Source organism: Rousettus aegyptiacus, unplaced genomic scaffold (assembly GCF_014176215.1).
Source record: "Rousettus aegyptiacus isolate mRouAeg1 unplaced genomic scaffold, mRouAeg1.p scaffold_m13_p_12, whole genome shotgun sequence".
Taxonomy (NCBI): domain Eukaryota; kingdom Metazoa; phylum Chordata; class Mammalia; order Chiroptera; family Pteropodidae; genus Rousettus; species Rousettus aegyptiacus.
This window is the reverse complement of record NW_023416287.1, coordinates 24,613,529-24,685,617: the sequence shown is the minus strand read 5'-3', so window position 1 is coordinate 24,685,617 and position 72,089 is coordinate 24,613,529. Positions and strand designations below refer to the sequence as shown.

At 35.8% G+C, this 72,089-nt stretch overlaps 1 protein-coding gene across 3 annotated transcripts; it reads left to right on the top strand.

Moving 5' to 3' along the window:
* The first annotated feature begins 19,469 nt into the window (after positions 1-19,469).
* GPCPD1 (glycerophosphocholine phosphodiesterase 1) lies at positions 19,470-64,888 on the top strand. 3 transcript variants are annotated; one of them, XR_001594411.2, is made up of 21 exons: positions 19,470-19,620; positions 24,612-24,688; positions 27,491-27,587; positions 31,131-31,215; positions 36,984-37,059; positions 38,887-38,928; positions 40,582-40,705; positions 43,668-43,899; positions 45,395-45,557; positions 45,854-45,986; positions 47,050-47,104; positions 49,417-49,509; positions 51,646-51,723; positions 52,422-52,461; positions 53,820-53,881; positions 55,787-55,852; positions 57,274-57,410; positions 57,912-58,047; positions 58,439-58,599; positions 60,571-60,628; positions 63,491-63,602. XR_001594411.2 is itself a non-coding variant. In XM_016123260.2 (20 exons), exons 2-20 carry the CDS (start codon positions 24,640-24,642, stop codon positions 63,678-63,680), a joined length of 2,019 nt encoding a protein of 672 aa, XP_015978746.1. In that variant the 5' UTR covers positions 19,471-19,620; positions 24,612-24,639; the 3' UTR covers positions 63,681-64,888. The 3 variants fall into 3 exon arrangements, 2 of the variants coding, with proteins under 2 accessions (XP_015978746.1, XP_015979534.1); XM_016123260.2 differs by lacking the exon at positions 60,571-60,628 and having other exon boundaries at positions 19,471-19,620; positions 63,491-64,888; XM_016124048.2 differs by lacking the exons at positions 19,470-19,620; positions 60,571-60,628 and having other exon boundaries at positions 24,569-24,688; positions 63,491-64,888.
* The last annotated feature ends 7,201 nt before the right edge of the window (positions 64,889-72,089 follow it).

Below are 72,089 nucleotides of genomic sequence, written 5' to 3'. Positions count from 1 at the left end.
TATTCAGCCAAAAATTGAAAATGACCTTTTAAGGACAGGAGAATCTTGTTTCTTAGTGTAGGAATAACTTTGAAAATGAGAAACTGTTCTGTTATTCTTCTCATTTTTGTTTCACCTCTTATCTTCACCAAGAAGTGTGATGGACTATCAGTTCTCAAGACTCTACCCCAGGGGTCCCCAATCCCTGAACTGAGGACCAATACTGGTCCATGGCCTGTTATGAATCAAGCTGCACAGTAGGGAGTGGGCGGCAGGGGAGTGAGCAAAGCTTCATCTGTATTCGTTGGTGCTCCCAGCACTAGCATCACCTCCTCAGCTCCACCTCAAATTATCAGGCATTAGATTCTCATAGGGACACCGGTCCCTGGTGCTTGAAAGGTTAGGGACCACTCCTCTACCCCATTCCCAGCTCCAGGACCCAAATTAGTGCTTGATATTTCCTTAAAATGCTTCTGGCTCCAATATTACATACCTCCTTTGTCTCTTCTCTTCTTAATATTATCTTTTCCTTGGCATAACTAAGCTCAGTTACCAAGATGGCTCCCAATGAGCCCCTCTTCCTAGTATTCATGCCTTTGTGTAGTTTCCTTCCTCACTGAATAAGGCCACCTTCTGTGACAAATAGGGTATTACAAAAATGACAGAGGATGACTTCTGTCTGAGTCTAGGTCACAAAAAACATTGTGGCCTCTACCTTGCTCTCTCTTGGATTGTTTATTCTGTGTCATGAGGAAGGTGAAGTAATTCATGGAGAGGCCTCACATGGAGGACCAGAAGATTCTTGCTCATAACCAGAAGTATGTGAGTATACCATCTTGAAAATGAATCTTCCAGCCCTGGTCAAGCTTTCAGATGACTGTACCCCCAACCAGCATCTTGCTGTAAGCTCCTGTGATACCTAGAGCCCGAACAACTTAGCTAAGTCACTTCCAAATTCCTAATCTGCAGAAATAGTAATATAAAATGCTTATTGTTTTATGCCCTAAGCTTTTCAGTTATATAGCAATAAATAACTAAAACATCACTTAGATTGAATTACTAGGAGTGGCTCCAGAATAGTTTACATATTCTAAAGGGAATTGTTTTAAACTGAAATCTATAACTGATAAATTTTAAAAATCAGAGAAAGTTATGTCAAAGATTCAAGACAGGGGAGAAGAAGAAGAGATAATTTTCCTGTACATATGTGTGTTTTTGGAAATAGAAGAGGGCAGAAAATGCTAATGTATAGTAAGTAGGTCCTGATAGCCTGCCTTCAGATCAAACCGCTCTTAAATCTGTGCTTCTTGTCAGAACTTCTTTCCTCCCTTCCCTTCAAAAAATGTTTCATTGAAGTTGATGGTGGTAGATTTAAAATAGCCTCTCTGGGGAAAGCCAGCCACCATGTAAAATGTCTGACTATCTTTAGACCACCATGCAGGGAGGAAGCCCAAGATAACAATCTGGAGAAGTATTTAAAAAGAGAGAGATGCTCAGCAAGAACTGAGTTGTCCCAGCTACCCCAACTGAGGTGCCAGACGTGCAAATAGAGAAGCTATCTTGGACATCTGACCCAGTCTCCCTTCCAGCCTACTCCCGTCCCACACATCAACTAAATGCAGCTGCGTAAAAAACCCTGAGCAAGAACCTCCCAGCTTAGCTCAGAAAGCCAGCAGAACTGAGAGAGGCAATAAAAAGGTTGTTTTAAATCACTGAGTTTCGGAGTAATTTGTTCTGCAGCAAAAATAATCAGAAGAACGAAAAAGGGAATTAATTAGAGAACACTAGGATTGCATGTCAAAGCTGGTGATTGCTCATTTGCAATAGAGCCACTTGTCTGGCTGTGTGAAGTTTTTCAGCTCAGTTTCCAGCTCAGGTTCAGGATCAATGAGAATGAATAGTAAGGCTTAAGCAAGATTATTATTTGCCACATGACACGAAGAGACATCATACACCCAAAGAGTGATAACGCGGCATTTAATGATACTGGGTTTTATTTTAAAAGGAGAAAAGAAATCCAGAAAATGGATGTGTGACTTCCAAAGACTTGTCATCGAGGCCAGTGTTGCCCAAAGAATTGAACTGTTAAAAAAAAAAAAAAAAAAAAAAACGAATGGTTGATCATTAGCGATGTCTCTTCTGAACTCTTGGCTACCTCGTTTCATCCACACTTTCATGCCTTCTCCTGTAATCACAAAGGCACTTAAGTTTTTCCTGGCTATGAGATGGTGAAGTCCAACAGGACAAGGGCCGTCTTATTCTTTTGAACCTCCCTGTGGACCCCTGCCTTATGCTTCAAACAGACCTTCCAGGAACATTTAGTTCTGCTAGGTGTTTCATTTTTAAGAAGCGTCGGTGTGTACGAAAAGAGGTGTCCAAACCTGTAGAGAATTTTTACAATAATTTATTTGAGCCAAACAGAGTCTACCTGGAAGGAATAGTTAAGACTGCGTGCTCCCGAGGGTGGTCACACTTTAGAAGGAGGGGCCTAGAAGGGGTATTTCAAAGGCGTGTTAACCTAGATGCACAGAAACAGTGAACAGGGTTTGCTTAAGGCAATGATAAACCTTTTATTAAAGCTGTTATGCCTGAGGCATGACTACCCACTTTGACCTGTCCAGTTAGAAATTTATTATCAGATCACCCTGTGAGGTTATTTTTCGTAGAACCTCTTTTTCATCCACAGAAGAAACATCAACATCCTCTTATTAAACCTTTCTTTGATCAGGAAACAGAGAGCTGGAAGCTTTCAAAACCACCTGAAATATGTTTCCCATCATGATCTTTGGTCACTTTGATGACTCCTCTTGGTCAGGTCAACCTCCTCATTTTGGGGTAGCTCTTGACTTTGGCGAAGGCTTCAAATGGCAAATACTTCAGACTCAAATGTTAAGTGTATCATTTAATAATAAAAATGCTTATTCTTCGGTGAGGTAGGGAAAAGCGGAATGATTCCTTTCAATATGAGCCTCTGGCAGGGCCTCTGACTCTCAAGGAGACAGCATTTGAGAAATTAGAGAAGGGACTTTGGAGCTGAGTGTCTCTAGGCTTCTTAAATGAATGGTTTCTACTAGATAGTCGAGAATAAGGGGATTTATTTTCAGAAAGCAGGGACATTCTATTAAGAGAGTCAATAGAACCCAAGTTTATTCTCTTGACTTACACCACCCACTATTTTGAGACTGTTCTACTTGGAGAACAAAGAGTGAGACTTATTGTCTGGTATTTCTATAGAAGCCAGTTCAATGTTTGTTGATAAGTTACAAACTCACAACAACCACTCCCAAACCATTAAAACAGGCCTGAACCCCTTCCATCTGGTAAGATGCTGCAATTTTACAAAGCAAAAGTGAGAAAAGTAAAAGCAGAGTGAGTGCAAGGTTTCATCCTAGGACTGTGTTGACTGGGTGTGGAATGAGGAGTATGCAGATGTCTACAAAGCCAGGTTTTTTAATCTCACCAAATATGTTGAAACTCTCAAAAGATTTAGAGCAGAGACAATCAAATCTAAATACCTGATCATCGCCACCACAGCCAAAGAATTTTGGGGTAGGAAACACTGGCTTTCATTTCCCTAAAAACGTAAAGGACAAAGGTTATTTTCCACCTACCTTGAAAAAAAAATGTAAGGTGACTTAATATCTCGAAAATTAAAGCAGCTGTAATTATCTAATCTCATTGTATCAAATAAATGAGTAGGCTATTTTGTGAGTCTATCATTCAACTTGGAAAAAATTATTTTTGTCATTTACAGAACACTTTAAAAAGGGACCAATATGTCTCTTCTATATGGAATTTGTTAGTAGCTTTCAATCCTTTTGTATTAAAAGGGTGGCACTGTGAAATTAAAAGAGTAGATCTTTATGGCAATAAGTACAATGCAGATAAATATCTTTGAAATGTAAAATCGTTATTAAGTAAAATGAATTTTATAAGTTATAAACTAAACATTTAACCCAACCCACTTTTCCACAACACCTCTGGTGGGTTGTAAATATTGTGTTCTCTGTTTACTAGCTGTAGAAACAGCATAAGAAGTTAGGTGGTTTATCCAAGGTATCCATGGATGCAGTGTGGGAAAATGTGAATGAAATTGGAACCAAAGGCATTGAATGTAGTCTTGATGTCTAAGATGTTGATTACAGTCTTGATGTTTGATATTTACCTTCTACACAAATATTTTTCCACTTTTGGTTTGCTTTCAAAAGCCATTACGTAAAAGTGACTGCATAATTGCAGGGTGTGGATTATCAGCTAGCCTCTGCCTGTAGGGGAGGCAATTTGAATCCAGGATTGCAGCACTACATCACGTGCAGTGACTAGTGATATGATTTTAGGTGCCCTTGTAATTTTTGATGACTCGCGTTGGCATCATTGTGAAGTTTGGTTAGTGAACTACCATGTAGAGCTCCTGAAAATATATAATCTAACCCAAGAACATCAGCCGAGAGATGGATCACAGACGCTGAAGGCCTACAAAATGACATGTTCCTTGAGCATTGCTCCACCGTGTAAGCTGTGCTGAGCCTTGCTACTCAGAGTACTTGCTACTAAGGAGACTGGTAGCATCCCCTGGGAGCTTGTTAGAAATTCAGAATCTCAGGCTCCAGATCTGCTGAATGAGAATCTGCACTTTACCAAGATCCTCTGGGAATTCAAGGGTAACTTAAAGTTTGAGAAGCACTGATATAGGCCCTAGATTCTAGGGCATCCCATAAATGTATTTGATCCCTGCAGATTATCCAAATGACCCATGATACTTCTTTTCCTCTCTCTTCTACCCACTTCTCTTCTGTTCTCTCCACCTCCTCCTCTTTTTTCTTCTTCTCTTCCTCCCTCCCATCCCTCTCCTCCTCTCCCTCCTCTGTCTCTCTCCCTCTCTCTCCCCAGCTTCCTTCTCTCCCTCCCTCCTCTTTTTCCTCTCTCTCTCTTTCTCTCTCCCTCTCTCATACACACACACACATCTGTAGAACATATTCTAAAAAAATAGAGACTGTCAACTCACACATACACACTCATACTCATGAAACCAAATAACTCAGCTTAAATCACGGAACATAAATCAGTAAAGAAGCTGACTCAGGGTTGTGTAAAGGTAGTGGAGAACTGTGGTTATAATTCTCTCCACTGAGTTGGAGCTATTCTCTCTTCAATGCAGTGGAGGGGAGCTAGGTTCAGGTGGAAGCCAGAAGGTGTGGGTTTTGCTTCCCTCCTCTCCCAGCCTGATGTTGGTCATTAAAGTCTCATCACTTAACTGAACCCATTGAAGAGGAGGGAAGGTATCATGATTCCACCTCCTTGCTTTCTTCTGTCACTATTTTATTTTGAAATAATTTCACACTTAAAGAAAATTGCAAAAATAAAGAATTTGTGTATATCCTTTATCTGGATTCACCATTTTCACCATTTTGCCATATTTGAGCTCTTTCTCCCTCTCTCTCTCCACACACACACACACACACACACGCACGCACGCACACACGCGCACACACACATTAATATTCAACTGAATCATTTGTCAATAGTCTATATCCATCATGTCTCTTGCATGCACGCTCCCCCTCCCCTTTTTTTAATATGGGGTAGGAGAGGATAACACAATATTTTTTCAAACCTGTGATTTGAGTTTTATGATTTCGAAGATTATTTATACTGACTGTTTGATAAGAAATTAAATTCACAATATTAAAGAGCTTTTCTCATCCATGAATTCCACTTTTATAGTTAATAGAGATTTTTTTTTTCTTCTACGCCCACTTAAATGCTCCATTATCTTTAGGAATAAACGGCCACATTTCAACTATCACTCTAGTCATTTCTTATGATAATTTTTTTTTGACATGTCTGAAGAGAGAATTGATGAAGGATAACCACCCTTTGGGTTTGAGGATGGTATTTTTCTCCCAGCTTTATTGAGATATAATTGACATATAACATTGTGTACATTTATGGTGCTCAATGTGTTGATTTTATACATTTATATATTGCAAGATGATTACCACCGTAAAGTTAGCTAACACTTCCACCCTATTGAATAATTACCATTTCTTTCTTATGTGAAAACACTAAAGATTTACTCTCTTAGCAACATTCAAGTATCTAATACAGTATTGTTAGCTATAATGACCTTGCCTTACGTTAGATCTTTTAACCGGAAGTTTATACTCTTTGACCAACATCTCCCGATTTTCCCCACCCTCCAAGCCCACTATAATCTCTGTTTCCTCAGTTTGAACACCCGCTACCCCTTGATGGTTTGGTGTATATTTCCTAAGAACAAAGATCTCTTATGTAATCACAATACAGTTATCAAATTCAGAAATTTGACATTGACATAATGCTGTTATCTAATCTACAGTCCGTATTTCAGTTCCAGCACTTGTCTCAAGATTTCTTCATAGGAATTTTTTTCTGGTTCAGGATCCAGTACAGAAGCACATGTTATATTTAATTCTCATGTCTCTTCAATAACCTTTAATTTGGAACATTTCTTCAGTTTTTCTTTGTCTTCCAATAATAAAGAAAACTGAAGTGATATTTTTGAAGAGTATAAGCCAACCATAATTTGTTCTTCGATTGAGATTATATGTTTTTGGCTTGAATAGTCCATGTACTATTGTGCCCTTAAGCCTTTGTTTTTACATTTTTTTCTTCATTTATGTGTGTGTATATGTTTGTTTATTTATTTATTTATTTATTGCCTTTGTTTTTTCTAAACTACAACTGGTGAATTTGCAGAAGCTCATGCAAGACATATTTTTGATAGGCTTGAGACTAAGGACTCAGTATACAAATTTCAGATTCTCAATCCCAATACTCCTTCCCCTGTAGGTAGGACATGTTCCCACCCAGGTTGGAAGAGCCAAGAAGCTCCGTGCAGTCGTGAAAATTGTCTGCTTTTTAGGTATTGGTGTAGACTTGGGAAATGTAGAGAACTTGTGGGACTGGACTTTCAACAGATAAAACTCAGCAAAGCCATGTCTGGGCAGTGGCCTCTTAGGAGGTGCTTTGGGAAGGGGAGTATGAGGATTAGTCAGAATAGGCTTGGTATTAGTTAATGTTTTGGGGGCTACAAATGACAAAAAAAAAAAAACGAAAAACAAAAAACTGACTCCCTCCAAAAATAAAATAAAAATAAATATATAAATAAAGAAAACTTACTCCCTTAATCTTGTAAGAAAAGGGATATATAGAAATATACTAATAGGAATATACCAAAACCTTGCTACTCAAATGCGTGATGCCTGGACCAATAGCATCAGCGACACCTGGGAGCGTGTTAGAACAGCAGAATCTTAAGCCTCACTTGGAACTGCTAAATGGCAATCTGCATTTTAACAAAATATCCAGGTGATTCATCTGCACATTAAAATGAGAAGCATTGACATAGGGTGGGGTAGGAGTCTCTAGGAGCTGGAAATAGCTGCGAACAAAGCCTTCGGAAGCAAGAACCAGGGTGCAGCTCCAGAGCTGCAGGAGCATACCACCCTTCCTGTTTGAGCTCACTCACTATTAACACGACACAGCCTAAGTACTGCCTGTCCAATGCTGGTCTCTGAGTTCAAAATTCCCAGTTTCGAGCGAAATAGATTCTGCTGGTGCCCTACCCATGGCCCTCAGCCTGCCCTGGAGATTACCTACGCACAATTCCTTGATAGCTTTATGGCTTTCTGCACCTTCTTTTTACCCAGTGGGGTTCTCTGGCCACCGCCTCAAGTGGGGCAAGCCAGAGTCTGCAAAGTTCATGTCCCTAGACGCAGCCCTCAAAGAATTAGAGACAGAGTCGGTGGATAAATACCTCAGCTTCCTCACCCCTCAGTGAAACAGCATTGTATTTTACACAGCTTGTTTGTGGGTTCCAGAGGACTGAGTACCAGCTTACCACAGCAGTAACTCTCTCTTGTGTGGCATGCTGGAGCTACTTGGTACTGGCTCTCAAGAGCCAATTGTTAGATTTTCAGAAATTTTGCAAGCCCAGAGTCATTATTAAAATAAATTATATTGAAAACAAAGGTAATTGATACTCAAAATTCAGTCCTTAATTGCTTTTGAGGTTATTTACACCTATTAGATTTGTATGGTGGAGATACTACATAATGGTGCGCAACTGTGCATCTCACCCCAACTCCACATTCAGTAGTATCACATTGGTAGCTAAAAAATGGCTACAGTGGGAGTATTTATACTATGAAAACTGGCAAATGCTATAAATCAGAATTTTTTCTGGAGAGCCAATTGTTAAACCTTTACCACTGAGTTGCACACTTTTTACTGACTTTTCTCCCTTCCCTGTCCCCTCCTCGCTTCCTCACAATCCTGAGATAACCCCACAAATAAACTATTTGCATACAAATCCTTGCCTCAGAGTTTTGCTTTAGAGGAGTGCAAACTAAAATAATATGAGAGAGAAATCTAATTGTTCCAAACTAACATTGCTTCTTACCTCTGGATCAATTAGCTATATTCAGGGAGGCTGGGCCTCTTAGCACAGAGCCAGCCAGCTCTTACCCACGTGAAGATAAGCACAGTTTCCAAGCCATGATAACTGTTGTGAGCCCCAATCACCACTGCAAGGGAAGCCCGAAGGAACTCTCAGCTTATGAACATTTATATAAATGGAGACATTTGAGGAAATAGAAGCACATGTGAAATTCATTAGAGAAAGGAACTAAATCAGCAAAGCTTGTGGGTATGATGTTTGTATGAGATTCATGGGCTTCAGCATGCTTTAGGTCAGCGGTTATCAAAATTTTAGAAATTTTGACCCAGCAAACTAAAATTTTAATAATTTTAATTGCTCTAAATAGAACATTACAAAACAAATTTTAAAAACTATCATTTCAATTTTAATGGATATTTTAGCCTTTAAAAAGGTAGAAATAAATGGCATTTATCAGAAGATATCTTTTTATGGGATAAAGTTGGCTCTGTGGAGAACTTATGACATTCCCTACGCATTTCTCACTTTTCTTGTGGCTGGCAAATATGTCTTCAGTCATCGTCACTCATTCCACGTGGACTTTGGGGGACATCACTCCTCTGGTCAGGGTTCTAATGGTTTCACAGTATAGGAAGAGAAAGTATCTTAGGTAAACAAAATAAAAGAAAGGAATGAGTGAGTTAATGGAAGGAATGCAGCATAAACCATAGTCCTCATCTTTCAGGATTGTTTCCTCTGCTTCCCTCTGTTCATCTGTCCCGCCTGTTTTTCTCTATTCCCATTGCCTTCCCCTGTTAACTCATCTTGGACTTGCCCTGATAATTTACAACCTCTGTCGCTAAATATATAAGCATTTACTGAGAACTTCCTTTTCAGTGTCTGTTATGAGATGAACTGGTTCCCACAAATAGATATGTTCAAATTCTAACCTATCTGCAAACATGATCATATTCGTAAATAAGTTCTTTGCAGATGCAGTCAAGTTAAGATGAGGTCACTCATCCAATATGACCGGTGTCTTTAAGAAGAAGAGAAGAAACACAGACACAGACAGACATGCACAAAGTGAAGACAATGTGAAGATAGACACACAGAGGGAACGCTATGTGAGGATGGAGGCAGGGGTTGGAGTGAGGTTCCTACAAGTGAAGGAGTGCCAGGGATTGTGGGCAACACCAGAAGCTAAGAGAAAGGTATGGAGTAGATTCTCTCCTAGTTCCTTCAGAGAGAGCATGGCTCTGCTGGCACCTTGATTTTGCACTTCTGGTCTCCATAAATTTCTGTTGTTTTAAGCCACTAAGTTTGTGATACTTTGTTACAAGACTCTTAGGAAACTAATATAACATCCTGGCTGAAGCTGCTGAGGGAAGCTGGTTAGCTTCCCTCTGATCAAGCGTCGAACCTTGGTCTAATCAGAGGCCAGCTTAGCTTTGCTTCTCACCTTGAACAACTATGTGGAGGGCAGTTTGTCTAACCTATGTGTCTAACACAGAAAAGCTGGCAGAGTAGGACCCACTGGAAAAAGCCCAGTGAGTGTGGCCAGAGGCTTGAAGACATGGAGGGGAAGGAAGACTCACTTTCAGTCCCTCACAGGACTGAAGCATGAATTTTGGGAGAGCACAGTAAACTCCAACAGAAAGTTTGCCATTTCTTTAGCCATAATGAGGGAGTCTAGATATTTTATTATAGAGGAAAGGGTAGTTTTCCATAATTGAACACCAACCACTAAAATAATGTTAACCTATACTACTTTATTTTGATAAAATATCTTAATTTCTCCATGCCAGGCATTCTTGCAAGATATGTTTCCACAAGAGAAGAAACACTGTCTAGTTAATGAACTAGCTACTCCAATGTACAAATATGCCAAACAAAATGAGCTGTTCATAAAATTATTAATCTGGGTTCTTAATGGCAGGGTAGAGATTTAAAAAGAAAAAAAACACACATCAGCACCCAGAGATATGCTGTGTGGTGTATTGTGTTTCCCTAATCAGATTGAAACAGCTGAAACGGGAAAAATCTTTTTCTGGAGCTTTTTTTGCCATTCTTAGAATTCTTTCTCATTGCAGCTGGGAAAATTGGCCTTGTGACTTGCAGAGCCAAGTTATAAATCATTCCCCCTACATAAATAAATAGAACCTGAATTTGAGCCAGACCAGTAAATCCATTATCTTTCAATCTGGGAGCTGTGGTAGCTGGTAAATACCCAACAACCAACTCTCCAGGAAGAAAAGCCTTGATTTGTAGTGGTTTTGGATTTTTTAACTCCCACAAAGCTAATTTCAAGTCACCAAACTGAGGACAGTGAATTTAAAGTTGGAAGGACATGCGCATAACTGACACTCAAGTTAGTTTCTGCATTGCTATTGCTTAGGCATCTGTTTTAATAGTCGTACTTGACATCTGTAAAAAAACTTAAAACAAATTGTTTTCTTTATACAAAGATCACATAAGATCTCCTTGACAGTTGAAATTCTTCTTAAATCCTCCCACTTGATGAGGTAGAGACTATCTAAATTTTATAGGCTGTAAAATTGGGAGCCTAAGAAAATGAGCGGTTTGTATACATCCAGGTACCTGAGCTGAACCAGGCGAGTTATTTAACCTGAATTGCCTTTGTTTCCTTTTCTGCAAAGTGGATTATAATAGCACCTCAAAGATAGTTGGGAAAGTTTAACAAGATAATGCATGTGAGATTCTTAGCCCATTGCCTAGTTTGCAGTCATTCTCTATTTTAAATGCAATAAATATTCATTGTAGAACACTAGAAAGTACCAATATGCAACAAAAAAATTTTTTTAAACTTCTGACTGCTAATAATCTTGGTGCAGAACTCTGGTTCTTGCTTAATATGATTTATGAAGGGCAGTCCAAGCATACAAAATACTCTTTTCAGTGATGAAGCATTTGAGCAGTTGTTGAATGCAATTCTGTTTGGATCACGATGAAAGCTTAGGTTGCATACCAATGTATGCAAATTACTTTTAAAAATAAATTAGAGCAGGAATAATAATGTCATCGTCACTCGAGTGTACTATGATGTTCTCTCCGCAGTGGGAGTCCTAAGAACAGAGAGATGCAGGCAAGGCCCAGGGCATTCAAAAACCATGATGGGATGCTCACAGGGACACGTGGTAAATTACGCTTCTCACGAATGCTGCAAGAGAGACGAGGGCAGAACCGAATTGGACAAATTCAGTTCCACAGGGAAAGCTAATGTGTTTCTTTTATGCCCAGTCTGTTCAAAAGTGCTCCCTGGAGCCCTGAATTGAGAAGAGCAGTGAGGGGAAAAATAGTTTACTGGACAAGTATATGCTGTCTTTAGTAGATAGCAGATCTCTACTTGATTTGAGTGAAATTTTTAGTGGAAACAAGAAATGATATTTTTGTTTTGAAATTTCCACATACTCTTATTTTTGTTTCCTTCATTACAATAATTCAGTATTTATAAGATAGGCTTGTAGTTTAGTTTGATTGTATATGAAAAGTCTGTTCTATTGTTGTCAGATGCATTTAAAAAATTAACGCATATTCACATAGGATATTTGAAAAATTGAGAAAAATACGAAAAGTAAGAACTTCACATATCCCCAGTACCTTTTTGTGCATTCTTTCAGCCTTTTGAAAAATGCTATACTAACATATAGCTCTATAAACATATACATTTTTTAAAAAGTGGGATCATACTATACACTCTACCATTTGCTTTTTTACTTGACAATAGACTGTAGACATCTTTCCAAGTGAGTACATTAGGAGTAATCACATTCTTTTAGTGGCTGTGTATTTCTTGTGTAAGTAAATACCTATTGTTTATGTAAAAGCATCGCCAAGCATCACATTGAGGTATGTTTACACAGTTTCTAATTTTTAATTTGTTTTTCAGTTTCAAGCTATATGACAGGAATATTTTTGGTATATTTATGTGCCTATATTAGTATTTCTGTAAATACACATTTCTAGAAGTACAATTTCTGAAGACCTGAGGGTCCAAAGACTACACATAGGGCAAGCCTGTGGTGGCAGTAGAGTGGCATAGTAAGGGGACAGACCCCTTCATTTTGACTCAGAATCATAGGAAATAGGATCAGAGGGATTGCATCACCAAAAATAGCTTAATGCTCAGCCCTGTGCCAAATTTAAATAATAGTGAGATTAAAGATTTGTGATTCTGAAATCCGGTCAAGCTCCACTAAAGATTTAAGAATCCTTCAGGTGACTGAGTCTAGTCACAATAGAGGGTGCACTTTGGATGTTAATTCTTTATTTCTTCAGGCAACAGAATTTATCAAATCCATTTCACAAACATTGTTTTAGATGCTGGGGTTTCTAATAGAAAGAAGATAAATTTCATGACTACCAGGAGTTTGCAATCTACTTGGGGAGGGTGGGGGAGATTGAAAACCAGAAACCAGTACCTTCTAAAGAGTTCAATTCAGGTGTGGTGAACATTTGTCTTTGTAAATTTACCCACACGAATTGTTGTCATACACACAAAGGAAGGACTATAGAGAAAGGAGGAGGATGTTTGTAAAAAAAAAAAAAAAAAAAAATGCTTCCAAAAGGAGCTGCAGATCACCTGATTGCTTCTTGGAGCTAATTTTATTATGGTGGGTGGGTGGCCAGGGTAGAAGGGTCTTCTAGAGCAGATCTTCTTAAACTTTGTGTTCATGTGAATGCCCTAGAAATCCTGTTAAAATGCTGTTTTTGATTCAGCAGGTCTGGGATGAGGCTGGAGACTCAGCATGTCAAGCTCTCAGGAGATGCCAGTGCTGTTGGTTCAAGGACCACACTTTGAATGACAAAGTTCTAGATGGAGAAGCCCTAAATCCTTTAGTATGGCTGGGAAGAAAGGGGGGCAGCTTGGGTGAGAAAGAAAGCTTGAGAGGTAGGTGAGAGCCAGCTAAAGAATATAATTACGGAGAGCCAATGGGATACTAAAAAGCTGAGTGATGACTGAGGGGAGGCGATGAAATCTAATCAGGGAGGCAGACTATGGAGAGTAAATCTCCTAACCACTCCTGTTCCCCCTTTCCTCCTCCTCTTCCTTGCCACTGTGGTGGCCGAAAAATTGACTCTTACTGGAAATTACTGTTTGACTATCGCTATGGACACGTAGGCCTTTGATTATAGGAACATAACACTCTAAACAAGCTTTCTGCTTCTGTACCCCTGCTTACGCACCTGACCTGTGAGTTGACAGGTAGTGAATAGAAGAAAGATAGACGTTTATGTTTAGACAGAATGAAGAATGGGATTTTGGGCTTAAAAACCCTGTACCTCTACATTTTGGGGCTGCTTAATTTGGGGTCTGCGTACCCCTGGCAGACCCAGCTGGCTGAATAGAGAGTGTTTTCTATAACTCACTGAGTTCCAGTGGTCCGTGTGTCTTTCGGGGGCTGGCAGCTACAACACCACCACCATCATCTTGCATTTAGGCTGTAAAAGTGGAGAATTACTTAAAGCAAGCACAGGGGAAGACTTCTGAAACTGTAGATACATAATATAGTTTATGACATGAACTTGGCATGTAGAATGCAGACAACATACATCCACGGTATTTCAAGAGAGAGTTATCCTTGAGGGGTTCCTGGTTTGGCTGAGTTTGGCATACTGTGGAATCAGCACTATTTTAAAGACAGAAAGGATTCTGACTATTACAGGATTCTCAAGACTCTGAATTCTTAACATTTCCAAAACGAGTTCTGACCTCCTACAAAAGGAATTTTGGCTGTTTGTCTTACACAATGAGTTCTCATGCTTTTGCCATAATTCTATGACTGAATTATAAGTTTACGTCTCGACAGTGTCTTCTCGGGACTGTGATCTTGGACCTACGAAAATAATCACCGATTTTAATGACAAGTTTTACCAGACTGTGATGTCATTTTCCTATAGAACTTTTCTATAATAAACTGTCTACTTTCAACCTCTCTCCCCAAACCCAGTAAAATAAACACTTCTAAAACAAACTAAACTGTTAAATTTATCAATGCTCATATCTATGGATGGAAAAAAAAGGGATTCTATGGAAATTTATGATCAGGTGATCTGGTCATAAATTCCTAACTGGGCAGGTCATGGTGGGTAATCATGCCCAGATATGTAACTTTTTAGTAAAAGGTTTATCTTTGCCTTAAGCAAGCCCTGCCCACTGTTTCTGTGCATCTAGGTTAACACTCCTTTGAAGTAACCACCCTCAAGAGAGCAAATAATTTTGTTAACTATCTGGTAATCTGATCCCTGCCTCACTTTCTCCCAACTCCATGTAACCTTCCTTATGTTCCCCTCTTTAACTTCAAATGCATTAAGAAAGTAGAAAAACTGATATTTTCTGGAATATTTGAGATCTTGCTCCCTGGCATATGTCATCGGTTTGGCTCAAATAAACTCATAAAAATTCTCTACAGGTTATTTGTTACATCATTAGGGCTATAGTTCACTGGGTAATAAATAACTTGAGAGGTAAATTCCATTTCAGATGGGATTTTATTAACTACACTATAACTTAGTTTTCTAACTACAAATCATAAATATAATATTTGTATTAAATAAAGGCAGACCACTTATTCAGATTTCAAAAAAATAACTAATAGTTAGTTAAATCTGGAGAATAAAAGATGGCCTCAGTATTCTAAATACTATCACTTTCATAGATCTTTGGGTTTTCTTCCTTTTTTGTAGGAAAATATTTTGATTATTTTTATTTTTGATGTCTTAGCATTTTTACACATGGGCACATTAATTGATTTCATGGTAATGCTGATGAATCCCAAATGGTTTGGGTATTCCCATCCTCCCTCCAAGCCCCTTACACTTGCTCTTATAGCAGGAAAATGCAGTAAGGAACATAGCCACGATGTCTATCTATTTCCATAAAAGGAAGACAAGTTTCCCTTTAACTCATTAGGACTAAAATAATCAGGAATTTGTTCTGTTGTCTTGGAATCCAAACTCAGTAGCCTACCTGAACTAGGCTAAACATATGAAATGTATGATTGGGACAATGGACGGTTAATAGGGAGTGGTGGTGGATTCTGTGTTGGGGTAGAGTATGCACTGAAATTAAATTTTTTTAAAAATCACTGTGTTGGCCATATGTCCACAGCTGTGAATCAGAAAAGTCATCTGACTAAATGTTGTTGCTGATACCCAAGCCAGTACACCTGTAGGGTAAGGTGATGTGGGTACAACCAGAAGCCATGCAGTGGAACCCACAGCGACTTAATCCACTTCTCCAATGGGTACATGCAGCATTGTTTATTATTATCTAGAATTGACAGTTACTTAATAATTTTCTCTGAAACTTTTAATGGTATCTATAAACATGTTTGTACCTTCTATGTACCAGGCACTATACTGGGATGTGATGATTAATAATATATAGTCCTTGCCCTTAAGGCCGGATTGTAAGATGGAAAAATAGAGATATAACAGATAAAAGCAACCAAGTGTTAGTTCTCACTCTCATTTTCATTTTACAAGTAAAATAACAAAGGTATGGGGTGAGCCAGCAAGTCAACAGTAGAGCAGAGAGCAGGATCACTGCTTCTAACCTCCCCATCTAAATCATTCCCATAATAAATGCACCGCCTTTGCCAAGAACCTCTGCCTTCCTGACTCCAGTTCTAGCTCTCTTTGGCCCACTGACAGCCTATGTGAGCAGCCAGGTTTTTGAGCTTGACATGTGGTAAGACTGCTGTTACAGTTCTTTTATGCAGGGTAATGTTATGTCCTGAAAACAGGAGTTCATTCTGCAGTCATCAATATTTTCACTAAAATGATAAAATGGTAGCCAGTCAATGGTTGAACAATTTGAGCAGTAAAGAGACTTCTCTTGGGGAATTCACATTAATGCACAATGCCCAGGACTGTGAGGCATTTGAAAAGACAAAAAATAATAAGTGAAACAGATTAAAAACACAATGACTCGGTTTGGTGTTTTCTGATATAGCTTTTGATTCATAGTTTTACAAGGTCTTGACTACTAAAGAGTCCACAGGACAGACACTTTCCGAAGTTGCAATTATGTTACACATGGTAGTTTTTCTTTGGAGATTACTTCAGGGTATCCAATTTCAATAATATACTAGTAATTTATAAACAGTTTCTCACTCTCAAGGTGTTTTTATACAATGTACACTAAACATGAAAATTTGAACTAACACTTGCATGGGGCGGGTGATCAACAAATGACTTTTTTGGAGATGAAAAGCTTCTGTAGTCAAAATTAAATAAAATGTTTTCCTAATCAGTTATGAAAAATGGTTATTCCACTGTCCCTTTTGTAAAGTTACTCTGTACAGTAACTGACAAATCTTTCTAGATTACTCTTCCGTTAAATAAAACAAATTTTAAAGATCTTTCTTCTTAATTCTATAGATTTCAAACATGGGTAAGGAAATCTAATGGGTCAATAACGGTAGATTATCTATTTATACAATTAGTTTAATTGACACAGTTCTGTGAGTTAAGGTGGGTATTATCTTATTTCACCCATTTAAAGTCCCCTTTTTATAATTTTAACCTCTGAAATCACTGATGGCCAGGCAGCAGGCCTAACATACTTGTCATTCCCTGTGCTCTCTTGAATGTGGTTGTTTTGCCTGGCAGCATGGCTACAACCCCTGGGTGTTTTAGTGTACAAACCATTTGAGGACCATTTAAAGATGGATCAGATGTCCTAGCTGTTGTCTGTAGACCTTCACTTAGGATCAAAAACAATAATGGCATCCAAACTTGCCCAATGGGTATCAATGACTTAGAGAAAATCCCAGGGATAATATTTGAGCTATATCACTAATGTTACTGAAAAATATTGTTTAGAAAAACAAGAAAATTGCAATATTATTCAGGGTTGAACTACAAATGTGAAGTTTGAGGAATACATAAATAATTTCTTTCACTTTATGTCCCTTTGTATGCATGCACAAGAATGACATATAATAAAACTGGTAGTTCCTTCATGGAACTGAGGTTCAGAGAAAGCCTGGGAGGGACATAAACATTAGGGAGCAGCGAGTACTGTGTTAGGTGCTCAGTGCCTTCTCAAACTTCTCCTGAAATAACTGTGGTATTTAAATTCTCATTGAGCTGATGCAGGAACAGGTGTTTTGACCTTACTGTTCGAACCTTTTCTGTTCCAGACATTTTGATCCTGAGGTACTTGAGAGCTTAAAAAGCAATACACCAGAAAAGCTGCAGCCAATTTGAAATTAGTTTAAAGGCTCACATTTGAGGCACCTAGTAGCTTTGGAAACCAGTGATTTCCTTGGGTTCTCTCATATAGAACTGATCTTTCTATGAAAGAAAAATCAATAGCAAAAACTAAACTATAACAATTTTGTTACCTACGTGAACAATAAGTAGTTCATAGTGTAATTTCTTCATGAACTAATGCAGAGGGAACGAAAGATATGAATAGTACCTTTGAGGAGCAGGGCCACAAGTGAGGTAAATGAAACACAAAATTGATCGTGTTTTGAGTCTCATAAAAGATTCAGACAGTGGAGTAATTGTGGAATATCTCAGGAGAAAACTAACAGTATTTCCATGGATTGATCAAGAAATATGTACAAATGATGATGATTATTTCTGGGAGAAGAATCAGCCCAAAACAAAGATGGTGCATCTTTCAAATATGTATAACTCTTCTGTCATTTTCAATAAGGTTTAAGGAGGGAGCATGGATTAGGTCCATCAACTTGACCTGTGAACATTAGGCAAGGAGTTGCTTGACTAAACAGTGATTACAGGAAAATAAAGATCTATAATAAACATTTAAAGGAAGTAAACTCGTATGAAAGAAATTCATCACTTTAATACGACTAACTGCAGAGGAATGAAATCAACTCCAAGCTATTAGGAAATGTACGACAGCAGATTTTAGCAGATTATGGTGCATAATTAAGAGGAAATTTTAATTCTTTAAGAAATTTGGGATTAAAATGAGTGCCGTCAAAATTCATTGCACCCTGTGTCCAGCACAAAGTAGACACTTAATGATTATTTATTAACCGAATGGATGACATCGTCAGAAATGCCCCGGAACCTAATCCAAGCTTAGATATCAAATGTGGCCATGAACAATCCGATTTATAAAACTGGAAGCTATGTCTAAAGCTAAAGTTCATCTCATCCAAACACCTCAGTAGGCTCAATCCAACCAATTTACAACTCAAGCTATCTCTTATTGAGCTCCTCAACATTCCCTACAAGAGTGGTTCTTTTTTTCAGTATCTCACTTGATAACATAACTTAATGTTAGAGGTTAACCAAAACCAAAAGTTAACCTTGATGCCGGAAAAATAAGTTTAAGTTTGGTATCTAGCAAATGTTGATTAAATTTTCTGGAACCATCAAAGGAAAGAAAGGCTCTTTTTGGTAGGGACAGTTTTTTTAGGAAATAAACGACTACGACTTTTGCAGAGAGGGTCTTTCTAGCTTTCTCAGAATTTAATTTGCATACTAATAACCTGAGGATCTTGTAAACGCAAATTTGATTATGCAGGTTTGTGACAGTCCTGAGACTCCAATTCCGACAGCTCCCAAGCGATGCCCCTGACCTGTACACCATCCTTTGTGTAGCAAAGTTATAAACTCTCAACCATCTTAACTCCCTTAATTCTCGCTATTAACTTTACATTTGTGAGCCAGTGTGCTTGTTTTGTAACGAAAGAAAGTTTCCAGAAGACATCTAGTCTGCTTAACTTCCCTCACTTTCGAATGGGAAAATATGCGATTCAGAATGGCATCTGCAGCCTGTACTCTCGGTTGTTCCAAGAGGGCTTAGGGGACCACGGCGCGTTATCTCTGGCTACCCGCCGCGGGTGCAGCTCCGCGGGCAGGCGGAGCGCGAGGCCCCCGGGGATGCCCTCGGCCGCGGCCGCGGGCCCTTTCCAGCAAGGCGGGGCCGCCCCCTCCGTGCGGCCGCCGATTGGCCGGGAGGGCGCCGGGCGTGACGTCAGCCCCGCTCCGCCCTCCCCCGGCCCCGCCCCGCGGGGTGGCCTGGCGGTTTGGTCCGGAGCAGCTGAAACCGGTTTGAGCGCCGCGGCTTCCTGCCTCTGAGCGCCGCCGCGGGTCGCTTTGGGGAGCGCTGGCGAGCTGTGGACAGCGAGAGCCCGGCACCTCGGCCGGCGGCACTCGCCCTCCGTCGCGGCGGCGGCAGCGGCGGCGGCGCGGACCCGTGGACCTGGCAGGTGAGACGCGCAGCCGGGCGGCCGGGGCGCTGGGTGCGGGCGCCTCGGCGGGCGCTCACGCGGCCGCTGGGCTGGGGCGGCGGGGCGCCGGGGCGCCGGGACCCGCGGCGGGGCCGAGGGTGGGCGAGGTCGCGCCGCCTGGGCCGGGCACTTGCCCGCCGGGGACACAGCGGCCTGGACGTTCGTTCCGGGGAGTCGGTGGGTAAGACCTATTTATTCGACCTTTTTGTTTGCTGCCACGTTTCCGCTGGGCTGCCTGGTGCTTAGTTCCCCTCTGAAAATCTTGTGAAGTATTTTCGATATACCCGAATGCAAAGAGCAGAGGACCACCACGGATATAGGAAGTACCAGGTTAAGGGATGAAGAAACAAAAATGCAGAAGTCGTTCGCGTACCCTAACCCACAGCACGCCCCTTCCCCACCACCACTTTCTCCATCCATCCCTCTGTGTTTTGACAACTCGTTTTCTGAAATCGCCTGGCCACGTAGTCCAGGGCTTGGATAACTCAGTTATTCCAAGAAACGAAAGCGCCCACTCTCCTAAGAAAGGGTTCTAGGAATAGACATCAGTGCCCTCGGTACTATTTTAAGACAGCTGCCCAAAGCTGTACTTTTTCCAAAGCTCTTGCATTTGCCTTGTTGACTTCTGTGAGAAAGCTTCAGTCAGTTAGGTGCTTCATCAGCCCCTCCTCTTATCCCACTGCCCGGTTGTAAAGGAAATCTACCCTAAATTCAGTCATGAATCGTGGAGAATTTTTTCACCTTGAGACAGCTGTTGAGTCTGATTGATGTAGCACCAACGTAGGGGAATTGATGGAACCTAGCTGGATGTTTGGACCGGCAAAGGTTTTCCTGTGTACTCTTCCGCTGCCTGTTTCTCCCCAGCTCCTACTCCACCCCTTTATGTTTCTCCATCTTGCTACATTTCTGACAGTTAGTTGTTGCTCAGCTAAAAAGTAACACAATATGAACAGGTAAAACTTCACATGGCCTCTGTCCGTTCTTGATTTAAGAACTAAGGAGAACCAATATTGTAGACCAAATAAGACTCAGGAAAGTTATCCTCAGAGAAATAGTGACCGCAAAAAAAAAAATCTCACAGCTGAGTAGAATTGATGAATTAAGTAGATTGATGAATTAAATCTATGTGTATAACTTAACTAGGAAAAATATATGAAATATGTGAAAATACTATCAAGATAACATGAAATGGAAACCATTTAGAAAAGCTTTACTGCATTGTTTAGAAAGTTGGTTAAGGAATTAATTTGGCTTAATGAAATTTCCAGAAATGCTTTCTTAATAATAATCCATTTATGTTTGCATACATTTGATTAAAATATTGGCTCAAAGTATACTGGGGTCAGAGTAGTAGGGTCATAATGATCCTCTACCAGAATGAAGAGAAATTATCTCAGGAAAACAGGCATTTCATATATTTCTTACAGCTAGTTATGAGACGCAAGGCTGTTGGAAATCTAATAAAGAGCAAGGAGATTTAGAAACAGCTTTTTTCTTTGAAAATATTTGGAGGAAAACAGATGTTCTTTTTGGCCAGAGAAATACATTTTAGCTAAAAAAAAAAAAATCTTTGACTTCAATTTAGCTCTAAACTAAATGTTACCTTCGTTTGCTTAAATCTCTCTTTTGTCCTTTAAACTGGTAAACTAGTAAGGTCATGTGTTGGAATAGTTTTATTTGCCAGAAAAATTAAGTAACACTTATTTTGTCAGATTGTGTAAACTCAAATATTTTTAAATGTAAACTACAGTGTAATATTTTGATAATTGCTTGAGTCTTTCAAAAAGTATTAAAATGATGTTAAATGCTAGAGTCTCGCACGAGAATGTTCTTTAATATTTATCTTCAAAAAGCACAAAATGGAGGTTATATTTAAAAAACAAAACCAAAAACCTTTCTCAGGAACCATAGTCTATACACGAGGTAATATGTGAGTTGGGTAAATTACATATATAGTCAGCTCATTATGTAAAAATGACTAGCTTTTTTCATATTCTCTTGTTTTATGTATATTTGGAAGTGCGTGTGTAAATTTTGCATTCCACCACAGAACAGTATTTTACTTAGTCACTACTGTTTTAGAGGTAGGGTGCCAGAATTATACGCTTAAATACTGCAGCAGAATTTTGGCCTCTGTCCACGATAAAGTAAACTGCTATAGCAGCAGCTCCCCAGGCTTTTATTTAATATGGTAGTAAATCGGGGGTGTGGGGTGGAAATGAAACCAGATTATGTGACTTTTGTCAAACTAAGTGGATGACACTGCTCTTTGTTGACACCTGGAAGGGTTTTGGGTATTTTTGTGCTGTGTGGATAGCTTCGTATATATAGTACATTTACTGCAGCTGTGTACAGCCCAGTTTATTATAACCACTCTTAGAAACAACCTTAAGAAAGGCTCAGTTTTAATAACCCGTTGATTTCCTTTATATTAAATTCAGATGAGTCCTATTTAATGCAATAGAAATTTAGATAAAATTTTGTATCAGCTGTTGAACTTAATCTGAATAATCTGATTTCCCTAAAATTGGTTAAAATAGTTATTTAAAATTGATAGACAAATAGTTGAGTACTATGTTTATTACGTAGGTAACATTGTCTTTAGTTGAACTGAGCTAGTAAACAGTGGATGAAAGTACAAGTTACAGGTTGAGATTGAGGTCAGTTATTATTCAGCAGTTTTACTGGATGACAGGGCTTTTTGTTGTGTCTCAGAATTCAGTAATTTAAGGCAAGCTTTTTTGCTAGCCTTCCGGTTTCTTCTTGATACAATGTAGATACAGTTCAATGTAATTAACATATTTATCAGAAAAGGAAATATTCGTACTCCTAGGGTTATAACTCATTCGTAGCAGATGTCATGTTAAAAGAGGACTATTAAGATATTTGGATAATGACAGATTATTGGGGGAATAACAATCTAGAGGTTCTTTTAGATTCAGGACATTCTTTGGCAGTGCTAGAACTGGATGTATGTGCTATAACTAGATCATGTTTAGTTTTAGAGAGTAGATTAAGGTATCTTAGAAATGATTTTGATCAAGGACAGATTTTTCCCCAGTGCAATCTTAGGTTGCAAAAAGGGAAGTCTTAGATGTTAACTGATGGTTGTGTGTGTGTGTGTATTAAACATTTACATTTTATAATTGCTGTAAATGGAATGATACATAGTATATAACTAACATTGAGCCTGGACTCTCGATCCCCATAGCAGTCCTCTGTGGGTAGATATTAAAGATCAGGTTTCATAACCTCAGCCCTATTGATATTTGGAGCTGGACAATTGTGTACAGAGCTGTTCTGTGCATTGTATGGTGTTTAGCAGAACTTCTGGCCTCTACCCACTAGATGCAAAGAGCATTACCCCCAAATGCAATAACCAAAATTGTCTTCTGATATTGCCTAATCTCCCTTGGAAGATTGCCTGGTGAAAAAGGTGAAGGGATTAAAGAGTATAAATTGGTAGTTACAAAATAGTTATGGGGATGTAAAGTACAGCATAGGGAATATAGTCAATAACATTGTAATAACTGTATGGTGTCTGGTGGGTATTAGACTTATTGAGAGGATCATTTCATACGTTATATAAATGTCTAATTACTATACAGTACACCTGAAACTAATATAATATTGAATGTTAACTGTAGCAGTGTTCATTAAGTTACCATTGCAGAGTTGTACATGTGTTCACAGGGAGCCAGGGGAGAACAAGGGAGAAATAGAAGAATGAATAGCAACAAAAGATTCTTTAGGACTTTTTAAATGTGAAATAATGTATAAAATAAATGCAATTTAAAATGATAAATTAATAGAAATGATTCAGAGTAAAGATGTGATTAGAAGTTTTTTAGGAACATTTATGGATTGGGGTGCAAAAGTTTTGGGGGTATTGGATAAGTTATGTGGACTATGTTATGTCCTTGTGTGGAGTATATGTTCTTTCTATACTTAAATTATATAACCTTGAGAATTGGCATTGTATAATTAAAAAGAAATCTATTTCCTGTCTTCCCTCAGGTACTTATTAGGGGATGGTAAACAGACTGGTTTGGCTGGGAAAACAGCAAAGAAATGAAAAAGTTTGAAGTTGTGATAAGTGGTAAAGGATAAGAAAGGTTTAAGGGTTTAGAGTTCTGTAAGCAATTGAAGTGATTCCAATAATATTGAGGAGGACTGTTCTAAATGACATAAAATGTATTACTTGGAAGAGATTTAAAAGCCAAAATTTAGATAGGAGACTTACAGTTTTGAATGAAGTTCAGACTTTGGAAAGAAAGGCATGTATGTGAGATCAATTAGAATCAACAGGGTTTGGTAATAGATAGCGGGGTTGAGACTCTAAATTCAAGTCTGCAGAACTGGAGTGATGATGGTCTTATGGTTATTAAAGAGAAAAATCTGAAAAGAGTGATCTGTGGCAAAGGTTTTCTTTAAGTCCCTAGTTACTAAGAAGCACATCCTCAAATTTGTTGAATATAACTGATTTGTTTCAGTGGGTAATACTTGAGTTCTTTGGTTATTTCCTTGTTATTAAAGTTGAAAACTCTTTATTAAAGCAAAAATCCTCTCCTGAGCCAAGGCTTTTTCTGTCTATAGTTGTTTTTTTGTTTTCCTTCCACCGTAACATGAGCCTGGTCAGAAAATACAGGTTGAGTTCAAAACGCTGCTTATCAGAAGAGAAAATATGTGACAAGAGAATCATGAATCCTTAAAAAAAATTTTTTTTGGTCCATAAATTCTTATGGAATAGGTTGGTAACATTATAGGTTAGTAATCTAAAACTCGCTAGGTATTTCTTAAGTAATTCAGTCTCTCTGTATAAGGTCTCTGAAATCTTTTGCTTCTGGTTAAGATTCATTTTTGTTTTTTTTTGTTTCATTTTGTTTGCTTTTTAATTCGTTTCTTGGGGGTAGCAATCTAGAGCTAATATTTTCATATACTATAAATGACATCTTTTTTTTTTTTTCTAGCACGACATTCTAAAATAAGTCCATCAGAATGACACCTTCTCAGGTTACTTTTGAAATAAGAGGAAATCTGTTACCAGGTATTGTAAAATTTTAATTTAAAACAATTTTTAAATTAGCATTTTTCTCATCTGGCTTATTTTAAATGTAGAGTTGTTATTAGAGTGGGCCCAGTTTTCAGATATCTTTATAGTTTACCCAATACCAGAAATGTGCTTGAAACATGATAAACTCAAGGGGGTGGAGGAAGCTCCCCAAATAGTGTCTGATCCTCATGTTTTCTAAGAAAGCTGTAACTTTATTTAATTTGCCACATGACAGAGAGTTGGGCTGTAATTTCTAAGTAGCATGAAAATGGGTGAAATTTTGTTAGTGCAAGAAGTTGGTCAAATATTAGCTGAGATAACTTTGAACCCTACTTGTAAATTTTTATTTTTATCTTTATTGTATTTTTGGCTGTGTAATATAACAATGTGAACTAATTTTAGTGTATGATAGCATGTCAAAACAGTATCACACCTGGGTTTGATACCTCCTTGTATAGTATACTCTGGCTGTACTGGCCAGCTCCCCAAATATGTTGCATTCCTTCTCACCTTTGGGACGCCCTCAGATTATTTCCTCTGCCTAAATCTGTGCCCCACTCCTCCCACTCAAGCTCTCCTTACTACAGTCTCCCACAGTCAGCCAGATTAAAGTTCCTATGAAGTTCAAGTTTCAGGACTTTTTGTAGCACCTCTTACAGATTTTTTGGAATTATTTAAGTAATTTTGTTCATTATAAACTCTGTGAAAATGCGACTTTTGTCTTGTTTCTGATGAATTCTTGCACCTGGCAGAGTGCCTGGCTCAGAGCAGGGGTAAATACGTGTTAAAGAATGAATGAATGATTCACTCTATCTATCCAGAGTCTTTATTCTAGCAGCCATCACAGCAATTGACAGAATGTGTGTCTGTTCAAGTGCAAAGTCTTAGTGGAGACACTAAGTGGAGACACTGGTATAGCTCATCTGGGCAAGATTCCACAGACTGAAGATAGGTTGGCTCCTGTGGGTCAGGCACTCATCTCCAGTCCATTGTGCAGCTTTCTCTGTTGAGAGAAGACTATAGAGCTATATTGTATCTTTTAGGGAGCTGGCCATGTCAGGCAAGTGGACTGATGGGTCAGCTTGAAAAAAGGGGATTCTCACTCTCAAGGACTAGAGGGAAGATAATGGTAGATGTGAATGCAGATGAATCTATAGGTAGGAAGGAGAGTAGTTGAAGGAAACCTTCAACTCTGCCATCACCTTGATTTCCTCACTGAATCAGGAGGAAGTGGGAAGTATGCTGAATGTAGAGAGAGTAGAGAGTACAGAGCGGGGTGAGGTTAGAGGGAACAAGTAAAAAAAATGTGTCAGAGAGCTGTTTGCAGATTCCTTTAGTTAGCATCCAAGTCTTTATAATCTTTTATAAATAAAAGCCAATTAAACAAAGAGGTCCGTCTATTAAAAAATTTTCCTCCCCCCCCCCCCATAGAAATCATTTTCACAGGCAATCAGCAGAAAGACGAAGTAACATTGCCAAAAGGGAATTGGTAAAATGCAGGAACACTTACAGAAGGAAAGAGTGAACCACTGACTGACAGCCCAACTTTACCTTTTCTGTTTAGGGGCACATGGTCTTTTCAGAGCAAACAGTAGCTGCTGCTGTGGGCCCAAGACATGACCAACTCCTTTATAAAGGAAGTGTATTGGGCCTGAATCTGATTTTATACTGATCTGTACTTTGAGCTAGGAGCCAGAGAATATGCTATTATATGCATAGCAACATGTACAGTCTTGGGAATGAATCACTGTACCTTGTATTTAACAACAGTGTTTATCCTTTTAAAAGAAAATCAGAGAAGGTAGTGATAAACTAAGTTAATTACAGAAGTCTGATTACTCTAAAGAATTTACTCTAAAGAATTGACATGAAATCTTTCTGCAAAACCACCCTGTTGTTCACACACATATATTTAGAACTCTGAAAACTCCTGAATGACTGTCATTTGGAATTTTAGTTAAGTGTTAGTATAAGCCTACAAAATCCTCATGTAGGTGGCTAAAGCCAACTCTAATTCTAGAGTAGTACCTAGAGCTTAGAAACCAAGCTGCTTTTAGACTGTAGAGGAGTTTGTCTTGAACTTTGTCATGTGGGCTCAATTCATTATCTTTTCCTCATGAATTTTAATTATATTAACTCGGGATGAATTGGTTTATAAGTCAAAGATTTCCGTATACTTATATCCAAGAAGGTATAGACTTTTGCTAAATATATGAAATTTAGCAAATACAGGTGATAGCAATATGGTGATTTGTCTATTGATAAGAAGTTTTCTGATGAAACAATAGTCATTTTCATAAGTACTGGATTTTTCACTATATAAATCTTTTTTTTTTTTTTTTTGAGGATTTTTTTGTTAAATCATTCCTCTCCCCTTGATACTTTTCTTGATTATTAGTGTTTGAGTTCCTGGAAAATATCAGTTACTAAGAATATTTCTATGCGTTGAGTGTTTGCTGCTTTAACTTGGAAGCTGCCTTGAAGGCAGGGACTATGGTTTGATAACTTTGTCTTTTCAGTGTTTCTTATTGGCTTAAGTTATTGAATGAATGAAGTTCATCCCTACACATCCCTTTTGTCTCTCGCTCTGGTTCTGTAAAGGTGTGATTCAATTAATACACAGGTGCTAGTGTGCTGATTGGGTCCAGACCCATGCTTCCAGTGAGGGTCTTCCAATTCTGCTGAAGGGGACTCTGCATGTAGTCAAACTAGTGCCACTGACTACTGTTTTGCTTCCTAAAACTAAAATTTAAAACTTTCCTTCTCATGCCGCTGTAACTGGTTCTGTTTCTTTAGGAGAAGTTTTTGCAATATGTGGAAGCTGTGATGCTTTGGGAAACTGGAGTCCTCAAAATGCTGTGGCTCTTCTTCCAGAGAATGAGACAGGTGAAAGGTAAGCATGGGAATGTCAGGTGACAGAATAATTGTGACATTTGGATTATAAACTTGGGGTCGACTAAGATACCTTGGTTTCTTTTTCTTTTTTTCATCAAAGTTACCATATGTGCATAAAGAGTTAAAATAGTTTTATAAAGTTTGTTAGGGAAAAAAAAAAGTTTCCCATTTCCTCAATTTCTGCCTCTCATAATCATTTTCAACTCTTGACTGGTTCTTTTGAAATTTACCACCATATTTCTAAATAATAGGTTGATATTGCTATTTCTTATTTTAAAAAAGCCTTTTAGATACTATCTTTTGGCTTCTCAGTACATAATTCTTGATAAAAGATCTAAAATAAGGTTTTAGGACAGAATCAGTGAATGTCAACAAAGGTGGATCTTCTCCACTTAGGGAAATTTGGAAGTGGATTGTCAAGATATATGTGTGGGGGTGAGGAGAGAGGAGGAAATGTACCTAGGGAGAAGCATCAGATTCAGTGATTATGAAGCTCAAATTCTAATTGTGTGTGTGTGTGTGTGTGTGTGTGTGTGTGTGTGTGTGTGTGTGTGGCAGTGCTGCTGAAAATGTGGCCCGTGGACCAGAGCTAGACAAAAACCTTTTTTATCAGGGAGAAATACAAACATTAGGAGCAAACATTTAGAAATGTTTATAGCAGTTTGACATTGCTGGGGCATTCATGCACGTCATCGTGGACTCATCTTATTGAACCTCATGGGTATGGATACCAAATGTATTGGTTGCAGGACAGGTTAGGTAAAACAAACAAGCAAACAGAACTGGGCCTTCACAGCAGATAGTTTGAGAAACACTGATGGCAAAGCAAAGGCAAATAAGGAAAGTAAAACAATACCATAATGTAAACCAAGAAAAATAAACAAAAACCATATATAGGACACCCTTTCCCCTCTTTGTCATTGGTGCGCACATTTTCTCAGCCACAAGTAAAGTTCCTTTGATAAACGAACTGAGATCACGGAAGAATGAGACGTTTATTCCCTTCAAGTGGCTATTTTTTCCTTGATTTTCAGATGAGCCACTTCTGTCTGAAGTGAAACCTAATCTTTCTGAACTTATTTCTAAAACATACTTCTGCTCTGAACTCTTGAGCTGCCTTGTCATCTATTTTACGTTCATTTCATGCAGCCTCATCAAAGTGATATAAACAGAATGAAGTGACACTTAATGGGACCAGCCATTTTTACATTGCTGGTGTACACTGAAATATAATTGATTCATATGTGGTAGGAGTCCCCAACCCCTGGGCCGCAGGCTGGTACTGGTTTGTGGCCTGTTAGGAGCCAAGCCGCAGGCGAGCAGGTGAAGCTTCCCAGTGCTAGCACCACCGCCTCAGCTCCACCTCAGATCATCAGGCATTAGATTCTCATAGGAGCACTGGTCCCTGGTGCCAAAAAGGTTGGAGACCACTGAATGGCAGACAAACAGTGCTTCCCAAGGAGAAAGGAAGCAGATGACACAAGATGATGCAAAAGGCAAACTTCTTTGGGATTTCAGTGTACTCTGCATCTAAGTCTTCCATGCCTCCTTTTCAGTCTTTTAAACCTCTCCATACATACAGGCTTCTGGTGACAAGAGCTCTTTTGCACTTTGTTTTCCTACTTACAGATAATTCAAAGGTCTTGGTAGTATTACCTAATAATGCAGAAAATGTGGATCGCTTGTGGTTTTATTTGTTCCTATAGATTTTATTGTATTTTGGGGAAGGATATGAAGGTGATTCAAAATCAGGCAGGTACTCTAAACCTTCTCACCACCTCTTTTCTGGTTTATCTTGAATTTCATCAGCTTATGTTCATACTTGACGTCACTGAGCAGTTCTGGTTCATTTTTCACTTGGCTACATTTGCTTAGAAAACTGGGATAAAAAGACTCATTGCTTTGCTCTTTCCATCTCTTCATTTAGTGATTCTTTTTTTTTTTTTTTTTTTTAATCAGGGTTCTCACATTAGAATCACTTGTGAGGACTTTTGAAAAATATACATGCCTAGTCCCTGTTCCTGGATATTGAGGAATAGTGCATGAGAGGGGTCCCAGCACATTTTTCAGAGCTTCCCCCTAATTTTAGTGTGCACAATTAGAGCTAGTTTCATATACTTTAGCTGGCTGTTTTATGTACCTAATAGTACTACAAATTTGTCTTTTGTTTTTTTTTAAGCAGATATAGGAAATAAATTTCACCTTAGAGTTGGTAGAATCTGCCCAGAGTCCTGTGCTAGAAATGATTCTGAGGCTTATCAGGGAAAAGTAGGAGCACATATTTGCTATCCTTGCTTTACAGCAATGATTCTCAACCAATCATTCACATCCAGTGCCCTGTGAAGTTTATCAAACTCCACTTGACCAGGCTCTACCCAGACCTATGAAATCAGTCTCCCAAGGGTGGAGCCAGGGCATATGTATTTTGTTACTACCAAATTAATTTGATTGCCAAATGTAGGACGATGGGAGACAGCTGGCTGTGGATATTTCTTAGGAACCAGGATTAAGTCGGAGTGAGGATCATTCCCTGACACCTATCTTGGCAGAGCCAGGTGGAATTCGGTGCTAGCCATCTGGTGTCACAGAAGAACATTTGGAGCTACTATTTATATACCGAACGAACTATTCATGCTGTAATAGTCTTTAGGTAATGGTCTGTGACGGCTTTTGAACTTAAGTGTTTATTATCAGAGTCATCTGTTAAATTACAGTTAGCTGGGCCCCCTCCCAGCGTTTCTAATTAAATGGGTCTGGGTGCAGCCTGAGAATTTGCATTTCTAACAAGCACATAGGTGATACCAGTGGTCCTGGGACTACATTTTAGATACTATTGGTCTGTGATTTGAAGCTAAAAATCAGTTATATTCATGAATTGTGAATTTTTTCACTGCTGAGTCAAAGTTTTAGAATAGCAGTAGAATATGTCAGAAGAAGACATCAGTTGAAACAAGTAATGTACAGGTACTGATTGCTTGGCTAGGGGAATAGCCAGAGGCTGGGCGGGACAGAACAAGGGACAGTTGGGAACATGAGTGTAGTTTGCCAGTCTTGTTCCCAAAGCCTCTTAGCAGCCATGTAACATCTCTAGCCAAATGGGAAGTCAGAGAAGATTCCGACTCTGGCTTTCACCTCTGTGCTACTTGCTTTTTCTGTTTGTGACTGGTTCCTTCCCATTATTTAGCTCTCAGCTTAGATACTTTCTCATTGAGGCACCACCCTTCCAAAAGCCTTCTCCCAAACTTCTTGTCACTTCACCAAGTTGGTTATTTGTCTACCCACGCAAGAAAGAAATCTCCTTAAAGATAGGGCTCTTTCTGCCTTATCACTGCATTCCCAGTGCCTGTCTGGTACCGATTAGGCCTGTAGTAACATTCTGTATAGGAATAAATAAATGGTGTTGGTCACAGATCCTACTTGAGGAGTTTCATGAATTATGAGATCTTTATGCATTTTATTTTTCTTATTTTTTATTTTTTATTTATGCATTTTAGTTTGATATTGATGCTGCTGCTTTAAATTTTTTTTTTTTTCCTCACAGCATGTTGTGGAAAGCAACCATTGTACTCAGTAGAGGAGCGTCAGTTCAGTATCGCTACTTCAAAGGGTGCTTTTTAGAACCAAAGGTATGTTTTCTTCATCTAGTTTCCAGTTTTCTTAGCCAACTTCTTTCAGAAGCAACTAATTTATGTTTGGAAACATTAAAAGCAAAATTGAGTTTGTTTTGATCTAATAAGGAAATTAGAACTTTGGATTAATAACATTTTAGTACCAAAAAGCGTAGACGTATCTACTTCAAAGGCAGACGGTGTCTGCGGTGAAATTTTTAAAAGACTAATAGTAAGTATATTCTGCAATGTTATGAAATTGGTTTTAATGATAAACAAATGTTCTCAATGGATATGTATTTTCTGTAACATTTGTAAACTGGTTAGTATCCAGTTGCAAGAGTTTCTCTTTTTGTTTCATTTTGTTAATCCATATGTGGTATGAATACATTTAGAGGAATATATAGCCAGCTTTAAGTGAGTAATTGTCTTTAAGAATTATTTTACAGCAGCCACTCTTATTGGCTGCATCATTTACCTTCTATCAAAACGGAGGTCATCTCTCTTAGATTTTTTTCAAAGATGGTGTTAATAGACCAGGATCTTTCCTGAAGACCTTTGGAGTATCAAATCTAAATCTGCTTGCTCACAATGATTTATTATTTGAGGATTATTTTCATATTTAGAAAAAAAAGTTGATTCTTTCCCTCTTTAATTTGCTGAAAGGATTCTTTTCCTTCAGATTGTTACCTTTGAGCACACTTGGGCTGCATGTGAACAAGGGCTTAGGCAGGAATCTAGGAAGCAAAACATGGATTAGACTTTTGAAAAAAATATATTTCCCTCTGGGGGTCATTGAATACTTGTTACATGTAAAAAATGTAAGCAGCCACTGTTACCTTATTGTCTTAGCCACCAATATAAAAAAGAAAAAACTGACAAACCCACTTCAGCTGTCTTTTGCACCTATTACGTTTCTTATTCCAAAAATATATTGTGAATATTCAGTAATTAAACTTAAATTACATTATGGTTGATCGTTGTGTTGGCTTATCTTGACAATAGTCTCACTTTAATGACTTAAGATCATTTATTTGGTATAGGAGTTAAGCATTGTAGCATTGTTCTTCAGTATGAATTGAACAATTGTGCATAGATATATAGGTCACAGCCCACATGACATTGATAGCTTATTTGAGGATCTTGGTATGTGAAATTTGTAACATGTGAAAGCAACTAAATTTTACTTACAGGGACATTTAGACAAGAAAATCATGAGTCCTTTGGGGATAGTTTTCTAAAGTAAGACTATTGTCAACGCAAGTCAAATTAAGCCAACCTACAATATTTTCCCTCTTAATTGAAAATGTAACAAAAAGCAGCAAATCAGTCCAAAATGCCTTTTTGAAAAAATTGGCAAGAAGTCTACTTACAGTAAAAAACAAGTTTTTCCCCTTGTAATACTTGCAAAAGTTTACGGTATGTGTTGGTGAGTGTGTTTCTTTAAGTAGGTGCTCTGTATCGTGTACACATGTACCGTGTGATGCAGGGGCAGCCATGGTAAGTATGTTTTTCATGGAATAGAGTAAATAGCTACATAAAATCCCATGCATATGGCTAGAGGTTCTTTTTTTTCTCACATGCCAGTTTAAAGTGACACTTTTTAAATAAATTGGTGGCGCTTTTTAAATGAAACAGTTTTTAATAAAAATAATTATGCAGTTGTGCATTGTCAGATGTTAGAAATGATTTTCAAGGAATCCCAAATTGTGAAATGTTATAAATTATTGGAATATATATTTTACGAATATAAAGAATAATAGGGAAATAAAGTAATGAAAGCATTGAAAAGCCGAAATGGGTAATAATATTAATTTTACTGGATCAGAAGTTTTAGGAGGTAATCTACCTAAGCTATTGTAGAGCCTAAGCTAAAATTTTGTGATCTCGTCATTTGACCTTCAGACTTCAGCTTCCTCATCTTTAACATGAATGGTTTGAACTTTAAATTTCCCAGGTCCCTTCCGTAGTTCAAATTTTATTGTAAATAATGTAAAGTTTTTACATTCATATCTTCTCTTTCATATTTTACTCCTTCTGGCATATTTCTTTTAGTTTAAACATTGAGTCTTGAAGTCCTTTATCGCTTAATTTCCATAGCTACACATTCTCTTACATGTTGTAGAATTAAGTTAAGATGTTGATATATTGAATTTTAAGATAAGTTCACAGGTGAAAAATCAAAATATTAACTTATTTAAACATAGAAAAGAAAGTAGTAGATACTCTTGCAATGAAAACAGTGGTGTGAACCTGCAGATAGTCCATTAATTGTACATCTTCACCAAAGGTAATTTTTGAATTAATGTGTAATTTAAATATTTTAAAAATCCATGTCTACTCCTCTTGTGACTAAAATTAGGGATGTTATGCAGAAATGTTAGCCAATTTTTAATTATATTGTCTTTGAAATTTTTCCTTCATTTTAGTGGAAATAGCTCTTTATTTTTCAGTAACATGTCTGTTTCTAATTTTTATAGGTTTTAACATTCACTCATAATTAGATTCATTACACTCTTTTACTTTATTCTTATTCTACCTTGATTTCACTTTAAATCTTTAACAAAATCAGTCATCTGTGATAGGCAGATAATGATTTATTTTCAGAATAGCCCATGCTGTCATTTTGTCTGTAGTTTCTTAATATAATAAAATTCTTCTAAATGTTAAATACCCTCAGCTGTTAACTTCAAATTTGAATTATCTCATAGATGTCTGTCAACTATCTTTCTTAGCTCTACTTGCTCATAGGCAACCATTTTTTTTATTGGTCTTATTAAAAATAATGATTTTTTAAAATTACTATGTGTCCAGCCTCTGACAGCATAGATAAAAATTCCTAAGAGATCCTTTTACATGCATTTTATTTTTAAAAACTGGAAAGAAAACAATAAAAATTTTAATGTTCACAGTTAAATTTTTTATGATATTTAAAAGCAGTGATGTTACTTGACTACTTTATAATTTTGCTTGGTGGTTTGTTAAAACAAAAAAACTCCAGCCTACATTTTGGATAATAATCTTGTTTATTTCTCTCAGTGCTTGATGTAGCTGAATGATGTTAACTGTTTAAGAAAGCAGTCATTAAGACTTTTGTGTGTGGAAACATAGATTTTTTTGTGTTTTTGTTGTGTACATGTTTAAAAACATTCCAGCCATCGTCTGATTTAATATATGCTAACTTGTGAAATAAATCTACCAGTACTGTTAATGGAGTACTGTTTGGACTAATGATGTTCCTTTTTTCCTCCAAAGATCCACCTTCCGCTTGACTCCAAAATGCTTAAAATTATGGCAGCCTTTTACAGAATGGAACTATTCTTTTTTCTGAGGTTTTGAAGAATGTTATTCATGAAATAGAGCCTTAAAAAAGATTACATATTTTGGAGTCATTACTGAGACTTTTACTATATCAATGCTCAGATCTTAAATTTTTTTTAAAAAAAGAACTTTAGTAAGCTAAAATTTAAGAATACCTTCTAAAGTTTAATAAAGTAGTCATAACAATTTAAAAAATTCACTATATTTTAAAACTTCGTTCAATTTTTTTCCACTGTCGTAACGTGCTGTATACCAACCAACATGGATTTGCAGTGTGAATGCTGGTAGACACATTATAAGTCATCTGTTGGAAGCAGCCTTGTGGACTGCTCTTCAAATACTCCATCCTGTTATTCCATGCTGCGAGTGGTGGGTTTGTAACTAAAACAGATGAGCTTGGAGTTATTAAAATCACTACTAAAATATGTCCCCTATTAAATATTAATCCACAGGGCTATTCTTAAATAATTATCTATAGATGCTATAATTAACACTTAGTAAAGTTCTCTGACACCTAAATTGAAAACAGACTCTCTTTCTACCCACTTTTTATGCTTGCTGATATTTAATATTCAGGGTACCTTTCAAGTCACTTTTGATTAGTAACTTCTATGGGAATATAGATCCCCACACCATCTTTGTAGTGAAGAAGATTTTTTAAGTGGGGAATGTGGAGGACATGGGAAGAGTGGAGGAAGGGAATAGGTTAGTTCTTTCTGGCTGCTTATTATTGCTAAGAAACATCATTCTTATTTTTAATGTATACATTTGCATCTCTTGAGGATTGGAAAGTTTGATGTTTAAAAGAATAGATTCAGAAAAATGTGACATGAAAAAGTTGTTAAAAATAAGAGATGTAGGATTAAATGTATACCATTTTTTAATTGTAATGGAAATGAAATTCACCATAATATAAGATTAGCAGTTTCACATTTACATTTTTAAAAATATCTACCCAGTATACCCTTATAACGAACAAGGTATTTGGCTAGAGAAGGTGAGCATTTCCTGAATTATCCCAGGATAAATGATTTGAATGAATATCTAATATTTTTGTTTACAAATTTCAAAAGTTTGCAAGTTTTAAAAAATATTTTAACCTTTGGTTATTTTAAGTGGCAGATTATCTTTTGTGCTTAATTATTAATTTGTTACATATTTGTTATCATTTGGCACATTTATTAAATATAATCAATATTGAAATCCTATAACATGTTATAGAAGATTATTTAATGCCATCTAAAGATGTGTAATATATTTAGAGAGGCTTGTATGCTCTAGGCTTTTAAAGAGTATATTTAGGATATGCCTAGAAAGGGGCTTGAAGGTTATATGTGAAAATGTTGACAGCGATTATCCTTAGGTGGTGTGATAATGGGTGATTTTTGTTTTTTCTTTTTGCTTTCCTGTATTTTACTACATTTCTTCAGAAAACATGTAAAGAACAAAAAATTAAAGTAACTTTTAAGGTTATAGTTTGAAATTTTGCTTTTACAGTGTATATTTAAGGGTTTTATTTTGGCACATATTTTAGTCTTTTTTTTTTAAATTAAAGGAAAATTAGGAAACATTTAATATTTCAGTTTTTTAGCTAAATGCAGGCAATCTTTGTAGGTTCATTGTTTTTAAATTGCTGTAGATGTTATCAACAACACATAAAGCTTTATTTCCTTAGTAAGAGAACTTGATAACAGGACAATATTAGTAATTGTCACACTATAAATTTATAAACTCTAAGGCAATAAAGAGTGAAACTGAATGTTAGTTCCCCTTTTATAAAACTAGTTTTTCACATTTACCCATGCATGTGTCCTTTCTTTTTAGGGTTTCCTGTGCCCTTTAGAAAGACCGGTTACTGTGATATGAGAAATCTGATGTTCTTTCTGTTATCTATTTACTATTCTTAAATATATATAATAAAGAACATGATTATGCCCTCACGTTTCTTGAGGGACTTGTGATAATTAATCTTGAAGTACTTACTCCTACTCTTCCTGCTGTTACAGAGTTTAGGCTTTTTTCAAACACTTGGAGAGTAACTTTAGATGAGATGCTTTTATCCACTAATACCTCATTGACTGCTGACATATCAAACAAAGTATATTTGCAGTTAACTTTAGCTCAGGACAATATCAGTTAAAGATTAAAATTTCTCTGGAAAGAAAAGAAACCTGAGTATAATAGGTAGATTTAAGAATGGGTTTAAGATGGTTTTGTGTGCCAGTTCATATATATATATATATTTTTTTCAGTTTGTTTATTGCCTCATCCTCATTTTATTCCAGCACTCATTGTTTTGTGACTTGGTATATTCCTGACTTGGGGCATATGACATTGATAATTAACAAGATGAATCTCTTGGTTTCATATTTAGTATTAGACTTAGGCCACAAACATCTAATGGAGTCATGGGTAGAAAATAAGATATAAGAAATTATTGCAGACGTTTAACTTTTAAATTGCAGACTATCGGTGGTCCATGTCAAGTCATAGTTCACAAGTGGGAGACTCATCTACAACCACGATCAATAACCCCTTTAGGTATGGGCATTAACTGCATCTGTTTGAGGCATATGCATAAAGTTACTAATATACTGCACAATGGCTTAGTGAGATTTAATTATTATTCTAAAATTTAAGGTCAATGCATTGTCAGTACAAATTTCACTTAGCATTTCATGGATCTTTCAAAACTAAATATTTCTTAATTACCTTTCTTTATAAACTTCAGAAATGCTTTATAAACTTTTAAACTTTATAAATTTTTAGAAATGCTTGCCTAGTTATTTTTATTCGGGGGGGTAAATTAATTTATTGTGGAATATTTATTCTTCTTGGCTGAGCATCCATGGCTTTATTTCATTTCTTGCTCAGAAAACTTAGAGAATGTTTGAGGAGAGAATTAATCCAAAACAAAGATTCTTAGATTTTTAACTTCGAATAGTAAGAATAATACAACAAATTATTCTATTTATTGTGTGTGTGTTTTTTTAAACTAGTAAATACTTAAATAAATTTGTATGAATGAATTCAAGTTTCTTGGTTGTAGCAGACATATTTTCCTCCTAATTTAAATACTTCGCTGGCTATGTTAAAATTGATATTCAGTTATTTTTTTTTTAATTTCAGTTTTCTTATGCCTAAAAATGGCATTTCTCTTCATACAAGTATTTTTGAATTTCCTTTTCTGTATTGAGATTAAAATTTGAAGTTCATTTCACATTCATTAAATTATCCACTTGGATTCATCTGTAAATGGACTCGGTATAGAGAAATGTATGTTTTAGTTTCTAGGTAAAATTTGAATGTAAAGATAATAAATGGCTTGTTAGTTACTAGCTTAGAAAGTAGCAAGCAATTCTGCTTTACCCTGTAGCAAAGACACACTGCGTTTAAACAGATATTCCATCCTCTTTTATAGATTTTATATGTTTTAATACATTTTTGATAGTGTATTTAGAATGTTTATGATAGAGTACTTAAGAATTATAATAGTGCTATATGAGGTTGGAAATTATTAGGTATTGAGTATTTTTAAAATAATTTGTGTTTTGAAGCATCTTACAGTTAAATATATCTTCTTATTGTGAGAAGTGAGATTATTTTATTTCTGGTCTTAAAATTTCCTTTATACTTTTGGAAAATATAACTTCTAAACTTAAGAGTTGCGTGAAATCCATCAGATTCTTGGGAACTATCACACTTATTTTGACAAATATTTAAGACTTATGTTTAAGGTAAACTGGGAAAGGAAAGAGCAGGAAAGACTTACTCAGAGGGCGGGGCTTAACAGCCTGTCTCATTTAGTTGAAATTTCTGTTAGAAGGGCATGTGCTAGCACTTACTCTTTTGGTAGTTCCTCACAGCTCTGTGTATACAGGTAAGTTTACATTGTTTATAAAGCTTTTAGCTGGCTATAAGGAATAGTTGGGATTTGAGGAGAATTACATTTTAGATAAGTTCAGAATATGCACTACATAAGAATAAGCATTTTAATTGTGCCAAGACCTTTAGTTTAAAAAATCAACCAGGAGATATTATTGTCCAGCAACTTGTCAGCCTCACACATTGGTGGGTGTAGAAGAAGTTTGTCTCCCAGTGCCTCTACAGCACCTGTCTGAGGAGTTTTCTTTCTCTTGTAACATCATGAATAATCACCAAGAATGTAAGAACTGTGACTGTTTGATAGGCTCCTTAAAAGCAAATTCTTTATTGAGGTCCACAATAAATATGCTTATTCACTTTGGGCTGTTTTTGAATTTTAGATTGCATATTTTTAAAAAATATGTAAGGTATGTAATTTCTCAGTTGTTCATTCTGCATACATCATGAATTTTAACTATATTTTCTATTTTCCTTCAATTCTAGAAAGTGAAATTATTATTGACGATGGACAATTTGGAACCCACAGTAAGTAAGACTGAGTTTTGAAAATCTTTACTGATATGATTTGAGATGTTACCTTACATTCATTAGAAACAGTGCAGGGAAATAAGACAGTATGATATTGAAAAATAGAGGCTAAAATCAAGAAACAAATACATTCTGTTAAATAAAAGTTGGCATTATAATACCTGTGCTTTAAAATTTTTATCCTTTTGGTTTTTATTTGGTGATTATTAATTTACAGTAGAGTAGAAAATCCTTTTACCTCTGAATATGTTGAAAATGTTATGAATTTATAAATACTTTATCTTGAGGATTCAAGTTTTCTTCAGTTACTGAAATTCTCACAATGTATTATCATTGTCATGCTAACCTGCATTTTCATATTAGATACTATACTATAGGAGTCAAAAGACGTAAAGAGGGTGGGCAGAATGTGTATTTGTGCTGACTGAACCAGAGATAAATTGCTGCTAACCAGTTTGCTTTCTTGTCCAGTACAGGGAGGAACAGGTTCTGAATTTTTTTTTTTTTTTTTTGGTTGTGGTTTTACAAGGGACATGTTGTTTATACACTTTAGAAATGTACATGCTTTGGCAGTGTTTGGATAGGAATTTAATCTCTCTTCCTTTATTTTATCTCACTTATTTATATTAAATCATAAAGTAATCTAAAACACATGAACAGCTTTAATGTTTAAAATTTGAGAATCTTGTCTTCTTTATTTACAAAAGATGACATTTATGCTACATGTTTTAGAGAGCTTTGTTATGGAATAGTTTTCTCATTTCTTCAACTGTAATACATCATCACATCAGATCCCCCAATTATATGTTAATTACTATGTATGATTATATACATGACATTTCTTTCCTTTTTGTTGTTGCTTTTCAAAATTCAGCTTTAGTTTAGATGGAAAGCCATTTTTTCAACTTCGTCCATTTCTGAAAACAGTTTAAAGTTAAATAATAGTGGTTTGTCTTTATTTTTAAAATTTGCTAATTATTAAACATTTTAAACATATCTAAGCAGAAAAGCTTCTTGATTTTTTTGTTTTTTGAGTTCTGTGGAAAAATTTAGATTGCAAACAGTTGATAGCTTTCTAGTATTTATGAATATGTTATTTTCTATGTTTGGAAACTACAAGTTAAACAGTGTTATTGCAGTCATACAGTTTATGGCAGAATATATAAATATGAGAGTAGAAAATTGACTTCACAGTTTTATACTTACCTTCTCATATCTCAGTACCCAGCACTAAACTAGCCTAAACTAGTTTCAGCTAAGTAAATATCTCATGTAAAGCTTTGGAAGTTTAATGGCGATCCCCAATGGACCAACTGTAGGTTAGAAGCCATTTTGGAATATGTATTTCTTTCTGAAATAGATTTGTATTACTGCAACAATGGATTCAATAAGAATATTTTTATTTACTTAAATTGTTAAACTATGGCTATTCTTAACATTATTTCACTTTTTCTACTTCACATAAAAGTTCTTTTTCAATGACAATTTTAAGACTGCCTATATATTTGCTTTGAAGAGAAGTACCAGTGACATATAACTGGAGTGTATTAAAATCTGAATGTGAACTACAATTGTCAGCATGTATTATACTTATTGGATTATTTTTTAAAATATGTATAATAATTACTGTTCTTCCTGTTTGTTTGCTAGATGGTATTGAGACTCTGGATTCGGGATGGTTGACGTGTCAGACTGAAATAAGATTGCGTTTGCATTATTCTGAAAAACCTCCTGTCTCAATAACTAAGAAGAAATTTAAAAAATCTAGATTTAGGTATGACCATGTGTATTTGTTACTTAGGTCATTTATTTTCATTAGTGCTATAGATTACTGATCCATCTGATTTTAGCCTTTAAGCGTATAAACAAGAAAATAACACACTTATAATGTCACATTTTTTAATAACTGCAGGGTCTTGTAAGAGTGAGCGGCTTCCCAGCCAGAGTGCTACGGTTACATGTACTTACTGTTAGTCTTAATTTCAAATTTGAAACTAGAAAATTTTGTTTTTATATAGATAAATGATTTCTAAGGTTATGCATCTGTGTAGTTTATACCTTTTAAAGTTTCTTAGTGTAGCAATAGTTTGTTTTAAAATCGATAGATTGATATTTTGTGTAAATAAATGAGGGGAGAATGACATAAATAGAAATGTGATTGTCAGAAATACCTTTCAGTGTCTTAAATTTTCCCATGGCTTAAAAATGAAAACTTTTCCATGAAGAAAGGTAGCAGTTATTATAGCAGTTTCATGTTAGTTTCTTTTTAGTCATGTATTAATTTAAGAAATAGATGTCAAGCTTTGTGTGAGTACCTACATAGAGAGTAACTTTATTTTTCAGTAATGTCATCATATATACCTTTGAGTGAGCTGGCTTTTCAATGACCCAGGCAGTAATTTGGATATGTATAACTTTGGGACAGAGATTTTTAAGTCTTGTTATGTAATGCAGCCTTTTCTCACAGAATGTCAGGGCTGGGTTGAAAGGGCCATTTTCAGTAACCGAAGTAATTATAATAATACAATACTTAATTATCTTCACAACAAAATTCATAATGAAATTGCAGTTTGAAAATCCATAGAAGTTTTATAACAACTGCTTCAATATTATGGTACTTATTCCAATCACAAGATACATAAAGGAAAGGGTGTATAAGTAACACTTCATAGTCCTTTGCCGTGGCTGTTCTGAAAGTTTTAGTCAAGGGTTTGGGGTGTACCTTGTCTCTGCAGTTCCAGGCCTCTGCCTTGCTCCTGAAAAATACAGGTTATTGGACCACAAGGTTGATCTGCAAGAGCCATATTTGACTGCAAAGATTCTGTAACTAGTTATCATATGTAATTGACTATTTTATTTACATGTTAAAAGAAGCAAATAAATTGTACAACAACTATAAATTATCTGCTAGCATAGGACCTTGAAATAAAAATAGCAGTAGAAGATAAAGCCTTGGGCTTATTAGGGATTTTTTCCTTGATCGTAGTAAAGAAATTAATATATATTTAGACATTAATGGTTGGGATTCTGATTGGTTTGCAAATATATAGAGTCCTATACCATTCTTGTTTATATAGAAATTATTTTGAGTATATATTATTGTTGTTTATACTTAAATTGGAATATTTTCATATGACCATACTTGGTTGGGCTCTACAAATCAGTAACTGATTACTGTCGAAATAATCATGCACAGCTAGTAACTAGTGTTTGTTCTGACTGTCTTTTTTCCCCAGATTCATATTAGTGATAGACTGAACCTTCATGGGGTAGGAAATACATTTATCTGCAAAGATATAAGGACTTTAAAAACTTAGCAACAGCTCATGCATTTTAAATAAAACACTAGACATTCTGTTCTATCTCATTATTTCCAAATTTTCAACACAAGTTTCTCTTCCAGTTGACTCCAGCAGTAAGTGGAAAGCAATGTCTCTTTATATTAGACTGTAACATTTATATAACTATTTGATGAAAACCTTTAACAAATTCTTTCATAAATTTTTTTTAAACTCGAAATTTCTTTTTCTGTTTCTTTTTTCTTTTTGTTTTTTGTTTGTTTGTTTGTTTTTTGGTAGATGTGCATTGCTGTTGGCAGAATAGCTTTTTTTTTAAGCTTTCGATGACTTTCTTGCCTGTTCATTGGTGTCTGTTTGTGATCTCTTCTTATATATCCTAGTAGAGAATATTTGTTCTATTAGGCTCACCAACAGAATCAGTTGTGTAGAACTATTCCTAAGAGTGGTTTCTCGGAAGAGATGATGGCTTTTGTTTGGATTTTTGAAGTGTGCTACCTTTGACTTTATAGTATGATGGCAGGACAGTATTGTTATTCGAGTAATCTATATAATTGTCCCCTCTGGGAGACCTCAGAATTATGTGGCTGTGAAACAAGGCTCAGCAGTGGTTGGAGGCAGGAGGTGATGCAGAGAGAGTAGGCCCCATTAATACAATTCTGTTATTGGTAACTCAGTTATTACTATATGCAATAACATTGCTTTCTACATGAATGGTATTAAAATTGCTTCAGTATCTTTCAATTGATACAAGAAATATTCTAGAATAGAATACTTTTTGGCATTATAAATGCTCTGTGCAAGTAATTACCTTTTATTGGGAGTAGACTAGTTTTTGTGGTCCTATGGCTTGGGTAGTTAGTCTTTGCTGTAAGGCCTGTAAGAATTTTAAACTCTTAATTTATGTTTTTGTTCATTTGTTTCATTTAAAAAGTACAAGTATAAAAATATATACACACATAAAAACATGCATACATACAAAGACATATACTTAATACAGTATTTAATTTACAACTTCCAACTCTAACAGTCTTTTAATGCACACCAGCAGAATATGGCTCAATTTCGTGCTTGTTTTATATATGTGCATTTGTGAAACTTCTCAAAAGAAATTGAGATAGCCAGTTATAAATGGGATAGTAGTAAATATCTTTTAAAATTCACTTTAAAAAAAAACAAAGAATGAAAACAACCTTAGGCATAATGAGCATCGATCTGTTTAATAGTTTACAGAAATATATGTAGATAAAAATTTCAGTCTTTTATAAAACATAGGTAATGCTTTAACCTGTAGTATGCGTAGTCTTTGTATAATATTTTTGTTATTTGAAAATTTTGCCTGGTCAGGAAGCTTGTTTTAATTTTAGCATTTAGGTAACATTTGTATGAGTTTCCTTCTATTCTACTTTTTGCATTTCATTATTTTTTCCTTTCATGTAGGGTTAAACTGACATTAGAGGGTCTGGAGGAAGATGATGATGATAGGGTGTCTCCCACTGTTCTTCACAAAATGTCCAATAGCCTGGAGATAGCCTTAATAAGTGACAATGAGTTCAAGTGCAGGCATTCACAGCCGGAGTGTGGGTATGGCTTACAGCCGGATCGTTGGACAGAGTATAGCATACAGACAATGGAACCAGATAACCTGGAACTAATATTTGATTTTTTTGAGGTGAGTAGTTCTTTAACTTGAGGGGGTTAAGAAAGAATGCAGGTATGAACTTATTTTTACATATGTTTAGATTTTTATTGTAGTCTAATTTGTATAAATCCATGATCTGTAAAACGCTTTAGATGTTTAATCCTGTATACATTTTGTCAGACTTAAACTTGGAGTTGAGAGACTCATGTACTATTAAGATTATAATTAAGAGAACTTCAGCAGAATTGGTTTCAAATCAAGACCAGATATCTTGATTTTGGTGACTGTTTTAAACATATATGAATTATATCAAAAAGGGCCTCCAGGCTAAATAGGGGGACAGATAGGCTGTTGTATAACTCTTGTGGACAGCCCAGTGTAACTAGCGCGATTGAGTCCTCTCCATGACTGAAGTCTGTGGTTTATTGAGGCATTTTATTATAAGAATTCATTGCAACAATGGACTCATTTTGCAACTTAACTTGATATTATAAATATGTAATAAAAAAAAGTTGCTATGAAAATTGTACCAGATTATTCACAATCTGAGCTGCTAGCTTTCCAGAGCTACTTATGACACTTAGCTAGAGCTCTCTGGCTTACTGGCTTTTCAGATGCTTGCCACAAATAATACTGGGTCCTGCCCTGAGGTCCTTGCTCGGTTGTGCCTGGCTCGGTAGTTATGTGTACTGCTTTCCTTAGGCTCTTGCTCTTTGGCACTTCCACTCTCATTTTCATTCAATTAAAGTTTAAATCTGAGGGTAAGGAATAAGCCTTGCCCAGCAGTAGCACCTAGCCACAGTTTCTTGAAAATGGCAGAATTTGGGATGGATTTAAACCCATTGAGTAATACTTGTTACACATAATTAAGATCGTAATCTTTGAATTCTTTTAATTTAATGACTTTTTTAGATATGGCCTTTGTGAGTGGCTTTATAACTATCTTTTGTTATGAGGAACTTAAAGTATTTCCCTTCAAAAAACTAAAAAAACTATATTAAAAATACAATTAATCTTACCTAAAGAATAAGATCTATGGGATTTTATTATAAAAATATAAAGTTTTGGTTGAATGTTTTCTTGTTCTTTAAGTATCTACCTTTTAATAATCTCATGAACAGCCTAATTTCCCTTTCATTTGGTTAGCATTTTGGATACACTTTTATTTATAGAGTAGACTGGTATAATACCCAGTGTAATTTCAAAGTATTCAATTTTGTAGAGTTACTGTTCCTCTATGTCATATGTGTGGATACATTTTTAGAGAATATAATATGTATTAAAAGCTCACTACAGTTACAGCTTAGTCCGTGAATCTAAAAGTACTTAGTAACTTTCAGTCAGTGCTTTAAATTCACTTAATACGTGTTAGAGGACCATAAGTACAAATCAGCATAGTTATAATTAATAAAGTAACAAAACCTTAAAATATATGCTAAAAATGTATTATCGCTCTTCCTTTTGATCTTTAAATGGAAAATATTGAGTATAAGAATTCAGATTATTCTAAATCTCATTTTTTCAGGAAGATCTCAGTGAACACGTAGTTCAGGGCGATGCCCTTCCTGGACACGTGGGTACAGCGTGCCTCTTATCATCTACCATTGCTGAGAGTGGGAAGAGTGCTGGAATCCTTACTCTTCCTATCATGAGCAGAAATTCCAGAAAAACAATAGGCAAAGTGAGAGGTAAGCCTGGAGAAGCAGGGTGGGTGGCCCTTTACAAATAAGCAAAGGTTAAGTGAAAATTGTATTAGTTTCAAGTTGAGCTTTCAAGAATGGTAAAGATTAATGATTTGTTTTAGAATATTAACTAATAAAATAACAGTAAGGACATATCTATTGAATTTTCTGGAAGCTTTACTTTAAATCAGTTTTGACTTGTTGATTTTTTTCCTATTTGGCATTTAAATGTAATTGAGCTTATAATGAATGGTCTTTTTAATTTGTTTTTCTCCCCCCCCCCTTTTTTTTCCCTACAAAAGTTGACTATATAATTATTAAGCCATTACCAGGATACAATTGTGACATGAAATCTTCATTTTCCAAGTATTGGAAGCCAAGAATACCATTGGATGTTGGACACCGAGGTGCAGGGAATTCTACAACAACTGCTCAGTAGGTTGAATATTTGAGTAATAGCGTTTGGTAGCTCAAACTTGAAAGTATTAAATTTGTTTGACCTACTAAAGGTCAAATGATTCTTGTATTACTACCCTGGAATTTAAATGTAATTTGATCATTGGAGTCCTTAATTTAAATTAATTAGATGCTAATTCTCTCCTAAGAGTCTGGTCAGTCTTTTTAAAATTCTACTGAATTGACGATGAGAGAGACATTAAAACTGGAAAGCCAGCCACCGGAGGGGAGGGGAATGGGGGAATGGATAAAAAAATTTAAGGGGAATAAGATATAAACTTCCAGTTATAAAATAAGCCATTGAGGATATAATGTATAGCACATGGAATATAGTCAGTCATGTAATAACTTAGTATGTGACAGACAGTTATTAGACTTATTGTAGTGATCACATCATAAGGTATATAAAAATCGAATCACTATGTCGTACACCCAAAACTAATACTGTATGCCAACTATACTTTAAAGTTTTTCAAAAAGCAAACACATTCTAAAGTTAAACTAGCCAGGAGGGAAAACTTGTTGCAGAGTTAGCATCATGATTGACATCAGTCTGTCTGTATTGGGGTCCTGACTTTTGGCATGTTGCCCTCTTTCGGTCTCGGCTTTCTTACTTGTTCTCAACATAGTTTCCGTATTTCTATCCTATTAGTGGGCTAGCCTTCTCTCATTCTCCTAGGCTACTTATATTAAGTCATCTGAGGCTTCATTGGAAGGAGTGAGTTTCTTTGTCTCTTCTACTTCATGTCATTGCAGGGATTATTTTCCTTAATTGGTCAACCCACTTGGGGAGGTTGTGTTGGCATAGGATATGTCTATATTCAGCTTGTAAATACCTAAAATCGGAGCTTACATTTATGGAATAAATGTACGCACCAACCAAATGATGGTCAGAGTCTTATTTTGAAGATGGCAAAATTAGCCTCAAAATAGAGGATAAATACTGTTTCCAATGTTAAATATAGAGCCGGCTTGGTTACATTTGTTTTCTTCATTTTATTTATGATATATGATAAATATATTTTCGTATATTCTCTTTCAGGCTTGCTAAAGTTCAAGAAAATACTATTGCTTCTTTAAGAAATGCTGCTAGTCATGTAAGTGAACCTCTCCTCCTTTAAACAACTTTAGGCTGTTGGTCCAAAGGTAGAAAAGTAGAGAAATGTGTGTCTGGGCCGTCTCCTCCAGTCTGCATTAATAGGTTAAAACATGGAATATTTATACTTCTTCTGAATATGTTTCTAAGTGAATGTGAAGAATCTCTAGGCATTTGTATTTAGATTCATGATGAAGACTGAGGTGAAAACAAAAATAAAATAAGCATCCCTTTTTATGAAAAACAAATTTTGAGTAATTAGGGCAAGAAAAACATTCCTCATTAAGCATTGATTTTCATCAGTGTGCTTATTCAAAAACTACTCATTTTGGAAATAATGCTTATGGGAAGGATTTGATAGTGATTTTAAGTAACACTTTAAAAAAGTGTCCCAGTTTACATCCTGCATACCAATTTTATTATGTTAAAATTCTTAACTCTTTTTATCAAATTATAAAGGGTTAGTCTGTTTTTTAGCTTTTAGTTTTTTTCAGCAAGTGCAACTTGACATTTTTAATCAAGAATCTGAGATTCCCCCACCTCCTCCCATTCCTTTGTACCTGATTAAAAAACCTCATGTTCCAAAGTTGAACTAGTGAGAAAATGGAAGAATATTGCAGCATTTTATTTCCACTTTTTCTGTGTCCTCCACATGCCTGAAACTGCTTTTTAAAAAATAGTTCAAGTAAAATTGATTTGTCAGATGTTTACTTTTTATCGCTTATAAATAAGCAAACGTCTATTCTCTAAGACATACTTTTTTCTTAGTTCAACACCTCTAAAATTAGAGTGATTATTACAACTTTCTTAGCTTTTCACCATGGTTTAATTAGCAGTGATTTTTTCCCCTCTTAATGGTGTATAAAATAATAATGCATTTTATAATTCATGACATCTTAGATTGATTATTGTAATTATTTTAATGTTTGTAAATATTAAATATATGCATATGTTGGGCTGTAGTTCATTATTTGGAACCAGTTTTAGTTTTGTAGCTAGCCAATCTAAATGTTATTTTATTTAGCTGTAAATACGTGAAGAACCCTGTTAAAGAACTTGCAGGGTCTCTGCTTTTTGAGAGAGGATTTCATTAAGCCCTTCCATAGTCTGATGAAATCCTTTGTAACTCATGGATCGCATGTTAGAATGTCTTATGTTAGCTGTTAATGGCCGGTTTGTTTTAATGTTAAAAATATACCTTTGAATAGGCGTTGGTCTGTTACTGCCTTATTTCCTAAAGCTCACACATGAATTTTGGGGTCAAGTTTTATCTCTTAGTAAAATTATACTCCTAAAGGATTATGATTATGTCAAATTAAACATTTAAATTAAAAAGCTATAACTTAATATGTTTAATCATTACAACTATTTAGAGGTGATAGTGTTTGTATCATTGTCTTATTTACAATGATAGAAGAAGCTAAACTTATTCCTGCTTCAGATATTGTCAAGTAACGCTGGCTTATTTGGTTCTAGTCCGTGATCCCTGTTTATTCACAATATGAGCAAGGGGTGGAAATGTATCCATCCATTCTTATCCAGTACTTCTCTGGGCCATAGTAACATTACAGAATTCTCAACATTGTTTTCTTTAATCCCAGTTGGCTTTCTTTGAGTGAACAAATTTGTATGTCAGGTTATGTTCTCAGCTTTTGTATGGATTTATTCCTATGTCAGAATGGATCCGACTTTTAAAAAATATATCCTTAACTCCAATTCTTATCCTTTCTTTTTAGGCTTCTGTTAGGGAATTTTCATGTGCATCATTCTCGTTGCCCATTTCTGCAGCAATTATACTTTCCTCTTAATCCGATTACTGAGGTTTTACTAAGAAAAGCTATAGTGTACTTCTCAAGTGCACCAAGAATAAGAGACTTCAGGTTATTCTTTTCCCACCTCATCTTTGAGGTTCAGCTGTCCAGCTAAGGTAGCAACAAGGTGTGAGGTAGCCCTGTGCTCCAGGCTTCTGTTAAGCTCCATTTCTGCTAATAGCAGTGGCAGAAATGCCATACCTGTGAAAGCTGTCTACTGCCACAGAGTGTGTTCAAGTGAATCGGTGTCCTTTAGTTTTTTTTTTTGTTTTGACCAGGAAAAAATTCCTTTTAAAAAAGAAAGTACTTGTTTTAAAAGAAGAAATTACTTTTTAGAAAAAGCTTAAAGTGTAACATTAAATAATTCATGAGCAAGTTCTATGTTTTTTGTACAGGTCTATTATTTTCTAATGAACAACAAATTTCTTATAGCCTTGTAGTTTTAGATGTATTGTGGGCCAGGTAATGTTTTTCAAATACTTGCTTTCTTTATTCCTGTCAGGGTGCAGCCTTTGTTGAATTTGATGTACATCTTTCAAAAGATTTTGTGCCTGTGGTGTATCATGATCTCACCTGTTGTTTGACTATGAAAAAGGTATGTTTAAATGCTTTCATTAAAAAAATATATAATTAGTTATTAAATAGAGTCGGCTGATTCATTTTCTTTGTGAGTTGCTGCCAATCCCTTCCTCTCTTAAGCTCCTACAACATCAAGAGAGTGAGGAGACAGGAATATTAATGTCCTCGAGTAGGTTATCTGTACTGCTCAATTAGCTTTTATATTATCTAACAAAAGGGTTTTCTAGATGGTTTTTGTATCAGTCTGCCACTGTCTATATTGAGGCAGGAGAGGAAGCTATCAGTTTGTTTTTTAGACTCTCTTCTATTTCTGCTTCAAGTTTTTTCTCAAATTAATAGGCTAGTAGTATGATTTGGTTAAAGTGGGAAGAGCCACAGTGAAAAATAAAATTGGAAACATGCTTTGGAGCTAGACAGTGGAGGGCCTCAGTGAATGGGGTATAATTTTAGGAACTAGGGAGATAGGAAAGACTTTTTCGCCAAGAAGGGAAGTGTCCAGAACTAAATTTCCAGATTACTATTTTGATACTTGATAGAAGAGGAATTTAAGAAGACCGAAAGTAGAGGCAAGGGGACCCAGTAGTAATGTGGGCCAAAGGTAAGGTAAGCCTGAGCTGGAGTGGAGACAGTGAGATTGGAGAAGAGGGCGTGATAGAGGAGAAAGTCCAGAAGGATATTTGCATATAATTGCTTTAAAATTATAATTGTTATACAAACATAATTGTAATAATTATATATGGCACCTAAATTTCAGTATACAAATTAACCATGTGATTTCTCAGTGACTTAAAGTAGGAGAGTTCATTTGGCATTTCCTTTAAAACTGTATTAGGTATCATTTTCCACTGAGTTGATTCAGAGTTAAGGCTAGTTTGCTAACATGTGTAACAGTGCACCAGACACTGCCTATTGTAGTATAAATAGATGACAAGGCACCTGGCTGTGCCTGCTAGTGGATTCTAATCAGTCATATGGGTTTGGATTACTATGATTTATAGAAAAGGACCCTTACATTTTGCGAATGGTGTTAGAAGGAAGGAATAAGATGCACCTATTTAGATGACAGAAGTAGAATAACAGTAGAAAAGGAGCAGGTTGTTTTTTGCTATGGGGAAACAGTAATGCAGAGTGAAATGAGAAGGAATGCAGTCGTAAAGGACCTTACTAACCAAGACAGAAATTAATTAACCTAGTTGTAATTTCTGAAAATCTATGAGAGTTAATCAAAAGGTATTACTGATCCCCCTTTTTCACGAGACTTTGCATTGCTCTTAAATTGAATCCGGATGGGTTGATTGGGCAATGAAAGTAATAAATTGTAGATATTTTTAGCATTAATTTTTAAGCTGGTATTTTACAATAAAACCAATGGTTCAGAAGGTTATTAAATGAATATAAACCTTCCTATTTCTTGTTTGCACTTCTTTACTTTTAATAGCTTTTTATGTATTCTCTCAGAAAAACTTTATGCATATGCTCATACCATATATACATGAATGAATTTAAAAGTAATGGATTTTAGTATATTTGTTAGATCTATGATTTATTGATGGTACATTAACTCATTATCTTAAGATAGAAGTGCCTAAACAATGTAACATTTGATATGGTATTAAAGTCTAATAAAACAAATTTGCTTATGGGGAAAATGTTTAAAATAGGTTAGAATTCCTGTTAAGTATTACTGCTTATAGCCAATCATACTTTTTTTTCATAATAGTTGACTTCTGTGGCTGTTTTTAACCAAACTTAAGTTTTAAAAGTTTAGAAAAGTTTGGAAACTTATCTACAGAAATTAATGCTTTCTTAGTACTTGCACATGGATTTTCTGGTCATGTAGCATGGATATATGGCATATAAAATATGTACAGCATGACAGGAGAGAGGAGGAATGACTGACTCTGGCTTTGTTTTCAGTGCCTTAGTTTCCTCCCAGCAGTGTTTTTTCTTCCAAGCACTGCCACCTACATTAAAAACAAAAGCCAGAGTTGAAGAGCTGGGAGGTGGTGTTAGATTAAGGAGGGCTCCTCTCCGTGGGCTCAAGGTGGTCAGCAAACAGTTATTCTCATCCAGTAAGTTGAGATGTTAGGCCTGTCAAGGGTAAACATTCAGTAACAATTTGGGGCCCATTTTCTCTTTATTTTCTTTTTAGAAATTTGATGCTGATCCAGTTGAATTATTTGAAATTCCAGTAAAGGAATTAACATTTGACCAACTCCAGTTGTTAAAGGTAGTAATAATAGCATAAAATGTAAATTATCTTTTAGTTTTAAGACTGTTAGTACTTGTCTATATATGGTAATGATCTCTTTGCACATGGACGTGACTATATTCAGCATGCAGAGAGCGTATGCTTTGGTTTTCTTTTCTATTAGGAAGAATGGGTTTGTGCTGATCTGCATCTGTCTTCTCTAACAGTTTGCATAGACCCCATTGGTTTTTGCATATGTGACAGGGCTAGGCTATAAGGCTTTGGAGGGTAGCCCTTCTCATTCATAATCTTAGGTTGCCTCTGGTCTGCTTTAGCCCTTCTTTATATTTTACAATTGGCCTTTTATGCTACTACTGGTCTTATACTTATGCTACTATTTAAGATCTTCGTATATATTTTATACCATATAATTTTACATGATTCCTCTTCCTATTCTCATTAGATACCTAAATAAATGGTTGATTAAGTATAAATAGTTTCCCAAACTAAAAATTTTTATATTCTTTTTCCCTACTTGGGCATTTGATTATGATCTTACATATATGTACAAACATGTAAAATATATAGTCATTAGTGCTTATTCTTATTAAACTTATAATTCTACATTTTATAATTTTCTCTAACTTGCTAGCTTTTCAGGTTACACTCCTATTCACTATATCTTTATAAAAAGGCTTTTTTTAGTGATTGCATTTTTTGTGTGTATGTTTTTCTAGCTCACTCATGTGACTGCACTAAAATCTAAAGATCTGAAAGGTATGTACCAATATGGAAATGCTGTTTTTATTTTATAGTTAACATCTATGTAGTATTTCCAAAGGCATTTTAACATACTCTGGTCATTTTGATGAATGTAATACTCAGCTGTCCATATGTAATTTATAGATGTGAAGGCTTTACATATATTAATCTTCAAATGCATATATGTCATGTATATAGTAACCATGATTTGTTACCTTTATGAGTTTTCTTAGCTTGATGAACAAAGTTATAACTTTGTACCTACCAATCTTTTCAGCATTCTTACCATTACAAAGTCGAGAATATATCAAGCTTAGAATCTGGCTCCACAACCAAGAGTTTGAATCCAGCTCTGACATTTACCAGTTGTGACCTTGGGCATTTATTTTACTTGACTACTCTGTGCCTTAGTTTCCTCAAAGCTTGTCTGCCTACAAACTCCCTTTGTACTTCTACTTTATTTTCTACTCCCATGGAACTTAGTAGTCTGTGCCATTCATTTGAAGCTTAGTGTGTCCTTTTTTTAACCCTTTATTTTTGTATATGCCCTGTCTCTTCAACTAAAATGTAAACTTCTCAAGGGTGAGAAAAATGTTTATTCCCCAAGACATTACAGTACTCTGCATATAGTAGGTATTACATCCGCAGTGTGATAATGGGATAGCTGGGATGCCTTTATGAAGGAATGGTAAAGTGTTTAAAGATTCCATTCCCAGAACATAAATGTGACTTAATAGACTTATAAATATTTCATGACTGTTCATAGTAAAATGAATTTTACCTTTAACTTATTTAACTAGAAATTTTTACATAATTTTCTTTGAATTTATATTACATGGGCTTTTTTTTTTTTTTTTTTTTTTAAGAAAAGGAAAGCCTGGTATTTTTCTTTCTCTTTTGGAAAAAAATTCTGTATCTTGAGATGTAATCTATTTTGATTTAAATGGTAATGGTAATCAAATGGTGGCATTAGTAGCTATAGATGCTCTTAATTCCTAACTTTTTAGCTAATTTTAATATTTTGAGTAGAAGTCTTAGCAAGATAACATAGCTCTTAATTTTGTTGAGAAATAACAAATCACTGCTTGTGACTACTTTTGGAAAAGTAGTAGTACAACTTCTATAAAAAAAATCACTGCGGACTGCAGACTATGGTGTTTCTTTTAAATGTTGCAAACAAGTTCATGAAGGATGCTTATTTTGAAAATGAGGGTTTAATGGTTAAAAGCAATAAATATAAAAGCCTTCAAAAAATACTACATATGAAAGGATCTTATAATTATTATCTCTTTTTTTGCCCAAAGAATTTAGGAAATGTTTTTAGTGATAAAATAGTATTTTATCTACTGAGTTTTTATAATTTAAAATTTCAGAATCTGTTGCTGACGAAGAAAATTCTTTTTCTGAAAATCAGCCATTTCCTTCTCTTAAGATGGTAAGTTCCTTAAGAAAACTAGGTCAAGGCTATCTTATTAATTCTGTTATATATGAATAATTAATTTTGGTTTCTTAAATAGCTTTACAAAGGTGTCAAAGACAACATTAATATAAACTTGTCATCATCAATGGTTTTCAGAAAATATAATTTTTATGTGGGTATCCCTATGCTATTTTTTTAAAAGAGTAACTCATATGCTCAAATGAATAAAATTTCCTATTTCCAGGGGCTAGTTTGATAAGAATTAGGAAATTCCACATTTCTGCATGTACATAAACAGGAAGGAAAGAGCACAGAACAGGATGTGGGAAGGAGATGTGATGGAGGGAGGCATTTTTACAGTATTTTAAACAGTTTCTTAGCTTTTGAAGAAAAATGAGATTCTGTGAAGAAATTAAAATATAACAAAAACTAGCATGAAGATAAAAAAAAGTAGACAGAATTCATCTAGGAATCTCTTTGACAGCATCAGGCAAGCCTGCCTGGACACCAGTCACTCTCCTTGGCTTTTATTCTTACTGTTTCCGTTTCCTAACTTGTATTCTTCTCTATTGTCTTTTTCTGGTGACGTCAGGTAGAGTAGATTTCTTAGGGAAAAATAGGTCGTTTCAGTTTATCATGATTATTCACCCTACAAAAAGGATGCTACAAGAGAGTTCCTGAAATAAACATTGTGTTAGTACTTTTAAAACATGATTTGAATAATTTCACTCACTTTGCCACCACTATAATTGAATCAGAGAGAAATTTTAAAACCAAAAAGAGGTCAAATACAATCTCTATAAAGGAGAATCCAAAGATTTGATATTTAGCAGCCTCAACACTAATGTACACCATTGTTCTCATTTTTCTAATTTTTCATTAGTTCGGCAAAAATGTGACAGGTATGTTAAATAAATGTGGCTAAAGATAGAGAAAAGTCAGAAAGCCCCACATGAAACTGAATACAAATTCTTTAAGGTGCTGTACTTTTTATACAACTGGTTTAGTGTAGACCCAGGGCTAGCTCCCAGGCTATATTCTTACTATTAGTATTCTGTTAGTATGGTTTATTTGCTATTAACAAGTTAGATTTATATATATTATACATGTTAAAGGATTTCTAAACTTTTGAAATAAATAGAAGTTAAAATACATCTGTTTCAAATTTATTTTTCCCTGAGCTTGTTTGTATATTTGGCCTTCATGTTTGAAGACTAAAGTCAGCTCTTTATAGGTTAATAACCAGGCCTTATATTTTCAGTTTGATTTTCTAGTTATGTTGCCAAAATGGTCTTACTGCAAAGTGTCTAGATAATTTAGATAAGTCGACACCATATTACTTGTTCAATTACCTAATCAGTCTTATTTATTTATGATCCTCGGCATAATCTTTCACTTGGAGAGTAACATCTTTTCAGGGAGTAACAATGTAGTATTTCTTAAGCATCACCACCTTCAGAACAAGCTAGATAGACATCATGGTTTTTTCATATAACCATAAATTCACATAGTGGAATGATACCTGAATGCAATTCAGAAAATATGACAATTATCTTCTTAAATCCATTAGGTTGCCTAACTTATTACAATTCACTGTGGATGTCCAGTAGTAATGGCGAAATGGATTTTGGGTCAAAGATTCATCTTTGTAGTAGTAGTGATCAGTTATCATGGCTATTGCCTTAAGACTATTATGCTATTTAATTTCTCATCTTTCTTATTTAACTTAATCAATCAGGTAGTCGGAGTATGAGAAAAGATAGTGGTTTATGCTGAAGTCACAAAACATTTTATTCTTACTAGTGATATGTTTTCTTACAGATTGCTTTTTGTAATATTTTTTTCTTTATTTCTCTTATTTTACCATTCATCTCACTGAAAACAAACCAAAATTCACCACCAACCAACAAACTACTCTAGGTTTTAGAGTCTTTGCCAGAAGATGTAGGATTTAACATAGAAATAAAGTGGATCTGCCAACAAAGGGTAAGTAATTCTCTATGTAAGACATTCTTCTTCCTTTCTCCACATTTCTTTAAATGCGTTCAATTCTATCTTTATTTTAATGGAATAAGTGAAACTTAAAACTTATTGTGGCTTTTTCTAGCAAGCAGTGCTTGTTGGACCTTTTAAATAAAGCATATTTTATACTTATATGTGAGTACTTAAACTTAGTGATGAATGTATTATAGTAGAAATTCCATTTATAAGTATCTTTTCACATTTATATCACAGTTCCTGGGCATACTTATAAAGTGAACAGTGAGAACTCTGGATAGTCAGAATTCTGTAACTGATTCATTTTTGTTTTCTTATCCCCCATGTAAGCACATATTTTTTAAATAGTTTCCTAAATAGTTTCCTGTTAAATGGTAGTAGCTAGTAATAATTAACCAGAAAAAGAAATTGCTACAGATGTGTTTTAAATCAGTCCCAGATTTTATCATTCTTTTGTTCAATAATTATATATTAAAAAGCTGCTATGGACCAGACATTTTTTCTGGTTACTGGGGTCAAGTAGTGAACAAAACAGAATAAAGCCTTGCTTTTCTGGAACTTATATTCTAGTCAAGGAAAACAGTTAACTGTTGAGTGTATCAGATGGGGACATGTGTAAATGGATGAGGATGCATGTTAAGAGGGTTGGTTGATGTGGGGTGGGCGCTGGAAGTAGTTAATTGAGATAGAATTATTGGACAGTCAGAACAATATCCTGAAATTTGTTTTGGTCAGAATAATCTATAGCTGTCCTCAAACCATGCTTTCTAAGTAACTATTCATGATAAGCTGGTTCTAGTTAACAAAAGTGCTCAACCAAGGTTTTCCTAATAAGTAAGTTTTAGTTTTCTGAGCTTTTAGATTTATATTAATTATTAATATTTAAAATATTTAATGTTTGAATATCAGCAGGGCTCTTGGTATCTTAACTATATTTATAGAATTCTTTATATTATTCATTAAGGGTACTCGATATGCCCAAGATGTAAAGAATGAGATTTTTAACTGGTAATTCATAATTACCAGGGTTTGCGGGGGCAGGGTTGTTGATTTAGTAATGAGTTAACAAATGAAGTGTAGAGTCCTTTCGTCCTATAGTTTATCAAGAATAGATAAATAAAAATATTTTTAAAGTCATAGTAGATTGCAAATTTCCAGAGTTTTAGCTTTCATTTCGTTAACTGATTAAAGCAAGTCTATTGTTTAAGTGTCTCTATATCTGAATGATAATAGTTGCACTGTTACCAAGGAGCTGTGTGGCCTTGGCAAGGCACTTCATCTTTTCAGGATTTTCCTTTCCTTATTGTAAAATAAAAGTTGGACTAGATACTCTCAAGTTTTTTTTCTAGCACTGTGATTCCTGGGTATTTAACGGCTTTCATTTTCCTATTTATTTCTATTCCATGTAGGATGGCATGTGGTATGGTAACTTATCAACATATTTTGACATGAATCTGTTTTTGGATATTATTTTAAAAACCGTCTTAGAAAATTCTGGGAAGAGGAGAATAGTGTTTTCTTCATTTGATGCAGATATTTGTACAATGTGAGTATTCTTTTTTTCTCTCTCTCTCTTATACTCTTAGATTGTAGCTAGAACTTAGAATACAAAGATTATGGTTGGAGGTGAGGAACGTCCAGACTTTAACCTTGCATGGTCCTCACAGTCAGATTATGTGTATTCTCACATCCCTTTGGGAGAACCTACTGGGATGCCCTCCACTCCTGTGAACCCAACACCTACTAGTTTCGAGCACCTCATGCCTGTGTTGCATATACTGTCTTCCTTACCCAATTGTAAGCCCTCATGGGCTTTCTTGTCTCCCATTTCTGAGAATGTATTTTAGCTCTTGTATAATCAATTTTTTTTTCCTTTTTGACTGAAAGACAGACAATATGTACGTGTCAACAGTAGTTATATCAGTAATGGGATTATGCTTTGGGGGAGGGGGGTTTTCTTTATATATTTAGTGTTTTCTAAAGTTTCCAAACAATGCATAAAAATTATTTCCACAATGAAAAGTGTTTTTTAAATTGTCTTTTTTAGGGTTCGGCACAAGCAGAACAAATATCCCATATTATTTTTGACTCAAGGAAAGTCTGATATTTACCCTGAACTCATGGACCTCAGATCTCGGACAACTGCTATCTCAATGAACTTTGCACAGTTTGAAAATCTACTGGTAAATTATGTTTGAATTTTTTCATTTCCATTTTTTAAAAAATGTTTCAGAGCAATAATAAAGTTTCATGTTACATTACACATCTAATTGGTTAGTTTTGACCTAAAAATGAGGGTATTAGATCTCAGAGTGAAAAGCAGTTACATGAACAAAAAAGTATATATTTTCTTGCAGGCCGAGGATAAATACGTTTTGTAGTTTTGTTTTCTGAGTGGATTTTGTGAGTCATCTAAAATAGTTAGACTGTAAACTTGTTCGATAAATTTAGTTATGTAAGAAAAAGTTGTAGCATTTCCCTGCACACTCAGTTTTAGAGAGCACTGATCTAGAGTATGGCCGTTTACAGTTAATAAGTTACTTTTTCATGAAGAACTTATTTTTCTTCCTTTAGGGGATAAATGCACATACTGAAGACCTGCTCAGAAACCCATCCTACATTCAAGAGGCAAAAGCTAAGGGATTAGTCATATTCTGCTGGGGCGATGATACCAATGATCCTGAAAACAGGAAGAAATTGAAGGAATTTGGAGTAAATGGCCTAATTTATGATAGGTATTTGTTCTTCATTAAGAATTTTCATGGACTGTTAGGAAAAAACTAGCTTTCATCTTATAAAATTATAAATAATATTAAACTTAGTTAAGTTAAAATTCTGTAGTTCATCCTGAGATCTGTCAGTGGAATCCCTTGGGAAGCTTGTTAAAAATTCCAGCCACTGGGTTCTAACTGTATGTATATGCCATCTTGGGGTTTGGGATCTGCCCCAGACCTCTCCTCTGTCTAAACCAGCTTTCTTGGTGATTTCATCTAAATCTGTGGCTTTTTATAACTTTGTATATTTCTAAATTTTTATATCTCCAACTCAGACCTTTCCCCTTACCTCTAAACTTTACATCCAGCTATCAGTACCTATCAGAACCTATTCTTCCTATAGACTTCCCGATTTCAGTATAATTGACAACTGTCTTTCCAGTTTCTTGGGCTAAATCCTTGGAGTCTTTCATGGCTCTGTTCTTTATCTCATATTCCAAATCTAGTCAAACAAAATCTTGTTGATTCTATCTTCAAATATATTCTGACTCTGTCTCCTCACCACATTTATAACTGTCACTCTCCCTTAATCTACCTCATTTTTCATGTGGATTATTGAAGTAGCCTGCTCACTGGTGACTGCCTACACTTGTGCCTCCCTGCTGTCTGTCCTCAGCACAGCAGCCAGAGTGAGTCTGTTAAAACGGAAGTCAGAACATGTTACTGCTTAAAACTCTCCCACCATTTTCTGTGTCACTTAGAGAAAATTCCAGATCCTTAACCACCCCCTTTCATACCCCAATGCCAGCTTCCCAGTAAAGCCATCCCTGAATATCCTAAATCAGATAACAACCTCTACTCACAGTGCACTCACTTCCTGCCTTTTCTCCATAGCATTTACACTATCTGATATATCCATATACATATAATATTTTACTTTATTTTCTCCTGACCATTCCCCATACACCTAATCAAATATAAGCTCCATGAGGGCAAGGTTCTTTGCCTGTTGTCACTGCTATATCCCCAGAGGTTAGAACCATATGTGCTACAGAGTAAGAGCTCTAATATTTATTGAACAAATCTTTTTCTTTTTTTTTATATGCTTCTTGGGTGCTTATAAGCTTGAGAGCCACTAATCTGAGAGATGAAAAGGTTGCTTAGTATAAAGAAATTTGGGGTTAGAAAGGATGCCATTTACTCTGTTTGGTAATACTTAAGTGGTATCATGTGAAGAGTAAGTGATGAAATTCTTACCAGGCCCACTTTTTGAAGTTTTACCATGTACAACTTTGTAGGGCATAGAAATTTTAGGCAGATCCTTCATCTCAAGGGCCTTAGCTTGGTTGGAGCCAAGTACTGACATGTAACGGAGAAAGTGATGGTGCCGTGTGAGTTCTTCCTGGCCTAGGGTCAATAAGAATAATTTTAAAGAGGAATCATTGAGATGGATTTGAGGGTCTGGTTAAATTTGCTTTGACAGGATTTGCAGATTTGCATTTTAGGCAAAGGCTAGAGCGTGAATCAGGGTAGGACTGTGTCGAAGGTGTGGAGGGTTTTGAGGAGACATCCAGCACTGGGCAGGTTGTTTTAGTTGATTTTTACCCTTGAAAGTTTTTTTAAAATTTTAATCAAAGAAGTACATACACACACACACACACACACACATAACTATATATGTGTGTACATATATGTGTGTATATCTATATCTTAAATTTAGTTCTTTTAAGGCTTATAATAAAAACCAGCAGTCTCCTACACCTATCTCTTTCATTGCCTCTAGCTGAGTTCCTATGCCTTAATTTTTCAACTGTTTCTTGTACTTAATGTGTTTATGCTATAATTTTTTTGTTATCAAATTTAGACATTATGTGGAAAGTTTTGAATGATTAGTGAGTCAGAGACTTCGATTCATTTTACATTGGGAAGAGTTGTGATGAGGCTTCGTGTTTTAGTCTATCAAAAACTAATTTGTTCTCTTTTTTTACAAAGGCATTAACAGTAGATTTCCATTTCGTCATGGTTTTGTGATATATTATCATATAAACTGGTATGTTTGATTTGCTGATATTTGGGATTTTTGCACTTAACGATAATGAATAGGATAGCCTTTAATTTGCCTGTCTCTAATGGCTTGATTTTCATATGGGGCTAATACTTGTCTCATAGAGTAAATTGGGCAGTCTGCCCCCTTTATAATTATTGTGTCTGCTCAAATGATTTTTTAAAAATACAGTGACAGACACTCATATTTAAAGAAACATTATCATTGGATTTTGAAGTCCCCATATGCCTTTCCCTAACTCTATTCCCTTATCTCCTCCCTTAGACATAATTGCTTATCAAATTATTATTCTCTTTAAAATTTTTAAAGTTCTGATTGCTGTTGCTTAACAAACTATTTAGTTTTGCATGGCTTTAATATTTACTTGTACTTCTGTTGCATGTAGTTTTAATCTATATATCTTCATGGTTGTATAATATTCGTGGCTGGCATGTCTCTACCACAATTTATCCTCCTATTTGAGAACATTTCAGTGGTTGCCACATTTTTCCTGTTACAGCATTTGCTGTAAACATTGTTGACCTGGTTCCTTAGAAATTATGTGTAAAGAATCTCTAGGGCAGTGACTCTCAAATCTTTTTTACCCCAGCCCAGTTAGAAATGCATTTTACATTGCAACCCAGTGCACACACAGATAAGTATAGCTATAAGCATTGTGGCCAGGCATAAAATTCTATATGAGAAATCATTTACCTTTATAATTTTAAAAGCATTTCTCCATCACTTACACAATTCCAGGGTCGCTGTTAAGGAGTGTGAAACCATGCTGGTTCCTGTTCCCTCATATGTGATTTGTTTCCTATTAGAAAGCTTGGAGTCTTCTTTTTGTGACCAGCGTTCTAAAATTCTATAGAGATGAGTCTTGGGGATCTGTTTTCAGCCATTGTGCTGGGCACTTGGTAACCTTTTTAGTCTGTTGATACATGTCCTTGAAGATGTGAAATATTTCATGAACTGTTTTTGATGTTTGTCCCTTCCATTTTTCTGTATTTTTTTCTGTATAAAAATACTTTTTTTTTCTTTTTTTTGGCATATTATATATACACTCTTGGACCAGATTTCTCATTCTTATCTTTTCTCCTATTCTCTATCTTTGTCTTTTTGTTCCACTTCAGAAAATTTCCTCAACTTTATTTTTCATCCATTCTATTGAGGTTTTCACATCTGCTATTGTGTTTTTAATTTCTCTTAATGCTCTTTTTTTCCTGTATATGTAATATCCTGTTTTTGTTCAATGAAAATACTGTTTCTCTGGGGGCTTTAGGACTTTTTATTGTTTTGGAATTTTCTTCTCTTTTGTTCACTCTCTTACATATTAGAAGCTTTCCTCACATGTTTGGAAATCCTTAGCTGCTTCTCATGATAAGAAATTGGAATCTAAAAAGCTTGTTGGAAGCTCTGAGTGTGTTAACTTGGATTTCACTATGGGATATTTTGGGTGGCCTTTTTGGGTGGCCTCTGATGTCAGTAAATTTAGAATTTCAGTTTTTGGCTACTCAGATCACTCAGAAGAATCTATATAAACGTCATAGAGGATCCAGGTCTGGCTGCCAGGGTTCTTGGAATCAAGTGAGGGAAGAGAGCTGGGGAAGGGAGGGCACATCTCTGTAGCATTGGTTATGTATGTCCTATCTCTGATTCCTCTGGTCTGGTGGTGCTTTTGCATTAATCCCCAGATGGGCACCTAGTCTTGTCCTCCATTCCAAGAGATTTTCTGTTTAATTCTCAAAATAATCTCAATCAAGGCGGGGAAGGGTAGCCTCCAAATTAAGGATTTAGGAGGAAGAGAGTTGCTCAAAGCCTTCACCTCACCCCTGATTTAGCCTCTCTCCCTTTCACTCCCAGTTCTAGAGGAATTTGGTGCTACTTTTAACTCTGCCTTTTCATTTTTTCTATTATTTGTTTATGGTTTGGCCTTTTCTATTCTGTTAACTGAAACACTTCATTACTACTTATCCATCTACTTTCTAGCTTCCAAAACTTTGTTGCTGTCCCTGATTTTTCCCATACTTGTGGATTTTTAAAAATCTCTTTGCTTTATTTTTAACGGGATATATGGGGAGAGTGAAGTTAGATGCTTCTGCTCAGTCTGATACCTTGACCAGAGGTCACTTTTCATAACAGAAAGCCTTTGTTTTAATATAGTCACATATTTAATAGAGGCAATACATGTTTTTATCTTGTTTAAGAAATTCTTCCCTACTGTGATGCCATAAAGATTTTCATGTAGTGCCTTACATAAATTGCCTAACTTCCACATTTAGGCATGAAATGTCATCTTTCCCTTGCTAAGATTTGCAGTGCCACTGTTGCCACTGTCACATGGGACTTTTCGTGTGTTTTTAACTCTGGGTTCATCTTCCAGTACTACACAGCTTTCAGATAATTTTCACACGGGTGAGAGGTTCTTCTCATCTTGACCTTTTGTGCTTTGAAGTCAGAAATGGGTATGAATTCCAGCTCCACTCTAAATAGCTTCCCATCTGTAAAATAAGACATTGGTTAATTGACTTGGAGAGAAGAAACATGAAGAATCACTAGTAAACTGCAGGTTTCATTTTCTGAATCAATTGCTTTCTCATCACCTCTTTTGCATCAGGGGTACAAAAGGAAATGCTGCTAATCTGGATTATTGGAAAGACTAAGGAGAAAAGAAATATTTTTATAGGACTGACACTTAATGTTTAGAAAAAAAGGACTCTTATAATATGGATGTTCTAGAGATTCTATAAATGAATTTTTCTAAAAAGGTTAAGTCAGACAGGTCTTAAGTAAATTATAAATCCCATACTCATGGATTTTTAAAAATCTTTGTTTTTTATGTGTTTTGTGTTTGTTTCATTGTAGGATATATGATTGGATGCCCGAACAGCCAAATATATTCCAAGTGGAGCAGTTGGAACGCCTGAAGCAAGAATTGCCAGAGCTTAAGAGCTGTTTGTGTCCCACTGTTAGCAGCTTCGTACCCTCAGCTTTGTGTGGGGAGCCTGATATCCACGTGGATGCCAACGGCATCGATAACATGGAGAGTGCTTAGTTTTTATTGAGCAGAGGCCACTTGGGAGGCATGCACCACCCCTCGGGTATTCACTTTTCATCACTGAGCATTGTCTGTCTATGCCCTTTAGGTTTCTCAGTCCAATGAAGCAATAATGAAGTATTTAACTGTTCATTACAGTTCTTGCTAAAATTTCAAGTATGCTATTTAAATCACTTGGCCAGGTATAATTACCAGTCATTACAATGAGAAAATGTATTGCTTGGTAAATATTTTAAACTAATATGTTAAACATATAATGTTAAACAAATGTTCATTGAAAGCATAGCACCTTGAAATTAACTGTATAACTATCTCACACTTACACTTCTTACATCTTTTCATTCAATCAGGTCTGATATTTAGCACTTGAGAAACATGACTATGCATAATTATACCTGACCATGGAAAAAATAAGTACCTCAAATGCATGCATTTGCACTGGTGATTCCAACTGCACAGATCCTTGCCCATCTGTGTATATATGTATTTTTACTCTGATTGACATGCGCATATACTATTCTCTTTCAGTATGAACCTCGAGGCTGCTGCCATTTCCCCACTTAACCAAACCAGTGCCTGTGTAAACAGCCTGGAGGTGATCTTTGAAAACTTGTTTCATGAGCTTTTCAAAAGCTGTTTTGCATAAATGTTAAAATTTCAAAATGCTGCAGGGTAATTTAATGTATAAAACATTAGACATATGTATTGCATACTTAGTAGATTATTATGTATAAATTCTATTCAATGCATGCTTTAGGTTTTAAGCATGAGATTGTACACGTTTACTGTAAGTCCTTGCATCTGTGGTGCTAGGTGAGTGTGAGAAGGTGTCAAGGACTGAAAATATTTTGTTGCCTAAAAAAAGCCTGTTCGTAGGCATTTTAAATACGCTTATTTGAAGTATCTCTCACTACCTATTACACACCGTTGCTTTGTAGGTTTGTTTTGTGTGTGTTGTACAGTAGTTAAACCTCCATGCAGAAAAATAAATGTCCTGAATTCTCATATTGGTATTCTTTATTGGTTAATGTATATCATGCATGTAATTTATTTAGAAATGTAGAGATCCTACTAAATGTATATGCATGTTTTTTAGAGTTATGCTAAGGTTTCTTTCATTAGAAGCAAATTATTTTGGCATAACTGTAATTTAAGAATGAATGTTAAATAAAATACACATTTATTTTCTTCATTATAAAATGAAATTTCAAAAAAGTGTTCTTTTTCTAGAATGGGTTCTATAATATGAGAAATAGGAATTTAGGGTCAAACTTAAAGGGATAACTTATTTTCTTCTACCTTTGACTGCATGTTCTTCATTAGATAGATTATTCATGTATTGACATACTTTGGTAATAGCTGAGAACCTAAGACTTGGAATTATACTTTATAGCTTTTTTTTTTTTTTAAGCCAAGCAATGCGATTTTGGTCAGATCTTAATTGTATGAGGATCAGCTTTGAAATCCTGTGGTATTGTGTTTATAACAGATATTTAATAGAAAATAGTTTCTGAAATGGAGTCTTCTGCAAGGGTTCTATATATTTTTTCCACTTTGAAGGAGACTCTCTAACACTTTGGTGTGAATTAGGTACTTTCAGGAAACTCCTGAAAAAGAATTAGTTTTCTTCATTTGCAGACCTTATACAATGCGGTTACCATTACCTTATGGTAACTTGATTAGCCAAATGTGCGCATTTATAGTCCTGTTCATTTTCTCCACCACCTATGCCTTTCAAGTTCCAGCTCCTTTTTGAAGACTTTCAGATCTTTAAGGGAAAGAAGAGAGGTGGAGGTGGGTTTCCTGAACAGTGCGATTTGCTAAGAGGAGCTTATCTGACTTGCCAGAACCTACTCCTCACTTTTTTTTTTTTTTTCCGTCTCTTCCTGACCTTACAAACCAGAGTTAGTAGACGATTACAGCATAGCAAGCAGTGGCTCCGCATTTTTATAGGACTAAGTTCAGGCGTCCGTATCCCTAGTTGTTGCCCTGCACACTCTGCTCCAGCCATGCTGTATCCGTGCTAGGCCCTGGCCGTGCCATGCTCTGCACTGTTCCCTCTCTGTCACCACGCGCCCTCCATGTAGAAGCCCTCTCCTCCCTGGAGACACTTCCTCCTTACCCAGCTCATTTCTTCTCAAGCCATCAACCTCTCTACCCTGAGCCTTTAACAAAATTTCTTCGGAAGGAATGAATCTATCTTTTGTGCTCCATGGCCACATAGTTATACCTTTGTCGTACCACGCATCATAGTACATTCTAGGTAGGCATGGTTGATGTTCGTCTCACCTACGAGAATGAGGACCCCTCAAGGGCAGGGACTTAGTGTCTTACTCTTTTTTATTTCCACAGTAAATAGAACAGTAGAAAATAAATGTTAGAATTATTGAGATAATATAATTTATATCAAATGCCCTTTTGGATTAAAAGATTTAGTTAATGTTTATTAAGAATGTAAACTTTGAATTGGTCTGCATTTTGACAATTGGAATCGTTTATTGATGTCATAGAGATATAATGTTATTTCGTATCTTCTGGAAACAGTGAAATGTTTGATAAAATGCCACCATTCTTCTATGGTATTTTCTACACTCTGGAATTATGTACTGTTGACTGGATGTAAGTGTAAGGAATGCAGCGCATTTCTGTGTCAGTAGTGCCTGGGGGTTACCACAACCACCCCTTTACCTCACTCCCATTGTTCTTTATGACTCCCGTCTTCTCCCCTCCAAACCCCATGCTTAGGCCTACCTCAGTCCCGCTTTCCTTGTCTGAAATGCCTTCTCTGTCTTCTTTCCATGTCCAGCTCAGGTGCCACCTACTCCGTAAAACTTTCCTCACCTTTTGATTAGAATTATGATGCAAATGAATGCAGACCGACTCTAAATCTCACTGCTTCATTTTGCAGCTGAGGTAATAAACCCAGAGAAGTTAACTGACTGACCATGTTGGGACTAGAACTGGGTTTCGTGACCATGCTGTGTTAAACTATGATGCCTTCTGAATTCTTGTGGCATTTGTGAGCATGTGCTTTCTGATAGTCCAACTTTTTATGTGCCTGTTAATAAGATTGTAAGCCCCTTAAGGGCAGGAACTTCTGTGCACTTCCAGCACAATTGTAGTGTTCTATACTTAGTTATGAACTAGACGAATAAATGGTGGTGGCAATGATCCTAGTTTCCTAATTCAGATTGTTTCACAGTGTACATACATGCAATTTTGTATGGCATGGTTGGCCACATTGTCTGGAATGTGTGCTCACGTGCGTGTGTGTTCATATGTGTTGCATGTTTACACATGGAGTTCTCACTCCGCCCTGGTTCATTGGGGTCACATATCTGATGGGTTGCTATAAACCAATTTTTTTTCATGCCAAATGAGGGCAAGTGTGGGAATAAGTGGGGACAATTATAGGGATAAGATGTGGTTTTTCCCCTCAGACCTAGTTGCCCCTTCCCAGGGCAGTACACCTAAATCTTGCAGCTGGTAGTGAATGTGCTGCCTTGGATAGGATTTGTGTGTGCTCTGTGGGGTAGCTGTCTCATTAGGCCTGATGGACCATCATTACCCTTTATGCCTCGGCACTTTCTCTTCACAGCTTGACTACTTTTTTCACTCGAGGTTGGTACTCTAGGTTGACAATAGAGTCCTGTGAATTCAGATTTGGATACAACTGATTTGCATTTTAGGTTTGGGTCATGTACTTTTTGGTAGAAAGCAAAGTATATTAGAAATATTGCATTAGTTTGGTGTTCATGAATGGAAATTCAAATAACTCTTAGTGGGTTTATATAGTTTGAGAAATAGACTTAAAATGTTTAAATGCAAAAGAACCTATGATTATGACCATATGAGCATGTATTATAGGTAAGAAGGAGAGATCCTTGGTTGGAACAAAGACTTCATGAAGCTCTCAAACTCTTACAGAAGGTGACAGAGGTCAGAGTGGGTGTGCAGCCAGTTTGGGCACAGCCTTTGTAAACTCAGGCCAAGGTAGTAACTCACGACGTGGTCAGACAATGAAGAAGCAAGCCATCCTGACGATGATGAGGATATGTGAATGACGGGGCTTTGCATCCTTGTAGGATATAAACGTTTATTAATGGTTTTAAATGGAAATGACATTAAAATGAAAATGCATTTTAAAATAATGAAAGTAGTATTAGTACAGGAATAATAAGTACAGATATAAAGTTATCTAATCCTCTACTGAATTGATCTGAACATACCTCTACCTCTACCTGTTTCCTTAGAAAACAGAAATATGGATGGAATGGATGAACTTCTGGAACTTACTTGCAAAAGCAAACTATATAATTTCACAAAAAGAAAACTAAAAGCCTAGTAAAGTTCTGTGGCATCCCATAGTTGCAGATGTATCTTCTTGCAACCCAGACCCCTCTCAGCTCCAGGTCCACACATCCAGCTGTCTGTCTACCTCCACTTTGAGGTCTAATGGCCATCTCACATTTAATGTACTTCTTCCACCCACCAAACCAGCTCTCATCCCACCTCCAATGTCTTATGTGTCAGTAAGTGGTACCTAGGAGTCTTGTGATTAGTGTAACTTTATATTATGATATATGGTAGGTCAGTTGCCCATTTGTTCTTTTTCAATTTAAAAAATTCTTGCATGTATTTTTTTGTTCAATAACCTTAGACCAAGTGCCAGAAAAGTTCACTTGGGGGTTTGATCAGTGTTGGATTGATTTTCTAGATTAATGTGTGGGAATTATTAATATTTTAAAAATATGAAGTCTTTCCAGAACACAGTATGACTCCCTTGATTTATTCAAAATTTTTACATCTTCCAGTAAATTCAGTTTTTTGAAATGTGTACTTTTTATAGTTTATGCCCATATTTTTAAAAAAATGAACTGATTTTTCAAAAGTTCTATTACATTGCCTTCATCAATAATGTGCAATTAATTTTTGTTTTCTCTCTAGTGGCTTTGCTGAATTCAGTCAGAATAATTAGTTATGTGAGTCAGTAATTTTAGATAGTTGGTCATTTTATCTGCAAAAGCATTTAAAAATTCTTTAATAACAGATCTTTATCTTGTCTTATTTCTTTAGTTAATAACAATTGTAAGCATCCTTGTTTTTTTCCCAAGTGTAATGGGAAATAAGTATCATGGCTGCTGAAATTTCTAATATGTAAACTTTATTAAATTAAAAAATTTTCTTAGTTTGCTAAAGGATCTTTTTCTCCCCACCCACCCTACCACTTTCTCCCAACTCCCCAAAGAATAGATTTTGAATTTATCTGATGAGTTTTTGAAGATTTAGAAAATATTTATTTTAATGGGATGAATGAGGTGAAGATATTTTCTAAAGTTGAATTATCCTTTAATAACTGGTATAAAACCTATTTATGAATTTTTTAACACTGATTTGCTAATTTGTTTAGGATTTATTACCTATACTCAAGTGACATTGACTTAGTTTTTTCATAGTATTCTAGTTTATTTAGTGGTACAGTTTAATGTGAGAATTATTTGCTCATTGAAGATTTGATAAACTTTCCTATAAAACTATGTGCATATTTTCAAGTATTTTTTACTCCCCTTACAGTTATTATTTATAGTTTGTTATCTATATTTTTATGAAATTTATATTTCCATGGGAAAATCATCCAGTTTTCCAGATTTAAAAAAAATTGCATATGTGTTCTATTTAGAGAGAGGGAGAGGGAGAATGAGAATAAAATCTTCTCTAGGTAATTTTTTAAATCATTTTTAATATTTTCTTTGAGCGAGGGACAGCATTTTTGAGTAGATTGCCAAAGATCTATATCTTTTTTTAAAAACTAGGTTCCAATAGTATTGAGCAATATTTTTACTATTTCATTAATTACTGCTCTTAAATTTATTTTTTAAAATTCTACCTAATTTGGATTCTTTTGTGCCCTTGCTTGAGTTGATTCTACCTCATTAGAAACTGTTCTGGTTCTATTACATTGGAATAATAGAGTTCACCTCAGAAATATTGTTTCAATGGAATGGAAAAAAACTTGAAAACAAAATTCCATACTGCTTAGTGCTGATGTTTCTATAATAGTAGAACTATGCACTATATAAAATGTAAATCTTATTTTCTGATTGAACTGAATCTCCTTATAATTTATTAAAGCATCACCAAAATCAGATATTTGTTGACGGCTTGGGTAGAAGAATAAAGCAGCTTCTATCTTCAGCATGCTCATTATTTAACTGAGGTAACGTATGTTTTAAAAAATGCAATGGAAGAAAGTCACCAAACTTATACCCTCATGCTCATTTTATAATGCAGTTCGGTCCTACCACCTCCACTTCAACCGAAATAGCTGTGCTTTGACTTGTTTTGTTCCTCCTTGTAGTACAGATATGATTTAAAGATGTGGTTCCTTGGCTAATTAGACATGTAAGTGGAGTTGGGTGTGTCGCATTTGGGGTGGTTTCCTCAGTATTCTTTTCCAATTCACTTATTCTTTCACTATATCCACCTTACTGTTCATTGAATTTTAAATATTAAACTATATTTTTTATTTCCAAGATTTCTAATTGATTATGATTTTATTTCATTCCTTTTCATTTTCATTAAGTAATATATACAGTTTTTCTTTTCTTTTTAACAGAAGTGAAACTTTCATTGATCTCTTTAAACAGTCTCAGCCTATTTTATTTTGTCCTTTTCAGGTATAAAATGTTCTAGAATGAATTCTTGCTCTGATTTTGTTGGTTTTAGTGGCTGTCTTTCTTAGCATTGAGTTTCTTCATGTGTTGGAGTTTTGGTACGCAAAGTCATGTTTTGTTTTTTTCCTTCCCTCTTCCAACCTCTCTGATGGCTTTGTGTTTGCTTCCCTTAGATGGGAGCTTTAGGACCCCAATCTAAATCCAGGTATATGATCCTACCTGGTAATTAATGCCCATAAGGACACTAGGGACATTGCACACCACTCCAGAGTCCCTAGATGGCATCACTTTGATTTCTGATTCAAGGAGGTTTATTTATAATCTATATATATAGTTTTCACTTTTTGTACTCTGCCCATTTTTCCTGTGCGTTTGGAGCTAAAATTTGTTGTTTTTACCATAAACTCATCAAATCATCAAACTGTGTTAAAAAATCTCCACCATCCCAGAGGACGATATAGGTTCCTCCTCAAAGGGGACCAGAATTAATGTGTGTGCAGTGGAAGTTTGTGGTTCTCCAGCTGCCCAGCTGCTCACCACCTACTTTGGAGTGTAGCATTTCCTTTTTGGGAATTCTTTCCCCTAGTGGGTACAGTCTGAGAAACTGTAAAACAAGTATCCTCCTTTCATCCAAGAGCTGGGCACATGAACAAAGCCAAATTAACTGGACTCTGGACTTGCTCCTGGACTGTTGCATATTAATCAGAGCAACCAGAGGAAACAAGTGTTCACTGTTTCCATTCCAGGGCAACTTAGGTGGATTCTTCGCGAAGTCCGTACAGTCTTCCTGACTCTCTCACCTTCTCTTCAGTTCTGTGAGACCCTTTACATCCCTCTAGTCAATGTCTTTCTTCTAATAATAGAGGCAGTTTCATTGCTTACACCCAGGAAAACTTGACTGATAAGAGTATGTTTCCTTAGAGATGTTTATGCATCTACAAGTGTGTAAATGTTCAAATATAACTATATATCATATTTGCAGTTAAGCAGCTTCCATTTTCTTAACACGTCAGATAGTTCATGTACTTAGCATCAAGCAAGAAGCAATTGTGAAGTAATTCAAGTCGTAGGAGCTCAGCCTGTTGTGTTGTTGTTGCTGCCTTGTGAACGGTGTGGCTGGAGAGGCTCCATCCTCATAAATGTCCTGCTTCCACTGTTGCCTCCCAGCCTTGTGTCTCAACATCCCCAGCCCAGGTCCTCCCTGTCACACTCGCTGTCTCAGGATGTATTTATTTTCTCTTTTCTGGGTGTCCTTGTTTTCACCATTTTTTCTATTTTATGTCTTTCTTCAAGACCAGCTCAATGGCCTGAAGCTTTTTATGAAGACCCCAGCCTACGGGGCGATGCCCTTCCTTTCCCCACTAAATTCCCAGAGTAGTTGACTGCTGTTCACCTGACAGTTACTTGCCATGTTACTCACATATACGAGTCCTAGATATAAAGAACAATGAGACATTGCTCTCATGGCATGACAGAGAGGCTTGATTGAATGTTTGATACACATACACTTCTGTCTTTTGAGTGCCCATGATGGCGTTGTATTTATTCCATTTGATCCAGTTAATGAGCAGATCTCATGCTCACACAGGAAATTTATTACCAAGCACCAAAGGTAGGGAAGAAGCCAGCTGCTCAAAAAAGAGATTAGACACCAATTTCCACCTCAGAAATATGCTTTCTGAAATTTAGTCTGTAGCTGGCTGTCTTCCCAGCATCTCGCTTCTTTCTCCCT

Excerpts from the sequence above, each read along its gene's own strand:
- GPCPD1 (XM_016123260.2), top strand. The coding sequence starts at position 24,640 with ATGACACCTTCTCAGGTTACTTTTGAAATAAGAGGAAATCTGTTACCA. Across the intron at positions 45,558-45,853 it reads AACAATAGGCAAAGTGAGAG|TTGACTATATAATTATTAAG; the intron begins GTAAGCCTGGAG and ends TCCCTACAAAAG. Across the intron at positions 49,510-51,645 it reads GTTGTTTGACTATGAAAAAG|AAATTTGATGCTGATCCAGT; the intron begins GTATGTTTAAAT and ends TTTTCTTTTTAG.